General features: G+C 30.4%; 2 protein-coding genes across 3 annotated transcripts; one reads left to right on the forward strand and one right to left on the reverse strand.

Moving 5' to 3' along the window:
- Positions 1-1855: 1855 nt before the first annotated feature.
- Positions 1856-4691, reverse strand: LOC131612622 (DNA repair protein recA homolog 2, mitochondrial). The gene is made up of 8 exons (XM_058884384.1): positions 4449-4691; positions 4199-4259; positions 3854-4077; positions 3655-3742; positions 3337-3509; positions 2871-3017; positions 2627-2761; positions 1856-2495 (listed from the first exon to the last, which is right to left on the reverse strand). Exons 1-8 carry the CDS (start codon positions 4521-4523, stop codon positions 2217-2219), a joined length of 1182 nt encoding a protein of 393 aa, XP_058740367.1. The 5' UTR covers positions 4524-4691; the 3' UTR covers positions 1856-2216.
- Positions 4692-19804: 15113 nt separating this feature from the next.
- On the forward strand, positions 19805-21756 carry LOC131612623 (protein FATTY ACID EXPORT 1, chloroplastic). 2 transcript variants are annotated; one of them, XM_058884386.1, is made up of 6 exons: positions 19805-20100; positions 20488-20749; positions 21014-21181; positions 21310-21356; positions 21431-21471; positions 21605-21756. In XM_058884386.1, the coding sequence occupies exons 2-6, from the start codon at positions 20518-20520 to the stop codon at positions 21693-21695; spliced, it is 579 nt and encodes a 192-aa protein (XP_058740369.1). In that variant the 5' UTR covers positions 19805-20100; positions 20488-20517; the 3' UTR covers positions 21696-21756. The 2 variants fall into 2 exon arrangements, with proteins under 2 accessions (XP_058740369.1, XP_058740368.1); XM_058884385.1 differs by having other exon boundaries at positions 19807-20100; positions 20506-20749.
- Positions 21757-72089: the final 50333 nt, after the last annotated feature.

Below are 72089 nucleotides of genomic sequence, written 5' to 3' on the forward strand. Positions count from 1 at the left end.
ATACCTCAGATACTTCATGAATTTGGATACGGTGAGTGAGTGGAATTGGGGGCAGCTGTTTGGTATACCTATACCAAAAGCTAAATGAAGCCTCTAACTGGAGGACAAGGCAGCTTACAGGCTCTTGCGCACTGCTGACGGTACTTTTCATTCCCATTATTAAATTTATTTTACTATTAATAATTTTTTCTTGTCTCTTATTTGTTTTTCAAGGATGAATCATTTCTCACTTCCACCGGATTCATGGATATGCTCTTGATCTTGACTATACGGAGGTGATACCGAGAGCTGCCATGTATCTCCCTCACATAGGGAATCAGGCTGTGCTGTCGTTCCGGGTGTATCTTGATCGGATTGTTCATGATGACATCTTATGGACGTCGTTCGAGGATCACATAGAGATTATCTCATTTGACTCCATCTATGTGTACCCTAGGTGGCTGGCATGTGGGATCGGCACTATGATCAGGTATCTGTCGAAGCGATGAATGTGACATTGGTTATATTCAGATGACACCCAGATCTCCATCTCAGGATGCTCCCGACACCATTTCCCACCGGGACCTTGATGATATCTTTGAGGACTGGGAGCATCATATGGTGCCGCAAGACTATCGGTTGATGCAAGCATCCAGCAATTGACATTGTGTTGAGGGATACGTGACATGGTTCTACATAGTGTTACACTCTATCATGACATCGGATGCTCCTGGACGTCAACCTAGGTTAACTCATGAGAAGGTTTTGGAGAACAAGCAGGCTAAGGATGACCATGCCACTGATGTCTTGCTGATCCGTCAGAGGATACAGACGATTGGGCAGGAGGCTTTGGACTTGGGGATCATTGAGAAGGACGGATCTGAGGCGGTGGCCATTATGAAGGGGATGGTTAGCGAGGCAACGACTGCAGTGGGATACAGGAGGCAAATGAAAGGTTAGGGGTGAGGATTAGGCATACGCAGTAGGCTGTGTTTTTTGTTTTCAGAACAATTTATGTAATATTATACTATTTTCAGAATATTTTGTGCTTATTATCGTTTGATATTTCTTATCATTTTCCGTTCACGTTTTTATTATCGCAGTAGACTTTGATGAATTTTTATTTAAAAAAAAAAAAATCATCTCTTTTGCTGAAATTTAAAAAAAAAAATATCACTGTCAGGAGTGATTTCGGATATGCATCTCCAAAAATCAAAATACCTTTCAAACACATAAAAAATGTTTTCAAAGATGCATTTTCAAAAATACCTCTTTTGTAGTGCGTTCGGAGATACTTCTCTAAAGGACATTTTAGAATTTTCAGATGTTTTTTTTTCAATCCTACAAGGTGGAATCCTCTTTTCACGATGTTGAACCAAGTTTGTCTATGGTAAGTTCTAGCATTATCAAGTGAAGTTGTTGACCCGCCGGATTAAGGCCAACCACTCTATTATACAATTATGTTCAATAACCCTCGCCCTTTCCAATGCTGAATAACTAGAATCCACAATAAGATTAAAAAAAAAAAAGGTTATTATAACAAAGTGAACCATCATTCACCAACCCAGTAGGAAATAGGAAAAGAGAAATTATTGTTCCCTATGTAGCCAATGCTAAAATGAGAATCATACACAGATTTTTATTTAAATCTGTATAAACTTCATATAAATAGCTTAGACAGAAAATTCACATTCATTACAAATTAATCACAATAAACAAAAAACATTTAATCTATGCAACAAATGAGAAATTCAACAAGTATGATCTATTTTGCATTAACATTTTGATTTTTACTTGTAAATGTATACTTTGTCGCCTGAAAACAGTTCACAAGCAAAGGAACCAGAAAAAAGGATACACAGATTCATCCAATAGGTTCAGAAAAGTAAAATTTAAGGCAGTTCATCATTTACATTGCAGCCCTGCAATTGTAACCTTTCTCTGACAAATGATACAATAAATATTTCCAAATAAATAAAAATATTTCAAATAGTTTACAAAGAGTAATCAAACTTAACTTCTGGTACTTCGACTTTGCAGTACTCCACACCTAGATTAAAAGGGTCATATAGTCACATTATAGCGGTTGACGATTCCTGTAACTTAAAAGCAGTTACTTGTCTACAGTGTCATTGATGCCTATTGAAGTTAATACTGGATTGATGCCTTGAGAATGAATATAATGACTGCAGTTTGGCTTAGAATGTCCATGGAAGATTTGGAGGTTTAACCGATTTTTAAAGATAAAGTCTTTTCATGTCCATAACTAACTTGTCACAAATCTTCTTATTTTTAACCAAAAAATGTTCGGCAGCTTCTCTACTACTAAGAGCCACCCCTTCAATAAAATAGTTCCCCTCGTCTTTCATAATGAGTCCGTGTTCACAAGCCAAATCAAAGACCTCTGATTCGTGGCAAAAGCCTCTTCCAAACTTGATACCTAGTTCGGCTTTCTTCATTGCTGCGGGTGCTAGTTTATTTTTTACTACTTGGCAACATACCGTAATACCCTCAACCTGAAGTGCGAAATGTCAAGAGAGACGAAAAGAATCAAAATAAGATAGGCGTTTGAGAAAGAAAGAGATAATTTGGGTAACTTTCTAGTTTCTACATGTTGCTAAGAAGCAATAATATGCAAAGAACTAACCTTATCTTCAGTTTTGATCAATCCCATTCTTGAAAGTCGCAATCGAACCGCTGCATAGAATCTCAAAGCATTTCCACCACAAGTGACCTCTTCCATAGGTCCATGTCCCCCAAATAATCTTGGACTAAATCTAACCTATATACGAGAGACAGTATTGAATGATAAATCTAATGGTTAGTTGGTATATAGTACAAATTTACATTCAAATGATAACATGCACAATTTCAAGTAATGTGACTTTGACCTGATTAACAAAAACTAAGAGAGTTTGTGAGCGAGATAATGAATAATTAATTTTCCGTAGAGCTTGAGTCATCATTCGTGAATGTAAATCATGACTCGTAGCAACTCCCAATTGATCAAGTTCGCATTTGGGGACAAGAGCAGCAACCTGAAATGACAAAATCATCTTATATTCATGTGAGAGCAAAACTAAACATGAAATGTGTTAACAGTTAAAATACCATATATCATCATTGTATCTTAAAATATAAAAGCAATTTAAAAAATAGTAAGAGAGGATAAAGACAGATACTCAAAATAATGGGATGAAAGTTTGTTACTGCTACAGTTGAATTGGGCACACAACAATTATAGGTTCTCATTCGAAAGTCAGGAATGGCGATCTCATGAAAATGTAGAGAAATTTGACAAAAATGTTGGTTTTGCTAAACTGGTGAGAATATAAATGACTAGGAACGATAACTTACACTATCAACCACAATCACGTCTACAGCTCCACTTTTTGTTAATGTATCAACCATGCTCAACAAATTTTCTGCACAGTCTGGATTTGAGATGAGAAGGTTTTTGGTATTTACACCCATTGACTCCACAAGTGAAAGGTCTAATGCACTTTCTACATCAAGATATGCACAATATCCTGCCAACAAAGTGAACAGAGTTTATTAAATTGACAAGAGACCATGCACGGAAAGCACATCCTCCAACAGGAATGGAGAAAGTGAACAGAATTTATTATATGCAGTGAGTTTTAAATACTAAAATATCAAAAATCTGATACGTACCTCCAAGCTTTTGAGTTTCTTTAATAATCTGAAGGGCAAGAGTTGTCTTACCAGCAGCTTCTCGTCCATAAATTTCAACAATCCTACCCTAAAACATTCAAACATAATGCATATTAAGGAAATTCATAGATATGTATAACTGTTCTATTATGTGTGTCGGTATAGTATTAAAGGATAACAACCCTAATCTAGTTATCACCTTCGGTAATCCTCCAACTCCAAGAGCTAAGTCAAGCTTCAAAGAGCCAGTAGATACCACATTGGCATAGCGTACACCAAAAAACTTCCGCAAAGATAACATCGACTCCTTGCTAAACTCACTAGCAAGCTGCGAGACAGCCAAGCAAAGTGCGTTATTTTTCTCCGCTGCTTTGACATCATCATAGATCGCATCACATTCTAAACCCGAAGCTTCAGCTGAAACTAGAAAAATGTTTCTAACATTATTAGGATATCAGTAATCACAACATAAAGAGTTAATAAGAGTTAATGCCAAAATAGACACACTAACACACGGTACATAAGACGACATGGGAACTAATACCTGTAGAAGAAAACGAGTAGGTCATCATGCCAATCCTCATCAATGTTTTTCTAATTCCGTTCTGTGCAGCATAGGGAAACATAAGAACAAAGGGTGCAGAAGTTAAATAAATAAAAAATCACGTTTAGATTCAAAAGCTACAAATCCTAACATCAAGTAGAATTAAATCTATAATAACACAGGGAAAACCTAGTAAGCAGTAAAAGTGAATGATTAACGAGAGAAAAAGGTGTAGGGAAGAGAGAGGGACCTGGTGCGAAGGGTAAAGGAGAGAGGAAGAGAGTAACGGTCTTGCAAAGAGATGGAGGCGAGACGAAATTGGCATTTTGAGAAAGGGGAGGAGATAGATAGCCTTGTGCTCTACTCACCGATTTGGCCTCATACTCATTTTTTTTCTGAGACGGTTGAAAGGTGGAGAAGGAAAAACGAGGGAAGGGGTTTTGGGTTTGGTTTCAGACAGACAGAACTCGAGTGGACTGCTGCTGGAGGGAAATGTCGCTGACATATTTTATTTTGCTTAAATTTAGAGTATTTGATTTATTTTTTTCTTAAATATAAAATCTCATACGAATTATTTAATTTTTTAATTATTAATATTCAACACGTGAAAACAAAATAAAGTTTATTTTGATCACTGCAATAGAAAACATTAATAATACTCAAATTTTAAAAAAATTCTAAATATGTTATAAAACTAAATAAAACAATATAAAAATTAAAGAGAAGAAGAGAAGAAAGAAAGATATTGTATTATCTTCTTCAAAAGTACATTTTACATCGTAATGTGATATTATTTATAGGAATTATTGGAGATGGAAAATCACAACTATTAATAAGAAATATGAAGATCAAAAAGAAGAATAAGGATGAACATCCATTTATATATTTATTCATAACATTCTCCCTTTGATGTCCATTGAGGATATGTCTCGTTAAAACCTTAGAAAAATTCAGTGGAAAAAAATTTAGTGAAGAAAAAGATAGTACAATATCCTTTCATTTCTCCCCTCAATTGAACGGTCGTTTCTTTAATGAAGATCAATCTTTTATACTAGTAGATTAAAAATTCTACTTGGGAGTGACTTTGTGAAAAGATTTGCAAGATTATCACATGAACGGATGATTTGTTGGATGCTTATATCACCACTCTTTTGAAGATCATGAGTGAAAAAGAACTTGGAGAAATTTGTTTTGTCCGGTCTCCTTTAATGTAATCATCTTTCAATTGAGCGATGCATGCAGTATTATCTTCATATATGGTTTATCTTTCAGAAGATAAACCACAAGTATTTTGTATGTGCTGAATTAAGGATCTCAACCAAACGTATTCTCGACTTGCCTCATGTAATGCTAAAACTTCTACATGATTAGATGATGTTGCTGTTAAGGTTTGTTTCATAGATCTTCATGAAATAGGTGTACCCCCACATGTATACAAATAACCTGTTTATGATATATCATTATGAGGATCTAACAAGTAACCCGCATCTGCATAACCTGTTAATTCGAATATGGATACTTTGGTATAAAACAAACTCATGTCTATTGTAACTCTTGTTGGATTTGGTTGAAAATATATATGTTGAAGAAGTCCCACATCGCTTAGTTTTGGGTAGGGAGAGAGAGGCCAAGGCTATATAAAGGATTCAAGTTCTTCGTTACAAAATGCACCAGTCAAAAGCACTTTAAGCTTGTATTTGACTTTCTTTGTTCTCTTATACTCTTGTTTTAGAGTGTTATGAGATGTAGTTAAATATTTGTTTTGGAGGGTGTGGGTGTATTAGAGCCTGGGATAGTTGAGAGTATAGTATGTGTTGTAACAATTTTCACTTAGTGTTATTCTCTAGTTGTCTATTAACAACGGTCGTGGTTTTTTCTCCGGTTTTGGAGTTTCCACGTTAATCTCTTGTGTTGTTAATTTGTTCCTCTTTTTTATCTGCATTTGTTAATTTCCTAACAACTGGTATCAGAGCTTTTGGTTAGATCCGAGTATAGGAGTTATTAGTATGCTTTGTAGTTGCAGCTTTGTATGATCTTCCACATCAGAAAAGAAGGATAGTGTTGTGAAAGAGTTGTTAAGCTTCAGTCACAAGTTCTGCTGTGCAGTTTAGGCTAGAGAAAATTGATGGAAGAATTTTTTTTTTGACTTGTGGAAAATTCAAGTCAAAGATGTGTTGCTACAATCAAGATAACACAAGGTGCAAGATTATGTCGGTGGTTGAAGAGCTTCTTGCTAACAAGGAAGCTATACCATAAGTTTTCAACCTAGTTTTTGACATATGAAATTCTTGGATTGGTTTAGCTTCAAGTGAAATTTATTGTTCATGATAAAGTATATAATTGTCGGTGATGACAATGTGAAATTCTTGAAGTGGTTTATCTTCAAGTGAAATATATTCTTCAAGAAAGAGTATGATAGTTTTGAAAACTATGATTGACGGTGAAGACAATGTGAAAATTCTTGAAGTGTTGTAGTTTCAAGTGACTATTCTCTTAATGGTGGAGTATGATTGTCGGTGATGGCAATGAAAGTTGATGTATTATTTTCAATCAAGGTGGAGATTGATGAGATTGGTTGAAAATATACATGTTGATACTCTTTATGGTGGAGTATGATTGTTGGTGAAGACAAAGAAAGTTTACGTATTATTTTCAATCAAGGTGGAGATTGTTGGGTTTGGTTGAAAATATATATGTTGAAGAAGTTTCACATTGCTTAGTTTTATGAAGAAAGAGGAAGTCCAAGCCTATATAAAGGATTCAAGTTCTTCGTTACAAAATGCACCAGTCAAAAGCACTTTAAGCTTGTATTTGACTTTCTTTGCTCTCTTATACTTTTGGTTTAAAGTGTTATGAGATGTAGTTAAATATTTGTTTTGGAGGGTTTGGGTGTACTAGGGGCCTGGGATAGTTGAGAGTATATTATGTGTTGTAACAATTTTCACATAGTGTTATTCTCTAGTTGTCTATTGCCAACTATCGTGGTTTTTTCTCCGGTTTTAGAGTTTCCATGTTAATCTCTTGCGTTGTTATTTTGTTCCTCTTTTTTCTCTAAGTTTGTTATTTTCCCAACACCTCTAAGGTAACAAAGTATATATTTGACTATGTTCCAATGTATTAGTGTAGGTGAAGAATTGTATCTTGCTAATAGATTGACAGCAAATGATATATCATGACGTGTATAATTAGCAAGATACATTATTGCTCCAATTGCACTGAGATATGGTACTTCAAGACCAAGCAATTGTTCATCCTTTTGCCAAGGTTCGAAAGGATCTTTCTCCATATCTAATGATCTAACAATCATTGGAGTAGACAACGGGTGGCATTTGTCCATACAGAAGCGTTTTAACATTTTTTTCTATATACCCTTCTCGATGTACAAATATTCCTCTGTCCAAACGTTCAATTTTCAAACTTAGACATAATCTTGTCTTTCCTAGATCCTTCGAATCAAACTCTTTCTTTGAAAAATTCATAGCTTTTGGAAGCTCTTCAGGAATTCCAGTTATATTTATGTCATCCACATAGATAACAATTATTGCAAATTCTTTTCCTAACCTTTTTATAAAAATACCAGGACAAATGGAGTTATTTATATATCCCTCTCTAAGCAAATATTCACTGAGACGATTATACCATATTTGTCCATATTGTTTCATCTCATAAAGAGACTTGTTCAATCTTATGGATTATCTTTCTCGAGTTTCAGAGTTGTGTGCATTTGGTATATTGAACCCTTCAGGGAGTTTCATATAAATTTCATTATCAAGTGAACCATACAGATAAGCTGTTATAACATCCATCATGTGAAAATTAAGCCATTCATATGCTACAAGGCTTATTAGATATCGAAAAGTGCTTGCATCCATTACACAAGAATATGTCTCATTAAAATCAATTCCAGGTCTTTGCGAAAATCCTTGAGCGACAAGTCGAGCTTTGTATATAATTTCATTTTTTTCATTTCGTTTTCGTACTAAAACCCATTTGTATCCAACTGGCTTCACACCTTGAGGTGTTCAGACTACATGTCCAAAAACTTGACTTTTATAGAGTAAGTTTAATTCTGCTTCAATTGCATCTTTCCATTTTGGACAGTCCTCACTTTGTCTACAAATTTTGATAGACGTTGGTTCCTGATCCTCCTTGTTATTTATCTCATTTAGCGTTATATTGTATGCAAAAACATCATCAATGTCGACTTCATTTCGGTTTCATTGTATTCCATTTTGGACATAACTTATCGAGATCTCTTTATTTTCATTAGTTTCAGGTACCTCTTCTAGAGATGAAATATTTATTATGTCTGAAGGTTCTTTCAGATTTTCTATATCCTCACTTAGGCCATTTTTATTCTTAGCTCACTTTCTTGTTCAAGGATTTTTATCTTTGGAACTGATTGGTCTGCCACGCTTCAGGCGTGGTTGAGACTCATTAGATTGTCCAACAGGGATATCAATTTTTATTGGAACATTTGCAGCTGATATATATGATTTAGTCACACCTTTTGGATCAATGAGTGCATTTGGTAATTGAGTTGCTAAGTTTTGCAACTAAATTATCTTTTGAACTTCTAGTTCACATTGTTTTGTTCAAGGATCAATATGAGATAATGATACTTCATTCCAACGGATATCTTTTTCCAGCTTCTTAGGCTTTGTTTGGTAAAACTAGCTGGTAGCTGGTAGCTGATGACTTTTAGCTTGTAGCTGATAGCTGATGACTTTTAGCTGGTAGCTGGTAGCTGATAGTTGGTAGCTGATAAGTTAATTAGAGTGTTTGATAAATTAGCGGTTAGACTAGCTGATAAAAACAAAATGACATAAAAGGACATTCTTAATTAAGAAATTGATAGTCTAATTATATTATTGTATTATATAACTAAATTAATTTTTATAAAATAAAAATACATATATTAGCAAACACATGCAAAAAAAAATTAATATATATTAAAATTAAAAATAACATCAAAATATACCGAACAATTATATATAAAATTTTAAATGAACTTATATAATAAAATTTATATATAAATTTAATGAAATATATAAAACAACATCATTACGATTTTGAATTCAATTATACTAATTTAAAATAATAATCTCTTAATGTTTCACAAATTTAAAAATTAGCAACACTATCTCTACATTCATTACAAGGCATGTAATTTTAATGTCGTTAAAAAATATTAAATATTGCGTTTTTTTGTTAATCGACACGAATATAATTATACAACGCAAAAAATGTTATATATATATAGGGAGCATATCAAGTGAGAGTATTTTTAAATGAGAGATGAGAGGAAGAAATATCAACCATTGGATTCATCAAGAGAGAGAATGTTAACACATTAATGAGGCTATTAATTTCTCTCTCTTGATGAATCCAATGATTGATATTTCTTCCTCTCATCTCTCATTTAAAAATGCTCTCACTTGATATGCTCCCTATATATATATATATATATATATATATATATATATATATATATATATATATATATATATATATATATATATATATATATATATATATATATATATATATATATATATATATATATATATATATATATATATGGTAAAATTGTATTTTTGTTAAAATAATAGGGGTATAAATGAAATAAAAAGTCACAAGCTAAAAGCTAAAAGCTCAAAAGCTACTTTAAATAGCTTTTGAGAAAAAAGCTAAAAGCTAGTAAAAAAGCTACAAGCTAAAAGCTAAATGATAGTTACCAAACAGAGCTTTTTTGTTAATATGAGCTGAAAAGCTAAAAGCTAAAAGCTCCTTTTTTGGAGTTACCAAACAGACTCTTATTCTCTCCCCCTAATGCTAGAAAATTTGATTCATCAAAATGACAATCAGCCAAACGAGCAGTGAATAAATCTCATGTTGTTAGTTCAAGGTACTTTACAATAGATGGAGATTCTTATCCAACATATATTCACATCTTCCTTTGAGGACCCATCTTATTGCGTTGTGGTAAATAAATTGGAAAATATACCGCACATCCAAAAAAAAATTAGATGGGAAATATTAGGTTATTTACCAAAAACTAATTGTAAAGGGGAAGAAGTGTGGTAACTAATTTGGCCTGATGCAAATCAATGTTGCAATATGCAAAATTGCATGTTCCCTAGCATAAACAGGGAGTTTGCATCTCATTACAAATGGTTTTGCAATTAATTTTATTCGTTTGATTACTGAATCTGCAAGTCCATTTTGTGTATGAACATGTGTTATTGGATGTTCAATGTTAATTCCAATAGACATACAATACTCATTAAATATTTGATATGAAATTTTGCACCATTATCAAGATGTATTTCCTTGACAGGATAATCAAGGAAATGAGCTCTTATTCGAATCAGTTGAGCTAGCAATCTCGCAAACTTATGGGTGTGAGTTGACAACAAACAAACATGTGACCATTTAGTTGGTGCATTAAAACCATAAAATATCTAAATGGTCCACATGATGGGTGTATTGACCCACAAATATCACCATATATACGCTCTAAAAAACTGATAGATTCATTTCCAATTTTTGTTGGTGATGGCCGAATTATCAACTTCCCTTGCGAGCAAGAGCTGCAAGAGAACTTATTTGTTTGAATAATTTCCCTACTCATTAATTATTGACCACGTGAATTTTCAATTATTTTTCACATCATTATATAACCTGGATGGCCCAACCAGTCATGCCAAATTAGAAGTTTATCATTATTTGTAAACTTATGGTTTACATTTGTATGTGCTTCAATTGTATTAATATAAGTGTAGTACAATCTAGAGGATAAAGCCGATAGCTTTTCCATTACACATTTTGTGTCCGAATTATGTTTTATAATACAAAGATATTTAATCCCTCAATTATCTCCTGTTTCAATATGGTATCCATTTAGGCGGATATCTTCGAAACTAAATTAATTTCTACGAGACTTTGGGAAATATAATGCATTATCAATGTGCAATATTATTCCTCCACGTAACAACATATTGGCTCTTCTGGAGCCTTCGATTATTTTCGAGGTGCCAGATATAGTACTGACATCAGCCTTTCGATTCACTAAATTAGGGAAATATCTTTTATTGTTGAGAATTGTGTGGGTTGTTGCACTCACTACAAGAAAAATGAGTTTTTGCAGCGATAAAAATTGTTGAGAAAGACACAAAATTGCTGCAAAATGTATTTTTCGCAGCGGAAAAATTATCGTTGCATATCGTTGGTATAAGTGCTGTTGCGAAAAGTTTTGCAACGATATTTGATGTCGCTGTCGTAACTAATATTTTTGCAACAAAAAGTATTGTTGCCTTATTAGGCATTTTGCAACAAAAAATATTGTTGCCTTATTAGGCATAACACGATGAGTATAGTTGTAATAAATTATTTTTGTTAAGCATTTTGTTGCTATATCATTTATTTATTTCTATACAACTAAAATAATTGATTTGATTTACATTTTCGATTAACTAATTCCATTTCATTAAAAATAATCTATATGTTTTAACTTCATTTTAAAAACTAGAATGAATAACATTTTTTTATTTTATTTGTTATAATTATTAAAAGTAAATCATTTTTAAATATAAGTCGGTGCAATTTTTTAACAATAAACATAAATAAAAATTAATATAACATTATATAAAGGTATCATAACTTATCCCTTTCAACATTTAAAATTTAAAATAATAAATAATATTATTCTTACAAAAATGAAAACTAAAAATTACATAATTAACAAATTAAATTAACTTTGTCCAACAAGAATATTAATTTTTCTTCATAACTTTGCTTTGGACCTTTCTTTGTGGAGTACTTGAAGAATCTACAATTTGAGCACAATCAAAGGTTATATATATAAATATAATAATCTTTTTACGACATAAATTTTATTGGTAACACTCTGAAGAGAACCAACATTAAAAGTAAAAAAAAAATCCATGAAACAAGAGGACTTCAATCTTCCAAACCTGTCATACAAAATAAGCTTTAATATATGAGATATCTTATATAAATACAAAATATCAATTGCCTGAGTAGAAAAATTTTAAAGTCATAATGCAATCCAACCTCAAAGTGTTACTCTTTTGCAGTAAGATTTTTTGAACTGTAAAATAAATTATTGCATATTGTTTATAGAAAAATAATCTACAATAAAAACTCAAATATGATAACATAAATGTGTCAATTGGAGATAGAGAACAATGACAACATGGATTAAGAGAGAAAAAGAATGAGAAGAGAAACATACCACAATATGCATATAGATTTATTCATGGAGAAGTAGAAACAAATCACCTATAGATTTGTTCATCATGGAGAAGTAGAAACAAATCACCTATTTGATGTAGCGTCACTCATAAACACAATCAAATCAAAATATAGGTCAAATAGAAAATAGAGATGGTGAGATCAAATCAACAGAAAATTGTGAGCGGTTTTAAAATAAGAGAGCAGTTTTAGAACTATAGGGTTTAAGAAAAAAAGAGAGGGGCGAGTTTCTCTCAAGTAGTGGGTTTATTTATTTATTTTTTATTTTATTTTTATTAAACAAAAAGGAAGTGTGTCTAATTAATAAAATAATATTCTAATTCTATTCTTGATTTTAGAGTCGCAAAAATTTAGAACAGTAAATGCTAATTTAGTGCATGAAAAATTGCTCACCATCGTTGAATGTAAAAATCTGATTTTTTGATCTCTAATAAAAACAAACATTAAAAATCTTCAATCACATTTAAAACAATTCCACAAATCTGCAATCAATTACACCCTCTGGTCTCTTTTATTAGCAAAAAAAATTGTTTTCACTCTGATTAAGAAAATCAATTAATTTTTTAAATTTTGTTCAAAACAATGATCAAATTTACCATAATGTCCTTTTTATTAAATTTATTTGTATATTGTATTAAATTTATTTGATCAAATTTATTTGTATTTGTATTTTGTTCAAAACATGGGTGTATATTTTTAGTGGCAATTTTCACGGGATATCGTTTCTTCTGGCACAACAAAGTCATTGAATCAATTAATTCCATTACTTTAATTAAATTTATTTATTATAAAATGTAATTTATATATTTTTATTATAAAGTTAAATAAAATTCTATATCTGTAATCAAGTACCTTGTTTAATGTAATATACATAATATTTGATATTTTTATTTATAATTTATTTTTAGTGAGTAAGAATATTCCATTTTAAAATTTTGAAGAAAATATTGAGTTGGGCTTTTTATTTTTATTCTAAGATTTTTATTTATATTTAAAGGAAAAATAAGTTTACTGATAAAATAAAATTGTAGTTAATAGGAAAAATATCACATAATAGAGTAATAAGAGAAAAAAATAAATGTAATCACAATAACAAATTAGTAAATAAATATGAATCATTGAATTAATAAGTTTTGTATGTCACATTCTTATTTTTTAATAATTTTTTTGATATATTGTTATTAATTATACTCAAGACAAATGTGTAAAAATGTATAATGTATTCTTAAAAAATAAATAATTTTTTTATATATTTTAAACAAAGTTAATTTTATAAATAATTTTTTCAGAAATAATGGGATCATTGCAATTTTTTTATTACAACGACTTAAATTAATCGTTGCTATATGTATAAAAAAAATTATATTATTTTAAGCGACAATAGTTGTCGTTGGAGATTAGTCTTTTTTCCGTAATAATGTGATATTTGAAATTGAGAAAAAGTTATTACAACAATTTATATTAGTCATTGTAAATATGCATTTTAAAAATTTGTATTATTTTCAACAAAAATATTTATTGTTGCGATAAGTTATTTTTCTCAACGATAATGAGATTGTTGAGAAAATAATAACTTATTACAACAATTTAAATTAGTTGCTGGTATATGTATGTTATTGGCAACAAATTAAAAGTCGCTGAAAAAAAGTCGTTGCCAATTATCTTATTTCTTGTAGTGACTGTCAGCTTGGCACATATCTTCATTATTGGTGCTAGTGTCCATATTCATTCTAAAAACAATAATAATTTTTAACGATAAGTTATAAACGCACTTTAAAAACACAAGTAATTTAAACAATAAATTATGTAAACAATCAAGTAGAAAACACACTTTATTATTATTAGAAAATAAAATTCAAAAAATCCATAAAAACTTATTAATAACTAAAAAGAAAATTTCCATACATTTTATTTTTTGATCTTCCATCTCCACCAATAAGGTAATCAATTTTTTCATCTGGATCGACAAATAAGTTACCAATATCTAAATGAGTAACATCCATATTACTGTAATTTGGATTATCATCTTCATTAGAAAAGTGAGTCTCAGTCCTTTCCTTTTTATTTTTCAGTGATTTTTGATAAAGATCAATAAGGTGTTTTGGAATATGACAAGTGCGATTCTAATGACCTTTTCCTTCACAACGATAGCAAGCATTTTCATTTGGTTTGCTACTTTGACCTTCTTTTTCATTTTGTCAACATTTTCCACTTCTGGTGGAAATATGGGTTCTTATGTTTACCATTGTGATCACGATGAAAACCAAGACCATGAGCATAATTACAACCACGACACGACCATGACCACTTGCGCATGCACGACCGCAACCACGATTTTTCCCATAGTGATCGTGCCTTGCCACATTCACTTATGGGAATGAAGTTGTACCAGTGGGACGAGCCTCCTGATTTTTCATCAATAGTTTATTATTTTGCTCAGTCACAAGAAGATAAAATCCTTTTTCTCGATCTTGCTGCCGCAGAAGCATATTGGATGCATGAAAAGTGGAAAAAAATTTAACATATCTTCATCAGTTACTTTTTCTCCATATAGTGCCGGGTTAGAAGTTATTCTAAACATTGCAGAATTATAATCACTTACACTTTTAAAATTCTGCAAAAGTAAATGCATCCAATTATATCGAGCTTTTGGTAGGATAACCGTTTTTTGATGATCATATCTATCTTTCAAAATTTTCCACAGGACATGTGGGTTAGTTACTGTAAGGTATTCATTTTTAAGATCCTCATGAAGGTGACGATGATGGAATATCATGGCTTTTGCCTTTGGTTGATTAGATGCTTTATTTCCTTATATAATAGTGTCGCCATGACCTTTTGCGCTTAAATGAATTTTAGCGTCTAGAGTCCATGTCAAATAGTTCTTTCCTGGAATATCAAGAGCCCTAAAATCCAATTTTGTAAGATTTGATAGACTTAGTTCTGAGAGTTTCGTGCTGATAACGTGTTATAAAACTAAATAAAACAATATAAAAATCAAAGAGAGGAACAAAAGAGAGAAAGTAATATTGTATTATCTTCTTCAAAAGTACACTTTACATTGCTATGTGGATCTTATTTATAGGAATCAAGAGAGATGGAAAATCACAACTATTAACAAGAAATAGGAAGATGAAAAAGAAGAATAAGGATGGACATATATTTTTATCCTTATTTATAATAAAATAAATATCATGGACCCTATTAGATGAGATAATAATACAAATATTTTTGTTTTAATAAATTCTCATTAGTTTATTTTCTAATTTATGTATCATTTTGATTGATAAGTTTTTGACCAACGATCAAATTGTAGTTTTCGAGATCTATATATTTGAATTTAACTTTGAAAATGCAATAATGTTAAATCACTTTAGAAAGAGGTTTATTGTCTATTGCGGTCATTCTCAATTTGAGGGATTATTATCTACCATTGCACTTAGAAATACCTGGTTCATGTTTAAAAAATTTCAAAATAAAACATCTTTTTTTCTTTTGTCAAATCTTATTTGTCTCGTCATTGAACTTTAGGCTATGTTTCGATATTGTAAAGAAGAATTGAATATAATAAAGTAGAGTAAAAAAATACATTACATTACAAAAATACATCTTTTATTTTGTCATTCTTTTCAAATCAGATGGTACAAAAATATGAAAAGTGATGGAATTGGATGAAATACATTACATTAGGAAATCTGAAGTACTATTACAAGCAAATCAGGGAGAAATAAAGTCTAACTCATTGAAAATAAAAAACAAACAAAACAATAAAGGAAACATGAATTTAGAGACATATACTCATGCATCATGTGAACAATCCAGCAAACCCACGCAAGGGCTTGAAAACAAATTGTAAAAACAATGTGAAACGTGAAATGACAAGGATCAAACTCGAATTTTTAAAAATCCAAATTAACTTCAACGCCAACACAATAACAGATTCATTAACCAATAATTCATTGACAAAATGCAGCAAGCAAATATGATCATTTATGGTCAAGCAAGTCGGAACACCGAAACAGAAGATGAAAAAGAAATTCAACCCATCTTAGTTTGTCGTTTGAACAACTAATAAAAACCAACGAGAATTAATGAACGATTCAGCGAACACAATAACAAGAGATTCATATTAGAGACAGATATAAATCAGTTTAAACTAAAACCAAAATGGAAACTCATATCCAACCCAGAAACAAAATAACATACAGAGGCAGCGTTGTTGGATTGAACCTTGCACCGTGAAAGAACAAAACTGCCATGGAGAGGAACTCGTCATCCCTCGCGTGGGTGAAAACAGTAACCCCAATGGGGGTTATGAATGTAAATTTAAGTAAAGGAGATATCTTTTAAACTCTATTTGATACTCTTGATTTACTAAAAAAAGAACAAGAGATTCAACAAGATAATTTTTTTGTACTCGATTTAATTTTTAAACTACTCATGTGAGGTTGAACAAAACTTCATGTTTTTACCCGTCCCTTACCACATATTTTATCTAATCTCATGATTAGTTTCAAAATCAAATGTGTCCTTAAGATATTGTCGTAGAAAGGTTGCATAATGGTAAAAATAAATCTCAATTGTATTGACTAAATATGAATTGGAAAAAGTGTTTTTAATCACAATTCATCACCATTCTTGTATTTGAAATTATTTAGTCAAGATACCCATCTCTCCAAACTTTTCCTTTGTTCCAAAAGTTGGTGGACACTACTTTATATGACTATTTACATACAAAGTCAATACATGGAACTTTAACCCTTACTAAGATAATGTTATAATTCAAATCCTATATCAATTCAAATGCATGAAAACTTGATTGATCCACATCATCTAAATACTCTTAATCCGAAAAGATATTCATGAAAGCGTCATCACGAGTTCTTAGTTTTTTTAAATGGTTTCTTTTGATTTATAATTCACCTTTTTCTTTTCTCTCTTTCTTTTATATTTGTTGACTCTTTTATGGATATTCCTCATAATAAAATGTCTTATAATTTTCTATGATTGAATAGTCAGTGTAGAGTTGTAATATAAATTTAAAGAACATTGTTGAAGGTAACATTATTATGTTTATCTTAGGCCGACAACGGCTATGGCAGTTACGACTAAGAAGACAACCACAATATATGGGAGGAAATCATTATACAATTATTCATTTAAAGATTGATTATTGAAGGTGTTAAATATTAATGGATTGAACCAAGCGCTTGGACTCGAGTGACAAACGAGTCTCTATAAAGGACGTTATACGGGGAATATCGAGTTTGATTTTTGGCAGAAACAACGCTTGGCCAGTGCACGTGCCTCCGCAGCACGAGTCAGATTAGTCAATCTACTATGTAGGTCGGAAACCGGTGCGAAAGCCAAAAAAAATCAATGGATTGGTTTGAACATCTTTGAGTTCAATATGATCGCGACATGTTTGTTGATGAGTCAAACATGAACCACCAAAGCTATGCTCAAATGTGTGATTAGATATTTTGTTACTAGAGGTACATTTGATCATTGATCACACACTTTTACAAGAGAGACAACTAGATTAATGAACATATTTGCTTTTATACCTTATACTTAATGTTTGATTCCCTTTGTCGAAACTCTAATATTACATATTCTTCTTTTTTTAGGAGGAAAGTTGTCATGGACTTTAAAGGATCATGTTGTCACGAATGCCATGTTTCGTGCATGTGTCCCTTTTCATCCTCTTCAACCTTTTCTCTCTTTTCATTCTTCCATTGTAGAGAATGGTTTTTTATCATTTTTGACTTGAAATTACCTCTTATCACCGTTTTTTTCTTTTTATTTAAATAAGTGGTTATCCATATAAATTTCCTTATTCTTTTTTGTGTTAATAAGCTTTGGTCGTCTTGTGCAACGATTGTTGGTTTTTCCGTCTTAGTATGGTGTTCGCTGGTTCAAATTGACATATTCACTTCCACTCATTACAGAGATCTAATGAAGACTTGGACGTCAATGTTACACATTCAAAAGTATGAATATTCCGATTACTTTTATTTTGTCATATTTGTAGGCATTTCCATGTTGTTGATTGACTCCTTAAGGGTAATGCTAACGAGTGCCTCAGGGGCACTCGTTAAGAGTTTAAAATGGTATATTTTGTTTATTAAATACTTTTATTAAATGTAGTGAAAATTAAAATAATTGACTATTGTAAGAAATAAAAGGTATATTTTTCTTAAAATCACTTGTATTCAATGCATTGCAAGTTTAAAAAATAATTTATTTAGGCTATGTTTGGGAGTTTGGAGGGGAAGGGAGGGGAGGATTTTGGACATTAAGAAGAATTGGGTGAAAAGGATAAAAAGATTTTGGGTAGGAGGGTTTTGGAGGGGTTGAGATTATTCATAACACCAAAAACCCCATAAAATGGGGAACTCAAAAATTGTATTGAAGGAGGGTTTTGAAGGGTTTTGAAGGGGTTACATAAATTTTCCAAATATCTTTTAGGTTGTTATAGTATTCTAAAAATTAAAAATTTAGTAATGATAATGACTATTTTATCATTATAAACAAAATCATTTTTTCAAAAAATGTCAAATAATTTTCTATATTTTTTTAAAATTTTATTTTTGGAAGCCTTCCCCTCCCCTCTCCTCCAAACTCCCAAACATAGCCTTCTATATATAGAATCCTTAACCAGTACTCTTGAGGCACTCGTTAGCATGACACTACATATATATATATATATATATATATATATATATATATATATATATATATATATATATATATATATATATATATATATATATATATATATATATATATATATATATATATATATATATATCATATATATATATCAGTGCCAAGAGCAAGAACAATATAAATAAGTTTTTTAAAATTAATTTAAAAATAATATTTTTTTTTGTGTAAATTAACCTATATAGAATTGGTGTGGAAAGGTTGCTTAGGTACATGTAGGGTTGTTATTGATCCGATTCGGTTTGGATATTTGCTATTCCGAGAACCAGATCGAAATTGTAATCGGATAAATTTGGACCGGGCCGAAACAGTGATAGACCATTTTTTTTGGACCGAAACTGGACCGTTACTTCGGATATCCGACAAAAGTATCCAATATAGTATCCATTTTTGATATTGAATAAAAAAATTATCCATTTTCGAACCGAGTAACATTTCGGCCGGTCCAATGAACCGATTTCATCGGTCCGGTACCTGGTCCGGTTCTCGGATCCAAAGGTCCAAATAAAGCCCTAGGTACATGAAGTGTATATTATGATATTTTCATTTTTTTTAAAAAGTAAATAGAAAGGTAACTTGCATTCATATAGAGAAAATAAATTAAAACCAAACCAGCTGTTTTTCTTAATTTTTTATATTAAAATATTACGCCCGGACCGGTTCGTGAATCGTCGGCGTTGACGATTCCACACCTGCAACGTTTTCCTCATTCCCATTTCACTCTCCCCCAAACGAAAATTTCAAACCTCTACTGCTAAGCGAAATTAAGCATCATTCTCCGTTCAACCATGGCGGCGACATCTCAGGCTCAGTTGTTCTGCTTCCCCGCCGTCCATCGCAGCCTAAACATCCAGCAACGCCGCTCGCCTCCTTGCCTCTCATTTCGCACCTCCAAGGTTCTCATTTCATCCTTCGCTTCTTAAACTTCTGAATCACCATTATTAAATCTCTAGATTATTTCTGTTTTTTGTTGAATGATATTCTCTTTGATCACGGTTGAGTTCACTTGTGATTCACTAGGGTTTTAGTTTATCCAATTAAAGTAATTAACTACATGAACGCCTTCAAATATTATAGATCTATTACAACGGTTCCTAGGTTAGAGAAATTTCGAAATTCAAAATCTGAATTCTTGTCTGTTATTTATGAAATTATGAATGAGTAGCTGGTTTTAGAATGAAAAATTGCTAGACATTGTGAATAGGGTTAAAGAACAGTGCATATTATAAATTTTTTGAATGGAAGATTGCTGTTGCAGTTATTTTGATCTTGATACTAAACAGGAAACATATCTCATATAGTTATCAGTTGCTATGAGTCTGGAGAGGAATGAAGCAGAGACGGTTGATACTGAAACAAAAAATACACTAAGTTATGCAGCTGATGAACCAAAATTGAATGTCGAAGAAAAGCAGGAGTCGTACTCAAAAATAGAAGAAAGTGGCTCAGAAAAATTAGGGTTAGGAGAGGCAACGCAGGAAAGTGTTGTTGATCAGCAGAAAAAGACTGCAATAATTCATGATTTTTGTTTAGGAATTCCATTTGGTAAGTGTTTGCAGTTAGACGACTTAACTGTTAAGTCATAATATATTTCACTCTGGTGTTTGGTGGGTACAAGTTTGTCTCAATTGCATTCTTAGTCTTTCTATTTGCCAACAATGATAGCCAAAGGATTTCCCACTGGGTTGGGTTTAGTTACATGGATTAAATGATACATCATCATATCTTATCAAATATAAAATAAAACAATGTCCTATGCAATTTACCCTCTTTTTAAATATGCTATATGTTTCTTGTCTTCTGTTGTAGGTGGATTTGTTTTAACAGGAGGCATTATTGGATTCCTTTTTTCACGGAGTCCTGCAGCACTGGCCAGTGGTGTGCTTGTTGGTGGTGCTTTACTATTCCTCAGCACCCTTAGCTTGAAGGTCTGGAGGCAAGGAAAATCGAGTTTACCATTTATTCTAGGACAAGCAGGTATAAGATTTCATCGGCATTAAAACACCATTGGTCTTGAAGTGAATAACAGAGAGACATAAAAGGCTGCAGGATGATTTGTTTTATTCGGATAATTGTTCTTTAATATCTGTTTCTTTGTTTTGCAGCATTGTCAGGGATCCTTATCTGGAAGAACTTTCAGAGCTACTCATTGGTACTAAATCTTTTTTACAAAACACATATTGTACCATATTTCATTGTTATGCTAATTTACTTTTCTGCATGCAGGCAAAGAAAATATTTCCAACCGGCATCAGTGCTATTATAAGGTATCTCAGTCTGTTAGTGTTAACTATTTGTGTTTGAAATTCGTTATTATTCTTTCATTCAGCCTGTTGGCTTCAAGATGGTTCTGACTTTGGTCTGACTCCTTTATATATGCGTGAAAATTTTTCTTTCCAGTTCTGCAATGCTCTGCTTTTATCTATATGTGCTTGTCTCTGGAGGAAACCCCCCACCTAAGAAATTGAAGCCATCTGCCAGTGTAGCCTGATGAAATAAACAAATGGTTATGTTACTTAGAAAGTGGGAGGTATAGATTTCTTATTTTTCTGTGAAACAATAAAATTGTAAGCTAGTAATTTAGCCAAGTCACTTTTGGAGGCAGATCATCATAAAGCTCCTGATGTGATTATTGCATTAGATTTCTAAGCATATAGTAGATTATATACTCTCAGATTCAGTGCAAAAGCTTATTTGCTTGTTACAGCCGCATGCATAGTTTTGATACTGGCGTCTTCACGGAACATGTATTTTGGTTTGACTATGACTTTTGGTACGACAATGTTGTTCTTTTTTTTAGAAAGGGTATTTTTTATATTAAGAAAAATTGGGGGTGCCAGATATAATTTTGAGGGTGATATGTTAAATCCTCCGATTTAAGCAGGAAAGAGTGCCAAATACGTTTCCACACACCTTATCTAAGAGGTTAGATAATAAAGAGGGAAAAATACTTAGATAGACACAAACATAACACTTGCTATAGTTATGCGCATAACGGAATAAATTTCATACTTTGCTAACCAATAGTACAATGAATAGGATAAGTTTGGGATGTGGTCGGCCTTATAGTAATTCGCAAGGGAAATTATTTAAGGAATTACTACCACTCTTGTGAAAAATTAAAAATATTGAGATGTATCTATGGACGCAAATACATAAAACATATTCGTTTTTGACTTACAAGCTGATTTTATTCTAGAGATGTATCTTTGAAAATGCATTTAGTTTACCAGTTCATCGTTTTCATTTCATGAGAAAGAGTGTATCTCAGTTTACCAATTCATCGTTTTCATTTCATGAGAAAGAGTGTATCTCATTGGAAGCATACTTGCGCCAAGTCTTCTTTGTTTTCTCCTTTTTCGAATTAATACCAATTCTGAAATTTTTCATCACAATCCAAAATTTTCCCAATTCAGAAACTTTTTATCACAGTTCAAAATTTTCCCAACAAAAAATTTCCACTAATTTCTCAAATTTTGATCCTAATAAATATCTCTTCCCCCACCTCATAACCCCACACCTTCGAATTTTGCTTTTTTTTTTTCAATCTCCATTCCTTTTTCTCACCAATGGATTTCTCTTTATTTCACTTTCTGTATCATTTCTCCTTAATTTGCCTATGCCACGTGAAGTTTTCTAAAGTGTTAAATTTCGAAGATGCTTCTTCAAAACAATCTTCTTCAAAACAATTTATGTCAAGAAAAGGTTTTTTTTTTTTGATAAGCTATGTCAAGAAAAGGTAATTTGCCAAGGAATGCATGCGGTGTATTGTAGAGGTTTTAGAAATGTATCTTTAGAATTTTTATTTTGGAAAAATAGGGTGAGATTCAGAATTCGTTTGATTCAATCGAGGGGAGAGATTTTTATCAAGGGAAGGTGAAGAGAAGGTAGGGGACGGATTTTAATTACATATATGTTTGGTTCAAAATATAAAGGGGGAGAAATTTTATTTACAAATATGTTTTGTTCACAATGGGAGAGGAGGTATTTTGAAACTAATTTACATTTTTAGCCTTGTAACTTTACCATAAGATTCAAGATATTTACCATTTATAATTTAAATACAAATTCATTGACAAAATATAAATATTCAATTCGATAACATCAAAAAGATTTATAAAAAAATACCAGTTATAATATATAGTTTAAAAAGAATTATTGCATACAATAAAATTTAACAAAATTATTTGAAACAAAAATATTACAATAATTAAAAAGTAACATAAAAATTAATTTTTTTTAATTATAATTATAATAAGGATAAATATATAAATATAATTATAATTAATATGGAGCACCTCCCATTCCTTTCGAATCCCCTCAAATCGGGGGAAGCAAAAGTGACTCAGGAGGAAATTTGGCCCCCTCCATCTACCTCCCCTCCCTATTTTAAAATTTGAACCAAACACATAAACTATTAAAAATCTCCTCCCTTCCCGTCCCTTCCATTTACCCCCAACCAAACAAACCCCTAGGGTGCGTTCACAAATGCATTTTCGAAATCTAAAAAATATTTTCAAATTTTCATATGATAGTTTTCCATCCCTAGGATGAGATTAAAAATTCCCTACTTAAGAATCTAATTTAATTTTTTAGGTCAACAATTGAATTGCCTTAATACTTCATGAAATATGTTTGGGACAACAAAGAGTGATACTATGATAAATGGCCTAATAGTAGGGGTGGCAAAATATGTCGTCGCCCGACGGATCAGCCTGCGCACTCGCCAGAAAATAATGGGTTGGGTTGGGATTTTAGACTTACCTCCCACCAAAGTCCGTCTCGCCAAAGTCCGTCGTCCGCCAAAGCTCGCCCCACCAAGATCTGCCGCCCTCCAAAGTCCGCCCTGCCTATTCGTTCAACTCGTCCTTCCATAAGTCCGTCATTTTTTAGTAAACTCTAGTACTTCTAATTCTTGATGGTTTTACTTTATAAATTTATATGCGAATATATGCAATATTTTTTTAGTAAACTCTAGTAATTTCAATTCTTGATGGTTTTATTTTATACATTTATATGTGAATACAAAAATAGACAGACAAGCCCGCAGTCCACCAATACGCCATCTTGACGGAACGAGTTAGATTTTGATGTCCATTTCTACTTGGCGGACTTTTTAGATTAAATATTTGTAAACTTACTGTAAGTTTACAAATATCTAATCTATTTGCATTTTACCTAATTTAAAAAAAAATAATAAAAGCTCATATCATGATAAAAAAAAATAAAAATAAAAGCTCATATCAGATTTTTAAAATCCGATAAAAACTCATACCAAATTTTTAAAATTCAATAAAAACACTAAATTTTCTCATGTCTTAATAAAAACTACCAAATTTTTTAGAAAATTTCTTCACCCACCTCCTAACCTTCTTGGCCACCTCTGGTGAATTTACCACAATACCCCTATTTTCGGAAGTTCATTTCCGAAAATGTACTTTTTTTGAAAAAAAAGGTGTTTTCGGAAATGTATCTCCGAAAAAGTGTTTTTTTTAATATAAAATATTGATTTCGCAGATGCATCTCCGAAATAAAGTTATTTTTCAGAAAATGTGGTGTTCTCGGAAGTTCATCTCCGAATTCACCCCCCTTGGAGGAATTCGGAAATGCACTTCCGAAAAAAGGTCTGGACAGAAGAAAAATACAAACAAGAACGATTCGCTTTATTTAATCGGATGAAGACGATGGAGGAGACGCTGCAACAGATTAGAAAGTCCTGATCCTCTAGAAATCCATACCACATTGTAACTTACCAACATAATAAACAACAAAAAACTTATGAGCAAACTATACTTACATCATAGTGGTGTAGATCCTTATCAGCCACTCGCAACTGAAAATGATTAGCACGAACTTGAATTTTCCTTCCCAATTGACCGTAACCAGGTCGGTTAGGGAACCTAACCGCCTTCTGAGACGACGGAGCCGACTCTAGAGTAGCCTTCTGTTTAACTTCGGCAGTCAGGCTCTCGATGGAGATCAGAGCCGAACTCAAGGAAGCAACCGGCGCTGCGACAGATGGAACAAACGGCGCTGAAACAGATGGACGAACAACCGGAGCTGCAACAACAGACGGAGGAGAGGTAACCGGGGCCGGAGCATATGACGGAGGAGGTGGATGTCCGGAGGAAGAAGAACCGGAGGTACGTCCACCGCGACAGCCACGGCCACCACCACCACGGCCTGATCCTGCAGCATTGACGGATGATTGTTGAGAATGTGCAGGAGATGGTTGACTCCGGCGATTTTTGGGATGATTTCCTCCACCGCGGCGAGACATTGTGATGAAAGCAGTAACAAGAGATAGAAAACGTTAAAGCAAAGAAGAAGACTTAGGATCGAAAATGATTTAGGATATTTTGAAAGAAAAATGGGTGAGAAGCTTTTAAATAGGAAAGTGTTTAGAAGTTAACCGTCTGAGAGTGGTGGGGAGAAGGAAAAGGGAACTTCGAAATTTCAAAAGGTTTTTTTATTCTTTTAATAAAAATACGTACTACGTACTGTAAGTAACAAAATGGAATTAGCGCGTGGTTGTGGAGCTTCCCAATTTTTGTTACCTAGGCTTTTAAGTAGGAAAGTGTTACCACATTTCTTAGAAGGTAACCGTCTGAGTCCTGTAATGGTTTTCTTACCTGATTGTAAAAAATAAATGAATTTTGATGCATTTCGGAAATGCATCTCCGAAATCTATAAAAATCTAAAAAAAAAAACTTCGGAGATGAATCTCCGAAGCAAGGGTAAGTTGAAAATTTTGCTGGGGGTGACCCCATAGTGAGGTGGGTAAAGAAATTTTCATTTTTTAAATGCACTATGAGATTTTTTATTGGTTCTTTGAAAGTAATTTTTTTTAATCAAATATAAATTTGAGATTTAATAAATAATGGAAAGGACATATTTATCAATATGAAAATTAGGAGTGGCAGTTATAACAATAAGGTGTCAGAAAATATTTTACGAATTCAATATGCTTGTTCAACCCAAATGTGCTATACTTTTAGACTTTTATTTTGTGTTTGGTTCGTAACAAATGAAGGGGGAGGGGATATGATATTCTTAATGAAACATGTTTGATTTAAATTTTAGGAGGGAGAGGAGAGTAAAACTCTTCTGAAACACATTTTTTTTTGTTCTTCTGAATTGAGAGAACTTGGAAGGGAGGGAAGAGATAATGAATTTTGATTTTTAAAAGATTATTATGTTTACTAAAATATCTTCAGCTTTATTTTATTTTAGTATTATTAAATTATTTATTTTCTTTAATGTTATTTTTCTTTTGTGTGATTTCTCTCTATTGCTTTCATCAACTTATTATAATTTTCTCCACGTTAAAATTATTTTTCGTATTTTTGTATTTAATATAAATAATAATCCTTGCACTTTTTTGTTTTTTCATAATTTGTTAATTTTATATTTATTTGTTTTATGTTTTTTCTTCTAATTTTATTATGTATTCTATTATACACTCTTACTCTCTCTCTCTCTCTCTCTCTCTATATATATATATATATATATATATATATATATATATATATATATATATATATAGGTTTAATGGATATGCACTGACTGTATAAAATAGTTTTACACTGTCATCTAATAGAAAATAAGCAGTATGTCATGTCATTAAAAAAATTAAAATAAAAAGATGGTGTAATTGAATGCACGGTTGTGATTGGTTGATAGTGTAAAATTATTTTACACTGTCAGTGCATCACCCATTTTCTCATATAATAATAATAATAATTTATTTTTATTATTTAAAATTTGTGACAAACACATAGTTTATTTTGTGTCGGGGAGTTATAATATGAATCAAGTTTATTTAATTTTTTTAACGTTATACACTAAGTTATAATATTTTAATCACTTAATATTAATAATTTTATTATTAAAAAATATTATAATTTTTTTTACCTTTGAATACCATATCAATTATATAAAATTATAAGAATAAAAATGTAAATTATTCATAAAATTTCTCCCTTTCTCTTATGAACCAAATATATTTTTAATTAAAATATCTCTCTTCTTCTATCCTCCATTCTTTTGAACCATATATATATATATATATATATATATATATATATATATATATATATATATATATATATATATATATATATATATATATATATATATATATATATATATATCAAATTAAAATAAAGCCCTCACCTCCCATACGCTCCATTATCCCTCACCTCTCCATTAACCCTCACCTCTGCTCTCCTCGTTTGAACCAAATAAATTCTTAATACATTTTCATATTGTTTCTTGTTATTTAAAGACGAGAAATTCATGAGAGAGAGAGTCATTCCCTCCATTAAAAGTCCTCGCCTCTCCTCCTTCTCGTTTGAACCAAATAAATCCTTAATGCATTTTCATATTGTTTCGTGTTATTTAAAGACGAAAAATGCATGAGAGAGAGACTATATTTTGTGTTACGAAATGTGGTTGCGCCTAACTCATCCCTATAAAATCAGTTTGTAGAGTGAGCAAGGTCGACCCAAACAATCTGAGTGTCATCTTCTAATTTTTTTTAAACAAAAAGGAAAGATATTATAAAACAAAAGAGGGAATACAAGAACACAAAGGGGAACAAACCAAAGCCCTATAATGAAGAAGTCTAAGTCTAGGGGTACCATCCTTGTCAAACAAGAAATCTCTAAGAATATCCGAAATAACATGCGGAAACCAAGTAAAATTTCTAAATCTAAGGCCTAAACTAGCATGTAAATCGATACAAAAATTGGCTTCTCGATAAATATGAGTAATCATGAAATCAATAGTAAGCGTGAAAGACCGACAGTTAAGTCAATGATACTTGATATTCCACGACACCAAGTTAGAGTTATAAAACGCGTTAACAAGAATGCAATCCGATTCCTGCCAAATCTTCTGCCAACCAAAATCTCTAGCTTTCTCTATAGCCACAATAACTGCACAATTTTCTTCTTTAACTATTTTACTTCTTCACTGGATTTTTGTTTGTCCCTTTTTCATATGTTTAAAGAATATGAATTTATACTAAATTTTTGAAAAAAATCAGTATAAAATCAGAGATTTTGAAAACAAATTATGATTTTACACATATTTTTAAATAACTTGTGTAAAATAGATTTTGACCAAAATAAATAATTTTAACATGTTTTTAAAAAATAAGTGTAAAATATATTGCATTGGTAATTAAAAAAATAAGTGGATCCTGCAGAATTTAGAGTCAGTGTTGTAGGTGAGAATTGCTCCTACTTAGGGTTAAGATTGCTCCCACTTATAAAGATATGTTCAAGCCATATATTATCTTAAGTGGAAATCTTAACACGTCTAGGACTAGACAACTGGAGCGTGAAAATAAATGGTATGTAATTCAATAGCGAAAACCTGATAGTAGGTAGCCCAATAAATCTTAAACCAAAACTCTTGATAGTTGCTACCATGATAAAATTGGAATTTGATATAACTCATCTCTATAAAACCGATTTGTAGAATGAGAATTTCCCATATATATTTAAATCATATTTTAAAAAAAGTAACACTTTTTATTTTTATTTTTTTATTTCTCCTCTTTTTCTATTATACTACACAAAACAACAAATTTATTCTATTTTTCATAATTTTCTCTTTTCCACATATTTTATTTCACATCTTTCTTTCTTTTATGAACCAAACATGCCTTTAATATGATTGAGTTTTATTGGAGGGTTTGTATCAATGGCAAAATAATGATGGTAAAGTGTTACATATATGATCCAAATTAGGACACATCAATGTGAGTGTTTTGATGGATGTTGTCAATTCTGGCTGTGGATGAAAATCATCTGGAATGCACATCCGAAAATTAAAAAAAGCCAGGCCAACTTTACGAAAAAAACATGTCACTATTTCATAAATACCGTTTATAGCTGTTCCATAAAAACAAATATATGTCGTAGATTTTTTATTTGATTTATTTCGACCAACTAAAATATATGGAAAGAAAATGCATAATAAAATTTGAAATTGACACTTAAATCAAAGAGAAAAAGGGATATGCACTGACAGTGTAAAATATTTTTACACTGTCAACCAATCACAACCATGTATCCAATTAAAGTATAATTTTAATTTAAAAAAATTAATATGACATGGCAAGTGTAAGCATTTTGATTGGATGTATGTGTAAAGTTTGTTTACACTGTCAGTGCACTACCTTTAAACTCTAAATCAAATGAGTTCTGATGTAGAATGAGCAGGAGAAAAACATTTCATATGTGAATTTGAGGGAAATTTTTCATTGATAGAACTGAAAATTTCAATCGTTTTAAGAAAAGTGATCAAATATGAGAAAATATATTTTAAAATTAATATATTTATATATCAATTACTTTTGAAACTGCTGATTTTTTAGTAACAAAGATAATAAATCTTCTATCAAGAGTCTAGAAACCTATGCATCAATGTTGTATCTCCTAAAATTATAAACGTGAATTTTAAGATTAGTTTTGCCCGTCCAAAAAGAGTTTTATATATATATATATATATATATATATATATATATATATATATATATATATATATATATATATATATATATATATATATATATATAGGGGTGGACAAGAACCGCTCACCCGCCCGAAACCGGAAAAACCGAAATCAAAATTACATAAATGGGCGGGTTATAACGGTAGTCGGGTTCACAAAATAAAAATATCAGTTCCTAACGGATTGAATTGGGCGGTTGCGGTTTTGTTGAATTCATCCGGTAGTAACCGAACAGCCCGAAACATAATACATTAGATTCTTCAAATTTAATAATATATGTATTAGTATGACTCTTGAAATGACTGAAGATATAAAATATATCTACTTTAACTCATTTGAGTCTTTTCATTCTGCCAACTCTTTTTTCAAAACCAAAGTAATGGAGTATTTATGAAGATAATGAAAATGAATAAATAATTTATAATAAAATAAAATAATGGCTCTTTTATTTGCTACCACTCTCTCAAAATTTTCTCTCATCTTTTCTCAGTTCTCACGTTTCTATGACATCTACCTCGGTAGCCTCACCATGGAGTACTCTTTCCATATTGTTATTATCCGCCACCGTCATTATCATTGACACAACCACAACTCAACATCATCTTCAACTCTCACTTTCAATTCATTATCATTTGTTATTATCATCTGTTTTTGTTTTGTGGTTGATGCTTTGAATATTAATGATACACATCAAGTCCCTTTTGCACCAGATGTGTTAGATCTTTTTAAAAAAATAGAACCGAAATTTTTTCTGCAGTTTTTCTTGATATTGTGAAACTATTACCTTTCATTCAATCCGAATGAACCCATCCGAAACGGCCCGCGGCCCGTTTTACTATCACCCGACCAATCCGAACTATATTTTGGGCGGAATTGGGTCTATATTTTACACCCGCAGATTGAGTCGGTTAAGGGTTTTGAACCCGTACCCGGCCGAACCCGCCCGTTGTCCAGCCATATATATATATATATATATATATATATATATATATATATATATATATATATATATATATATATATATATATATATATATATTCCAAGCACACTTATTCAGAGTTTAGAAATATAAGTAATATTTATATTTATTATTTTAGAAATGAAAATAACTGATTTTTTAAAAAATAACAAAATTTATTTTATTGTATTCAATGGATTAAAAGTTAAAATAAATAATTTATTTAAGAAAAAATTTTCGTTTAAAGAATATCTTCGTTAGCATGATATATATATATATATATATATATATATATATATATATATATATATATATATATATATATATATATATATATATATATATATATATATATATATATATATATATATATATATAGCTAAATGGTCATGGTCATGCATGCGCGAGATGACACAACTAAATAGAAATATGGAATATATCTTATCAGTGGTCGGATGTTTGAATAAATATGTGTTACCTATGTGACTAAAGCTATGCCTATAACTCATCTTCAATTGGAAAGGGAGAAAGTTGATGATAGGGATTCCATAATAAGCGTGAACTGTCATCCTCACACAGTGAATGTGTTTTTTTTTTCTTTCAAATGAAGACCACATCTAGTTACTTAGGTTTTACTACTTCTTTTTAATTGTCTCCTTTACCGATCGACCATTTTTGTTTTTATTTATTTGTCATAAAAAAATAAAATTAAAACATGCTACTATACTAGTATAAAAAAGAACGGAGAGAAAAAATATATACCATTTCTATAGTAAATGTAGATGGAGGTTTTGAATGATGAACAAGTAGTTCATGTGTCTAATCACAAGACAATGCCAATTTTCATGTTCTTGTCATCTTTTTGCGTTGCTGTTGGGATTTCTACATGATATTTTGTATCTCTGTTGCTTCGTTGAAATTGATATAAAGATTGTCATAGGGTTTTTGAGGTAGGGGTTCTTGCTTTCTTGACATGAACTTTAAAGGGTCTTTTCATGCTCGACACTGCTTACTGCACTTAGGATTGATAGGATGTTAGTTTTTCTTTACTCAGTAAAGATGGTCTATAGGGAATGAATTCCATAAATGGAGAGACTTATTTAGAGACAGTGATATATTGACTATAATGATTTAATATATCTTCAAATAGACTTAATTATCACTAGGAGAGTTTGTGTAACCAAACGTTTGGTCTCAAAAGAAAATAATTCTAAATCAATACTATATAATATTTAGCTTTTTATTTCTTAAACAAAATTCAATATTTACTACATGTTAAGTTATTAATAACTCAGAAATTAATGCATAGTGTTATTGCGAGAGAAGACAACTTAATCAAAGGAAAATGCATATTATTTTGAGGTGTTCTCTCTAGAATCATGATGTGGAAATTAAAAACACTTCTTTCTTAGATGCAAGTACTTTGTACTTAGCATTGGATAGAAAGATTGTTTGGCATGAACATTGATAGAATTTGTTTCGAAAGTTTATTCAAACTCGTTGGTTGAAGTTTGAGCTTTCAAATTCAGAATCTGATCATGACTCTCATCATAGTAATTATTTGAAAAATTTGGCACGTAAGAAATGATACAAGATCTCAAAATGGTAATATAAACTTTTATAAAAATATTCTTTATGTTAAACAATTGGTCAATATGACATCTATTTTTTTAAGGGGCACATGTACTTTTCAATTCACGAGTTTACAATTATCAAATGCTTTGACATCAAATGTCAACCTCCTCCAACACCTAGAATCATACATGTTAATTAGTATTTTCCTAATCATAATTGGATTAAGTGCAACAGAGATGGAGATTCAAGAGGAAATCCTAAAATATCCACTTGTGGTGGCTTATTATAGATAATTTAGGAACATTCTCGAGAGCTTTCTTATCAAATGATTGGAGTTATCAATACGAGGTCTATCAAAATCAAGTTCTCTAAAGATCTTTATATAATGATTCATAACCTCTTGTCTAAATTTGGAAACCCATTCTATCCAAATCTCACCAACTTTATGCACTAAAATGGCATTCCTCTTGTTCCTAGTCTTCATAAAAGCATGAAAGAATCCAAAGTTAAGATCTTCACCCTTAATTCTAAATAGGGGCTACAAGTTTGTTGTCTGCTCTGGATCTGGTCTCAATCTCCTCCCTAGATAAGACGCCAAGCAACCAAATAATCAACCCTGCTAACTTCCTCCCTCAACCTACCAATTCAAGAGTCAAGGTTACCAAAACCTCTATTTCTAAGATTTAAGAACCACTTTGAGAGCTTTAACTTTCCCTAATAAAACGAATGCTTTCCAACCCTAAATCTCAACAATGTTCCACAAATTAGTATCTAACTCAGAAAGATTACTGGGAACTAACCAGTAATCATTAAATCTAAAAGATTTTGAACCTTTATGTTCTTTACCGCATACAAAAAGATGAATAATTTAATATCTAAATAAAAATATATTATAATACATATATCAATGGAGAGTACAAATATCACATAAAGATACTCACAACCTGTTTGGATTGGCGTTTGCAACTGCAAACGCACGTTTTCTTCTTCTCTATCGTGATTTGGAGAAGCTACAAAAGATAGCTTTTGGTCCACCGTAAATTTTCGCCGCTATTTTTTAAATCCCACCGCCAAACCAAACAGACTATCAGCAATTGAATTGAAAAATATACTATCAAATATATTTTTAATCATAAATTTATTTTTAATGTCATATATATATATATATATATATATATATATATATATATATATATATATATATATATATATATATATATATATATATATATATATATATATATATATATATATATATATAAGTTATATGTATGATTCTTCCTATGATCATACATATTTGTGTGTTTGATATATATTTTCATATTTAATATTAAACTTGGATATATATATTGAAAAGAAAATATTTGTAGTGCACTAAAGCACGCTATGTGCGACACTTAAGAGTGAAGAGTGAGCCTGTGAAACAACATGGTATGCTAACATGGTAGGGTACATGTAGTGAGTGTCATGTGGCAAAATTTTCTAATTAGGGACCAATGTTGTGTATGTACTTGGAAGTAACACATTTTCCTTCCACTGAGATTTCAATAATCTTTCACAATGTATATATTTATATAAATTGGTTAATATTAAAATTTTATTTCTTAATCTGATACAAAGCTGCATGTAAAATAAATAATCGGATAGTTAATGATTAAATAATTTTAAAATAAATAAACTTAACACAAATTATGAAAAATCAACAATGCAATCACATATCATTGCTCTCATTCTCATATTTTAGCACAATATCACTTTTACATATATCATTGCTCTCATTCTCATATTTTAGCACAATATCACTTTTACATATATATATATATATATATATATATATATATATATATATATATATATATATATATATATATATATATATATATATATATATATATATATATATATATATATATATATATATATATATATATATATGGGTCATGCTAACGTGTGCCCTAAGGGCACATGTTAAGTATACTATAATTAGAAAAAGTTAAATCTAATTAAATGCAATAGAGTCCTATTTAAAGTTTCAATACATTGAATGCACGCGTTTCAAGAAAATATTTCTATAAATATCTCATTAATTTATGTCCTTGGGGCACATGTTAGCTTTTCCCTATATATATATATATATATATATATATATATATATATATATATATATATATATATATACACGGTTATCATATATTAAAAACGTGAGATAAAATATTTCTAGAGAAATTAAGATCATTAACTGACACCCATGTCTCTCTTGGAAATAGGGATTTAATGGTTCACCATTGACTGTCTTGACGGTGATCATTTCCAAGAAAACCTTATGTCCTAGAGGCCTCTATAAATACTCTTTCATAAGGGAAGATGACAGATCATTGCACCCCTAAGCTTAGCGCTTAACAAGGTCATAATGCATACTGACCACACCCTACATTAACTTATATCTAAGAACGCCGATAATCTGCATAACCCTTCACCTCACGTGAGCATGACACCCAAAATCATTGTATAAGTTTCTCGCAGTTGTGGACAGGTCATAACCACCATACAACGTAATATACCTACAAAGGCCTCAGAGTCTCTCTGCCCATGCAGAGGAAACACACAAACATGTATTTTTTACCAGTATAGTGGCGCCCACCGTGGCCCCAGGTAAAACTAACCTAGGCCACACATTCACTCCAACCCTTTTCATCTTCCCTTTAAAAATGGCCGACATGATAATAAGTTACAACACAAACACCATTGCCAGAGGTATCGTCGGGAGAGGCAGCTCCAGAGCCGCCCGAAGGAAATACGCAAGGCATATGTTTGCAATGAATGTAATATCCCATGTCTTTCCCAAAAGAACCCTAGGGAAAACATGGGTTAACATCATTTTTCAAGGAAGACACCCTCAACATTAACCCTCACGGCGATGATCCCTTGGTCATCACTGTATAGCACGACAACTAGGATATCAGATGCGTCTTAATAAATCCAGGCAGGTCTGCTGAAGTCCTATTTTGGGATGTCTTCCAGAAACTAAAACTTGACCCAAACAACATACAAATGTATAGCTATTCTTTGACGGAGTTATCAAGCGAACATGTACAAATAATGGCCCGTCTGACCCTAAAAAGCACATGTGGTGAGGGTGAAAAATCCAAGTATATTGACTTCAGTTACCTCATTGTAGACGCCTTATCACCGTATAATATCAATCTGGGGCGACCAACTATCAACACCCTTGGGGCAGTCGTATCCACCCTATACTTAACCTTAAACTACCTGCTCCCAAAAGGGAGAGTCGGTACAATTTGAGGGCACCAACAAGCGGCTCGCAAATACTATATGAGTAGCCTAGAGACAACCAGAGAAGATATCGCCCTTGTTGATGTCACTCCTTATGAACTTACAAATACTGACTTCGAGGATTGGGATCCTAGACTGCGCACGGAAGCGGAAAGGCTCCTGCCTACAAAATATTTGAATGGGGTCCAAATAGGTGCTCACTCCCATCAGGTTATGAAGATAGGTATTTGTTGTCCACAAAGGAGGAACGAACTAATCGATCAACCCAGGAAGAACATCGATTTATTCGCCTGGGCCCCCTTCGACATGCTAGGCATAAACACAAGGGTGGTGAATCGCATAGAAGAATTGGAGGAAATCCTATTGTCAATAAAGAGGTGTGATATGCGCCTAACCCTCGCTATGTGCTCTTTCAGGGTTTAGGCGAGGAAATTCCTATGGTTCATGCTGACACAGAGGGGCATTGGGGGTGAACCAAATAAGTGTCAAGAAGACATCACCATGAGGAGCCATACTAATGTGAAGGAGGTATAACAACTTACCGATCGCCTTGCCGCCATGTCTCGCTTCCTCTCAAACACATACGACAAAGCCTTCCCCTTCTCCACCGTGTTAAATAAGAATGAAAGATTAGAATGAACCGCCGAGTGTGAGGAGAGTTTCACTAAGATCATTAATTTCCACACATCGCCCCCTGTCCTCAATTTCCCAAAGGAAGATTCGCTATTACTTCTCTATATCTCAGTTACAGATCAGGCGATGAGCTCAGTCTTTATCCTATAAATAGACAGCATGGAGAAAACCTGTGTATTTTGTAAGCAAGGTGTTCGAGAGTGTTGAGACGCTATCAGAAGACTGAGAAACTAGCGCTAGCCTTCGTCATTGCAATGGGAAAACTTAGAACGTACTTTCAAAGTCATAAGATTATGGTGAAAACCAACTATACTGTCTGTCAAGTTTTAAGGAAACCTAATTTAGCGACGAGGATGGTATCCTGTTCGGTGGAAATCTCAAAGTACGTCATCTAATTTTTCCCAAGGGGAAGCATCAAATCACAAGCTCTAGCAGATTTTATGGCAGAACTCAACTCGCTTATAGACGAGGACACGTCTCCAGACATAAAAGGAAGTCGCAGAGTAATAGTCCTTAAAGGACCCGACGATATAATCATCAAGCAGAAACTAAAGTTCAAGTTCATCACTAGAAACAATCAAGCAGAGTATGATGCTTTCATTGTCGGTATGGTCATCGCCTTATAAATGAGAGCCTATAGGTTGAGGCTAAAAGTGTCTCCCAATTTTTCGCCATCTAAGTCTCAGGAAAATACCAGAGGAAGGAGCCACAAATGATAAAATATCTACAGACGGTACAAAACTTATCCTCTAGTTTCATCTCGTTTGAAGTAGAGCATCTCCCCCGCGAGCAAAAATTCAGGCTAGATCTCATGTCCAAAGTAGCCACCTCGAAGACAACGGGGTTTAACATAATGGTATTCCAATAGACTCTCGTCTCCCCAAGCACCAAGGTGGATAAGGTGTACTCCTTGGAATGTGTCCCTGAATCCAGCTGGATATCACCTATATTACGTTATTTATAGTCTGAAAAACTTCCACGAGATGAGGAATAGGCAAGAAGAATATGAAAATAGGTTGCCAAGTACACCTTGCTCTCTAAGAAACTTTACAAAATTGGGAGGGCTTCTCCCATGCTGCGATGCATGGGCGAGCATGAAACTGCCTAGTACTTGTAGAGGTACACAAAGGGGTCTACAGCAGTCACATTGGAGGATAATCCCTTGCCCACAAATTAGTAAGGGCGGGGTACTATTAGCCTACTCTAATGAAGGATAGCATCGCCTTTATCAAAAAGTGTGATCAATGCCAGAGACATGCTGACCTTTACCATGCATTGGCAGAACTTCACCAGTCAATAACTTTTCGCTGGCCTTTCTACCAATGGGGCATGGACATTCTGAGCTTGTTCCCCCTTGGTGTCTAGTCAATTGAAGTTATAGATAATAGGAATCAAATACTTTAAAAAATGGATCAAAGCATAAGTTGTAGCCAAAATTAAGGCAGAAAGAGTGCGCTGTTTCTACTGGAAAAAGATAATGTGAAGATACAGACTCCTTGGAGCCACTGTCTCTGACAATGGAACCTAGTTCGAAAGTACTATGGCTACTGACTTCTGCAAAGACTTGGGAGTACAAATGAAATTTGTGTGTATTGTTCACCCTCAAGCTAATGGTTAAGTTAAGTCAGCAAACAATGTAATTCTTAAGGGACTCAAGAAAAAGGTTGAAAATGCCAAAGGGTTATAGGAGGAACTACTCAATGAGATAGTATGGTCATACCAAACCACTCCATATTCCACCACCAAGGAAACCCCGTCTTCCCTGATATACGGGGCATATGCCATGCTTCATATAGAGATCAGAATGCCTTTAAGACGACGATCCCAGTTCAATGCAAAAGAAAATGAGATAGGCTTAAAGTGTGCTGCAAACTTGATCGACAAATTGAGGAAAATCGTTCATGTCCGAAAGTTTGCTGCAAAATACATGGCCGCTAGAAGATATAACTCCAGAGTCAAGGCAAGAGAAATGCAAGAAGGCGACCTGGTCTTGAAGAAAGTGGTTCTACCAGCACAGTAGGGAAAACTAAAACCCATATGGGAAGGACCGTATCACATATATCAGAAGCTCCCTCATGGGTCGTACAAGTTGCAGGAACTAGAAGGGTCGCTCTTGCATAAAATCTGGATTGGTCTCCATCTTAGATACTATTACATTAAAATTACTTGTAACTCTCCATAAACGCTTTATTATATTCTAATACAGTTCTTGAGTGATTTATTCCTGAATGTCTTTATGTTGGACTCCTTAATGAAAGTCATGGCCGCCTCTTGAGGCAACGAATTATTGATTGACTCTGAAATGAAAGTCCTTGTCGACCCTTGAGGCAACAGATGATTTCTAGACTTCCATGGGAAGCTCCTTGTCATCTCCTAAGACAACACACATACAAAATGATTTGCTTAGGTTTTCGGCGAAGAAGGTAAGAGTCCTCGATTCAAATCCAAGTTATCTTTTTTGGCAATTTAATTGTTTTAATTCAAAAACAAAGGTGACCCTATAAAACCTTCAACACTTGAACCCATTTTAAAATCATAAATTAACCTACATACCAATTTATAGTTTTCATAAATTATTAAAAAAAGAAAATTTTAAAAAATTTGTGATCCTACAATAAATAAAGTATAATTTATTTTAATTTTTTAAATATTATTTGAAGTATTTTATTATTTTATTAAAATATTTTTGGATTTTAAAATATCAATTAAATTTAAAGTTATTTAAAATAAATCTTTACAAAAAAAATTATATTTGAGATAAATCGTTTGAAAAATTATGTGAATGCAATCTTGGATTCAAACATGTGTAATCATATGTCTTTCTCCGCGCAAATATTTATAGTTGAGTATGTGATGGCCAATAGCTAAAAAAAACAACTAAAAATTTATTAATATTTCAAATGGGAGACTACAAGTCTACAATAATATCCTAAAGAAACTCATTGGTAGAATTGAAAAACATTATTATTTAAATTAGGTAGACATCCGTAATTTTGCAGATTACTTTTAATTATTCATAAAATAAAGGATAATATATATTTTTAAGAAAATAAATATAACATAAAATTATATAAATTAGAGTTTTGGTCGCTTATTTTTTAAGTTACACTCTATTTTAAATTCAAACTATTTTAATATTTTTTCACGTTTTTCATATAAAATCAATGGAATATTTATTATTTAAATTAGGTAGACATCCGTAATTTTGCAGATTACTTTTAATTATTCATAAAATAAAGGATAATATATATTTTTAAGAAAATAAATATAACATAAAATTATATAAATTAGAGTTTTGGTCGCTTATTTTTTAAGTTACACTCTATTTTAAATTCAAACAATTTTAATATTTTTTCACGTTTTTCATATAAAATCAATGGAATATTAGTTTTTTATTTTATATTTTTATGTATACATTTTTTAACTTAATCAATAATCAAAAAACAATGGATTACAAGGCGATCGCTCGGATCCAACCATCAAAAAAGACAACAAAAGAATAAAATAAAACTTAAAATGCCATCAGCTTAGTTATATGTGTCATAAGTTTCTAACTATATCAGTCCCTATAAACAATCATATCTATAATATTGTCCACACTTTTAGTCTTATCTACAATATTACCAAAACAGATCTTCTTACGAAATTTCCACACACCATAGACAATCTCTGGAACAACTAGCTTCAAGACGGATGATCTCGATCCTTTATCATAAGTATTCTTGCTCAACCATAATAATTCCACATCCAAAGATTGCGGGATGTGACTAACTTGAATCCAAAAAAGGATCTTGACCTAAATACAGATTGTTTCAGGACACACAAAACAGAGATGATTAATAGATTTCTCTTCCCGATTACAAAGACAACACTTGTTATCAACAACCATACCAAACCAGAAGATGCGTTATCTCGTAGCCAATCTACCATGATATGCAAGCCACATAGTCATCACTCATTAGGGCCCTCGATCCAACAACATTATGACGGAACATATTCCTTCAAATAACTTGTAAAGTATCATTACACTTTGCCTTGTATACAACTTTCATCTTAAATTTACTACTTAGTAGCTTAGTATCCCACACTTGTTGAATATCATTTAGTATGACTCTCTGTTTGATTATTGCTTTCATAATCCAAAAATTATTGCTTTTGATGCTAATATTCATCAGATCCTCATGTTTCAGGTAATATGTATGTATCCTCCATTTGATCCACACACTATCAGACTTATCACTGAGGTTTTAGAGCAACTTCATCATAGTAATATTGTTCCAAATTTTAAGTCAATAATTCCTAGCCCTCCCTGGTCTCGAAGTCTATAGACATTATCCAAACAACGTAACTTTTTCTACTGATATCAGAACCACCTGTCCATAAAAAAGACCTACAAATACTTTCAATCTTATGAATAATAATAATGAATACTTTTAACAAGGTTATACCATGATAAAAAATGTTAACCATGATAAAAAAAAATCACATGAAAGTATAACTTTCTAATTGGGAAATGATGGTTAGTACGAATTAAAATTTGTTAACCCAGTATGATAAGGTGTATTCCACCTAATTCTTAGTTTATAATATTTTATTTTTAAATGATTAATGATTGGTAATAAAATGAGCACCAGCCACATCCTTAATGGTAGCTTTCCACGAATAAATTCTCGCAAAACCCTTTTTAATTAGTGTAGAAATTTATCACTACATTAACATAATTTTTAGAAATGGCTTGGCTATATGGTACAAGAATTTATTCGTGGAAAGCTACAAATGAATATAAATGGGGCAGTATATAAATGGGGCATTACATTAGACAAATAAATTATCTACTATGAAATTAACATAACTTTTTTTATTGCACTACATAAAATAAATGGGGCAGTAGATAAATTGAGATGTGATAGAGAAAATGAATTCAATTTTTTATCATTTAGTAAAATAAGGTAAGTTAATTATCAATAAAATCAACTTCTCTATAATGTATTGTTTTCTTAATTTTATTGGAGATATTTTAAATATTAATTTTGATGTCATAAATAATTTGAATTGTATGTTTCTTTATATGATCATATGTAATTATGTGGTTGATGTCTATTCTCATAATTATAAAGTAATTTAAACATAAAACAAAAAGTTGTAATTGAAAGCCGACACTCAAACACGCGAGATGAGACATTTAAACCTGAAAAATGAGTCTTAGTTATGTGTTATGGTGGACTAAACTAACATGGTAGGGTACATGTGACAAGATTTTTCTCATTATATATATATATATATATATATATATATATATATATATATATATATATATATATATATATATATATATATATGCGAGAGTAGTGTATTTTCTTCCATTAAGATATAAATAAAATTTATAATTATATAAAAAATTAAATTAAATTTTTTGCTATTATAATTAAAAATATTATGCAAAATTATATATAAAATAAATAACTATATTGAAAAGAGTAGTGATATTCTTAACACTTACACCAATATTTGCACCAAACACTGTTCACCGTATTTATTTTTATTTTAAAATTATAGACGACACTGTTCATGTACGGACGTGCATTAACCAATTTCATTATTGCATTAACCAAGTTTTTATACTGCATTAACCAAGTTTGATGACTGCTAAAAATTATTTTTAATAACTGGATATTGCATTAACCAACTTCATTACTGCATTAACCAAGTTTTTACATTGCATTAACCAAATTTGATAACTACTGTAAAGTACTGTTCATGAGTGTAAGAATAGCATTACTCAAATTTAGTTAATGCTCTGTAAAAACTTGGTTAATGCAGTAATGAAGTTGGTTGATGCAACATCCAGGTATTAAAAATAATTTTTAACAGTCACCAAACTTGGTTAATACAGTGTAAAAAAACTTGTTTAATGCAGTAATGACGTTGGTTAATGCAACATTCATGTATTAAAAATAATTTTTAGTAGTCATCAAACTTGGTTAATGCAGTAATGAAGTTGGTTAATGCACGTCCGTACATGAACAATGTCGTCTTAATTTTAAAAATAAAAATAAAAATAAAAATTAGTATTTTATTTTAAAAAAACATTGTTTATTGTATAAATACGATAAACATTGTTTAGTGTAAGTATTGGTGTAAGTGTTGGGTGTAAGAATAACATTACTCTATTAAAAGAGAAAGTGAATCAATATTTTTCAAGATACAAAAATTATTAATATACTTTTGATGTGTATAATTATACATATATATTAGCATTCGAAGATAACTTTTTGCAGTCAATTTTTGCGGCCAAATGTACTAACAACTTTTTTTTGAATAAAAATGTACTAACAACTTAAATACATATAAGAACATAATTTTGTACTTGAAAATTTAGTTCCCCACCACAACCTCTTCTCCATATAGAGTGGCTATACTTTAAGCTTGTTTTAAAGGACAACATAGCATGTGAACCAGATAGGGTATATACCATACATGTGCTCACACCTACTTCCTTTTTCTCTAAATTTGAAAAACTACAATATATAGTCAATGACACTATGGTTGGAAAGGTTCACTATCAAAACCTATATAGTGGTGCATTTTCTTCATGATATTAAGTAATAATAAAATATTGGAGTTAGCATCTCATGATCAATTTGCTTGGTAGGGGACACTTTTTGTCATTCATAAATAAAGTCACTTTATAATTAAAGTAGAATAATGCAGCATTTGATTATTTATTCATTATATTGGATTATCCTAGCCATTAATTTGATGAACCAAACATATTTTTCCATATTTAGTGATGCAGAGAATATGGAATATATGTTTGATATTGATAACTCAAATGTGTATATCCACTAACCTCGTCGATAAATCATATCATGCTACTAGGTATGTATGCAAATCAAATAAATCAATTAGTGCTTTTGATAAGTAAAGTTTTTACAAAGACTTGAAAATTACAAGCACACAAGATACTTTTTCAGTCAATCCTCATCACAAATTATAAAGTTTTTACTTACTTTTTTTATCTAATAAATTTGTATAAAATTTTGAAAATATAGCATGTTATTAAGAAGTATAAGGTGAATTATTGTAGAAAATCTAAAATTTAAAATTTTATTACAGTTAAACATAAACATAAATATAAATATATATATATATATATATATATATATATATATATATATATATATATATATATATATATATATATATATATAAATATAAATATATATATATATATATATATATATATATTATAATTAAACTGTAATTAAATAAAAAAATTATAAATTTTTTGAAATACATATACAAATCCCTTCAAAAGGGTTCCATATAATTTTAACGTATTATTTACAACTATAGTTGACTTTAATTATGTTTTGATGATCGTAAAAAAGAGTTTCTTTTGCATGTTAATTTAATTATTATTTTTAGGTTATGGTAATTAATTTATTAAAGGGTTAAATATACCTGTCATTAGGGCAAGATTTAGTTTTTCTCTTGAAATTTTTTTATAATACACCTCATAAAATAAACAGCTGTGCTATGTTTACACTACTTTTTGTACACCTGTATTCTACACCGTACAATACAACAAAGCAAAATATTTTGCACGGAAATCAAAGCTGAATTAATGATTAAAAAAATAAAAATAGTACATTGTACACATACTATTACGGTGTAGTGTTGAAAATAAGTGTAAAAATATCTTTTCTCTAAAATAAATATTCCACTTTCACCACACCTTTTTACCTTCACTTCACTGCTGACTTGTATTTCACTTATGCCCATATGGCATTCACTAACTTGAAAATTTTATGAGGGTGCAGTGGAGGTAAAAGGGTTTGGTGAAAGTGAAATATTTATTTTATGAGGGTGCATTCACAAAAAAAAAAAAAAAAACTTCAGGGAAAAATCAAATTTCGTCCTAATTGCAGGGAATCATATATTTAACCCTATTATTAAATTTTGTAAATGCTATTTAAAATTAAAGTTATGTTTATATTATTATATTTGAATAGAGTAAAATAGAATAGAAATTTTATCATACTATTATATTTGAATATTTTTATGATAGAATAAATCGTATTTTTTCCAACAAATCAAGTGAAATGAAACATAAAATAAAATAATTACTACCTTTGTTCCTTTTTATAAGAGATAACTCACTTTTTAGATTTTTTAGATTTATTGAATAATCAACATATCTAATCTATAAATAAACCAAACACATTGGTTATTCAATTAACCTAAAAAATGATTTATCTCAAGGTAGCATCATTTTACTCTATTTTATTTTGTTAAATTTTAAATAATTCAAACAATAAAATTTTATTTCAATTGATCTCTTATCATTTTATTCTATATCACTTACGGTTAGTTTTATCTTAAACAATATTACTAATATTAATTAATTTTTTTTTAAAAAAATTGGTATTGGGCCTTACGGCCGATTAATCTAAGCGGACCAATCCTACCGCAGTCTATTTACGGAGCCCCTTTTAAAGTCAGAGCAAAATCCATATGAACTAATCCAACATATAAACTATTTGTACCTAAAGAAATTCTCGAATCTAAGATCTTGAAAGTTCTTAAGACCCAAATTTAATATAAGAAAAAAAATACATTTTTTAAATTTATTAAAGATTCATATATTTAGAATATGTGTAGTCCAAATACATTGAATTAGTGAACCTAAAACATAATTTTTTTCTTATATTAAAAAACAGTAATATTAATAATATTAAGTTGACTTTATTTGTAAGTAAGTAGTGCAATAAATGTTTGGAAATAGTAAAATTTCAAACTGAATAGTAGTAGTAAAAGCATATTGATGTTATTGAAAAGTAAAGATCTTATCATGGACTTGGACAGTTTCTTTTCTTGTATTGGATAATAATTCAGAGAATATATTGTGCAGAATTAAGCTCATAAATAGAAACCCTGTCATGACACGTTTCGACTTTATAATGGTTGTAATTAATTTTAAATGATTTTTCCTCACTTTGTGTCTAATAAATTAACGACAAGTTACACCCAAGTCAATGTCTATACTTACCTCCATTGTTTTAATACAGTCTAGCACGTGAATTGATAACGAAATATCATAAATGGAATCTGTGAACATTCAATGAAGAAAATGATGGAAGAGGGAGCACGTTATTGCTGTGCACGGTTGAACTCAAATGCTCATGGTGGTAGGTAGTGTTCGGGTTAACTCTCAGATTCACAAGAATTTGTGACAGTTTATAATTTGACAGTCCTAAAATTTAAAGTGGTGAAGAAAAAAAAAAAATATATATATATATATATATATATATATATATATATATATATATATATATATATATATATATATATATATATTTTGAGACGTAAAGAAATCGACAATAGGAATTTGGTGACGTCGAAGTCGAAGCTGCGAGGAGGTGGTTCGATGATTAGTGATGGCAGTGTTTTGGCAGTCTAGAAGGTAGGTGGTAGAACCGATGGTCGACGAAGCCCTATGATGCTGGGCGGAGGAGCTTTTATGGTTTACGGTGGCGACGATCAATTGATGGACAGACAACTCGTCAATGCGGCGGTACTGGTCGGGTGACATCGGAGCAACGATGGCAATTCAGGCGTGTCGAGTCTCTTCGGTTCGCCGATCTATTATTGATAGATCGTATTTTAAGACTGTTATGGATCTTTTAGGTATCGACAGTTATAAATTTATATCTATATATATTGAAAAATCGGTGCCAAAAACAAAGTATAATAAATTCGACATGCTAACTTAGGAAACAAACTAACTAAAACAGTTAGGAAACAAACTAATTTAAACAGATAGGCTTAACAAACAGGCTCAATTCGACATGCTAACATTCCTAGCATTTCAACTACAACATAATGTTAGAGTTAAGATCATTTTTTTCAATTATAATATTTTTTTAATCAAAATTTTGAATGTAATTTCAAGTATCGATCAGTATCAAATGTGTCATCTGTCATCTGCTTCACGGTTCATAGTTGTATCATCCTCACATCTATTTCTCATTTGTCATTGATAAAGTTATTTCCAATGTATCATTTAATTTTGGGTTTTGCTAACTAATGCCCTTAGGGCACTCTTTAAACATATTAAATAAAGAAAATATATTTTATAAAAGTTAATATTTCAATTTCTAATTCATTTTCAATGCATTGAATACACGCATTTTAATAAAAACTTACCACTTCAGTCACTTAAAGAGTGCTTCAAGGGCACTGGTTAGCATTTCCCTTTAATTTTTTATGTGATATTATTGATATTGAATTTTCAATTTTCAATTTTATTTTACTTTCTATTTTATTTTGGTGATTAAACATATATTGGATTTTAAATGAATATAAATTTAAATGAATACAAATATATTAGATTTTTAATGAATAGTATAAATTTATACAACATCCACATTCAATTTGATAAATTTCGTTAATTTAAATTTAAACTATATAAATGGACTCATTCAATATAATACACTATTTAGATTTGGTGTAATCATATAAAATCAATTCCTTTACTATTGATATTCAATTTGATTAATGGCGTTAATTTAAATTTAAACTATATAAATGGACTCACTCAATATAATACACTATTTAGATTTAGTGTAAAATCAATTCCTTTACTATTGATTGTTTTGTTTATCACCACCGGTTTAGTCCGGTTTGGTGGTCAGTTCTGACATCAAGTAGTTTCAGCCCCTCCCAATCGCAAATACAATTATCACACCAAATCAAATTAGCATTGATAGGTCAAATCACAACAAATATATATATATATATATATATATATATATATATATATATATATATATATATATATATATATATATATATATATATATATATATATATATATATATATATATATATATATATATATATATTTCATTACACTGCTATATTGGTTGGAATTGCTGACGAAACAAGAGCAGTCGAGCAAAAATCTGCAGGTTAATTCAGTTAAAATTTTATATTTTAAATAAAAAATTTAACACAATATTATTTTTGTATGAATTGAAGGTCAGTAACTTATACAACAATAGAAGTTACACTATTTCCTCCAACTTCGATGAAGTGAAAGCTTAAAACCAACACGTTATTACTGAAACTATTCTAATAAAAGAAATTTATATTAATCAAACAAACACAAACTTACAACATAAACTTTATAAAATGATAGTAAAATATCACAATCATGATGGCCAAGTGAGTTGCCAAACACACAATCAATGACATTCTTACTATAACATATATATAGCTGATATATTTGATCCCAGACGCATGCACATGCTCGCTAGGCTATAAAACCGTCCCTACACACAACCAAAGACCATGGTATTTGAAAGGAATAATATTTTGGTTACAACAGAGAAACTTTCATGTTTAATCCATAAATATGGAGTACACATTAACTCTATCTAATAAGGAAATTTTTAGAAAAATTAACACAAAATTAATATATCGGATAAAAAGTGTATTTGGCCTTTAAAAAAAAATAGTTTTTTTTATTGAGTTGGAGTACACTCAAGTCTCTAGAGGGTTCATCAATGTGTGAGACATTTCGAGCCTTGACCCTTGAAAGATAAATATGAATATTTGCTCTATCTGGTGCAAATGAATACTAGTTTGATAGTGATATAAAATGATCATTAGGTAAAAGGCAACAAAAGAAAAATCATATTTTTCTAGTAGGCTACCACTTTGGTCAGTGTTATAACAGCATATGGATGCTAAATAAAGTTGGGACAAACGTACGATAAGGTGAAAAAAACTGAAAAGGCATAAAGTAAGCAGAAAACTTGATATCTTTCACATCTTTTTTAATAGTGCTCCAAATATTCAAACAGAATGAGATAAGCGCTTTTTAGATACACGATTGAAGTAAAAAGGTGCAACAGTGGAGTTGGGAGTTGGCATTTGGCAATTATTTCAGTAATAGTAGTAACTTCAATGTGCTATGAGTAATACTAATACTCATTCATGAAAATGTGTCTTCATGTTAATGTTAATGGACGAGTTTGGTACTATAAATATGAATCCGAGTAAATTGTTAAATTGTCAAGTTTCATTATATTTTGATTGAGTTGAATACTCCTGCGATTTGTATAGAAATCCATAGATTTGAATATGTAGAAATTTCATATAATCCTATATTTTATTGTTTGTTGGCTAATATTTTATTTATATTTAGTTGTTAACAAAGGTGTAATGTTGTTTTATAATTTTGAAAAGGGTTAATACTATTTTATCTCAATATATAGGCTACGCTACCATTAGGCCAATCTTGCATGTCTTTCATAAATAATTTTTTTTAAAAATTTTGATATCCGACCTTGCGACTGATTAATCTAAGAGGGACCAAGTCTACCGTCGACTAGTAGGAGCTCCGTTTAAAGCCAGAACAAAATTTTGTATGGATTGACCCAACACAATGATTGATAGCACCTAACAGGATTCGAACTCATGACCTTGAGAGGAGCACACTCATATTTTCATTCTATTTAAACTATTTTATATTGAATAATGTAATATCATATTTAATAATAAGTAATAAAATTTTATTATTCAATTAATATTATTTTATGGACTTAATTGTAACTTTGATTCTTATATTTTTTTATTTTTTTATTTTGGTCTCCTCAATTTTAAAACTACGATTTTGGCTCATTTTTTAGTTTTCGGTTGAAAATGAGACAAAAATAGGGATTATTTTTGCAAAAAAAATAAAATTGAGGGACGAAAATTGAATAGAAAACTTAAAAGGGGGATTAAAATAGTGAGAAATTCAAATTTCTCAAATCACTTGTAGTATCTGGTATATAGATAAATTGTAATAATTTCTCAAACGATGAGAAACTCAAATAATTCTCAAAGAGAATTAAATAATGGTCATTTGACAACTCAAATTGATTTCTTAAACATAGAGAAATTCAAATAATTCTCCAAAGAGAATAAAAAAAAATTTATAATATCTAAGGAGAAATTATATTAATTCTCTAAAGAGAATTAAAGAAAATACTTGCAAAATTCAACAAGTAGAAAGAAAGGGGGAGAAGTTGGCACTATGACAATTTGAATGACACAGAGTTATGAGAGTAGGGAATGAAAAACTCAATAGAAGTTTTGTGTATTTTTGGAATGAAACATGAAATTTCCTTATATAATGAAGTGAGCTAACTAATATATCTCACCTAAGCAATGCGAGACTAAGAAGTTTTTTCAACTAACACACAATATGAGACTTGAATTAAGGAACTTTTTCAGATTCATCTCCTTATATTGGAATATTGACATAATGTTCCAACATGTAATGTGTTAAATTTTTTGTTGGCTTGATCTATGAGGTGATGCAACGTAAGTAGTAATTAGTGTTTGTGAAAATTGTCATAATTGCGCTATAAAATAGAAATGTAGTCATCATAAACCATGTCACGATGTGGGAATGGGAAAAACTAAAAAGTTCTTTTCGAGTTATTTATCGTAATGATAATATTGATCTTCTTAATTGATTAAACGAATAACCAGCCTAATCATTTGGTGAACTCCTTTTACAAATAACCTTAACCATATCGCTCTTTCTCCATTTTGTTATACATTATTTACTCTTTAACGTTCTATATCACCTTGATAAGCATTCTTCTCTAAACGTTTTATCCTTTATGATTCTCTTGTTCATCTCTTTTGGCGCCATTTTATTCTTCAAAACTCGAACTTTCAAACATGTCTTCGTTTGTTTATTCAAGATCATATTACCTTTCACCCTTCTATAGTAGAAATGACTTTGAAATCATTTTTTCCTTAAATTCACGACTATAAAAATCTCTTTGTTATTACCGGTTCAATAATTAGGGGTCACCTTACAAATTTAGAACTCAACTTCGTCTCGCTTCAAATTATTTACTTTGGCTTACTATGATAGATCATGCTAAAGACAAAGACTTGAAGTAACGAGGAATAAATGACAAGATCTATAGGGTCTCCCTCGCTATTGGTCAATAAAATTTAACATCTTTATCTTTCTTTAGGGTACTCTAGCCTCATTAATAAGGATGTCACATGGGTTGAAGCTTTCTAATAATTTTCACTAAAAATGTAATAAATATAATAGAGAAAAATCAATCCCCCTTCAAATCTCTTGTCCATTTTTGTGTTGTTAATCCTTGTCTGAACCTATAATAACTACAACTATTTTAACAAAATAGTTGCATGCAATCTCTTGTGATGCAATCCACTTCGTCAAATTATGAACCTTCAATGTCTTAGGAGAAGTGACATATTATGAAGGTTTGAATAAGCGTTAAAATACATATGTCACAAGTGAGTATGCCATCGGTATAAAAACATAAACAACCTCCCAATAACATTATATCCAATTGTGTTATTAATGATTAGTTCTCAAACACATGATCTATATCAATTCACTAAAAATTCGTAAACAAGAAAAAAGAATTAAACACAAATAATTATTAAATAAAAAAGAGATTTATCCTTATAATGAACATATCTAAATGGATCACATGGTTCACCAGAATACCATGATCATACTCAAGTTCAACTTCCATTGTCAATCCTTAAGAAGGATAAGTCAAAAGACGTTAATTCTGCTCATATCTACTCTCTTCTCTTTCTCGCAAAGCCACTCAAATTATAAAGGTATTACTCAATCAACATGTAAAAATAGTGTTACCTTAAGCTTAAACAGTGTCAGGATAGTTTATCATATCAATATTATTACACACACCTTTGAGACTATAAAGTTTGTAATATTATCTAGGTTAAGGTAGTATAAATTTAGGAAAGTAGGCTAAAGGGTTAACACTAAATCTTTTTGTTCAACTGATGTTTTAGCTACAAATCATTTTTTTTACCACAATTAACACTTCAAGGGATGATTCTAACTTATTATAGATTTTTCTCCATTTTTACTATACTTATTCATTTCATCTTGATTTTCTTCTTTTTTTTTGCTTTTTTATTTTTATTTTATTTTCAATGGCTACTATTTTTCATAATATTTCTTGAAGTCACTTTATTTAGATATTACTTTTAAAAATATCACCTCAAACTATAAAAAAACTATAAAGGTAAACTATAAGTATTGTTAGAACAAGATTTAGTTCTGCAATATAAGTCTCTATGTTTTGACGATAACAATACATATATTTTGTATGTAACAATTTAAGTGTCTAATAGTTTCTTGAGTGTGCAGATACTGTGTTCTAAGAGATTCTGGATTGTTGTCCGTGACAAATTATCAGAAACAAGCAAGACGCCTCAGAAACATCATTTGCATCTGATTTTAAAGAAAAGTCAGAAGCTCTGAAGAATACTGAATGTTTATCAGAAAGTGAAGTTACAGTTTGCTTCTCAAATAAGATGTTGCTTCAAAAGTCAAGATTTATTAATCAGAAAAGTTGTTGCTTCTAACTATGAAGACAAAGTCAAGATTCTGAATAGACCAAGGGTCGAGCCTTAGAAGATTAGAAGTGTTTTCAAGCTGTTGCTCTCAGATGCTCACATATCTGATAATAGTTTTCTAACTCTTAAAGGATTCTGATTTAAAGTCTAAAGAAACCATTCAAAAGACCAAGTGTTGAAGACGTGGTTCTGAAGACTCAAGTTTCTGAAGACAAATAGTTCTGAAGACCAAGTGCTGAAGACTTTGAAGACGTGGTTCTGAAGACTCTGAAGAATAGAAGTTCTGAAGATCCAAAGCTTATTTTCTTTTCTTCCAACTCATGTTGTGAGCCTCTGAAGTTCAAGAAGAATAGAAGATAATGATATGAAGTACGAAGTACAAGGTACAGACGAATGTTTCACTCCACTATTGAGAAAGGACGAACGTTGCGTACTATCTTGTCTCCCACTATGATCAAGCCGTTAGAAATTAAAAGGACCTTCTTGCCCTCCAACGTATCTTTTGAGAAATTATAAAAAAAAGATCACTTCATCCAACAATGTTAACGACAACTAAAAAGGTTGTTGTTGCAATCATCACAAGTTGATATTCATACTGGTACAATGGTTGTTGTCATTGCAGTTGTTATTTATTGCTTGTTTTAAATATAAATCAACCAACACTGATGAGAAGACTAAAAAGAATGCACAAAAAGAACAAACATTCAGAAGCTAATGATTAAGAAATATCTGTCAAAAGAAAAGCTGAAGCTAATGCCAATTCAAAATGTTAGTGGACCAATTAGTTGATGTTAATGCCTAAGTTGATATGCAGAAGCCAATCCGAACAAAGAGAATGAAGAATCAAGATTGTACAAGATTCTATTAAACTCTAATCATATACATCTTGATAGAGATCGGAAGAAGCAAGGAGTTGTGGCTTGTAACTTGCTCAATGAAGAAGATGAAGAATGAAGAACACTATAATATGTTATCCAATATATAATCATATATATATATATATATATATTTGTAGAACAATGTAATGAACACAAGAGTTGTTTCTCAGGTGGTGTTTTAAGTTCTAGGATTCTTCATGTAAATTGTTTTAACATAAGAGTTGTTGCTCATAATTATGTTAAACAATATGTGCTTAAAATCAATTGTGTAATCTGCTTAAGAGAAGCAATCATGTAAACACAAATCTTATCAACTGTATGTTGATGGTACCTTAAGAGGTCGAGTGAAGATCAGAAGCTCAAGAAGACAATGGCAGTGAGTCATTGTGGAAATCCTCTTAGAAGACCGAGTGAAGGTCAGGACTCTAATGGGTAAATGAACGTTATATCCTTCGAGATCACTGAACGGTTCATTTCATTATAGTTAGTCACTTGCGGGTAGCTTGGACAGGGTTAGTCACTTGCGGGTAGCTTGTGTATTGTATTGTTAGTCACCGGCGGTTGCCTGTGCAGAGTTAGTCATCGGCAGTTGCCCATGCAATTGTAATCAGTTTGGTTATAGTGGATTAAGACCTTGAGTTCAAGGCGAAATCACCTCGGAAGGGTGGACTGGACTAGCTTGAGAATTTCTCAAGTGAACCAGAATATATTGTATGTTATTTACTTCCGGTTAATTCTCTCCTTTTGTCAGAAGCTTTAAGAAGACTTAAGTTTCAAAGAAGGCTAAATGCTTCTGAGAAATGTTCAGCATCTGATAAGTAATAGTGAAAGCATCTGATAAGGAAGGGAAAATTATTGAAAACTCAATTCAAATCCCCCCCCCCCTTTCTTGTGTTGTTCTCTTCCTTCAAGTATTTTAGGCCAAAAGAATATAATTGATTATAAAAAACTAAAAAAGGATACAATTCAAAGGTTAGAAATGAATATATTATGGAAGTGAGTCACAAAATCTTAAGTAGTGATGATAGGAAACATGTTTTCAAGACTTTCCAAAAGTATAGGCATCGAGCAATTAAAAGTAATAGTGGAATTTGACAGTGCTCTACACATGCGGGAGAGGAAGTTAGGCGAGTTGACAGGTTCTGGGGCTGTAGTTACAGGGTGGAAGTCCAGTGAGGTGGGCATTTGGGGTTTGAAAGCAAGCCCATGTGGTGCTAAATGGAAGATGGTGGAGGAGTCTGCGCCAAAGTGAAGAAGGTAGATGCCAGAGTTTGGACAATGAAGATAGTGAATTAATTCTGCAAAATTAATTTTGGTTAAAATTTAGTTGCAAATTTTAAATTTAAAAATTACAAATTTTTATGTTAATATCCGCGTCTACAAAAACTCGTAAAAAAATAAAACGGCACAAATATATTAGAGAATGTAGGTCTAAAACATTGACTCGTCCTAAAAAAATTGGACAAACAAACATGTCTGACGAGCTTGTTTAGATTACTTGTTTAGTGATGTACTATAAAGTGTGTCTGATATGGAATTGGATTCTCTCCTGTTTTTTTTCTCATGCCCTCTCTCATGTGCAACTATGAATGGTTGGATTAATTCAACCGTTGACAACAAAAAGAAAAGAAAGCATCATTCAATGAAAAAAGAGAAATATATATTAGTTTTAATATTCTTTTTAACCAAATATTTAAGAGACAAAAATGAGTACATTTAAAAATGAGAACTTTTCACATGTTTGTTTTTATATTCTTTAATTTTTGTGGTATTTTATTTCTACAACAATCAACTTACATAATGTGGCCAAATGAAAAACGTGATTGTGGCTAAAGCATAAACGTTTCAAAATTTATTAAACAAGATTAAAATAATCATTCCTACTGTAAAAAGATTAAAAGTTTCATTAAAAATAAAATCTATTTTTTAATATTTTATTAAATAAAATTATTTTAATTATTTCTTTAGTCATTCCGTATATGTTTTTATAATACGTTATAATAAATATATTATAACTTTCTCAATTTTAATTAGAGAATATATAAATTAGCTAATTAATTATAATTTATGACAAAAAAAATTAATGTTTAATTTGTAAGTTTCACTCATTTTCAAATAAAAAAGCTTTAAAAATTTAAAGTTTGAAAAAATAGTAGTTGATATATTATAAAACAATTTAAGTTGACAATATGAAAAACAAGACATTAAATTTCTCTCTTAAATATTGGATTATGAAGAAAAATAATGTATTAATTTTCATATATTAATTTTTTTAATATTCTTTATCAAATAAATATTTTATACATTTTTAATTAAAAATAATTAAATTATTTTTATACATATTTAATTAATAAATTAAATTAATTTTTAAATCTAATAAAAATGAGAATAATCAAAACAATATTTATTTATATAAACATAGTAGGAAAAATTATGTAAGTAAAAATATTTAAATTTAATATTTTATAATATTTTTAGTTTTAAAATATAATTATAATAATTGAATTCTAATGTACTATATTTCTTTGTTTAAACGTTATTTTTTTAAAATAATTTGCTAAAAATAGATGTTAAGTGTACAATTTATATATGACAATTATCAATTAGTTATTTTAAACTTTTTTTTTATCTTTTAAATAAAAATAAGAATAATTTAAAATATTATAAAAATTATATATGAAATACGTATTTGTGGCTAAGAAGAAAATTAATTATTGTTTTTCATATTGTCAACTAAATTTTTCTTAGAATATATCAACTACTATTTTTTCAAACATTAAATTTTTAAAATATTTTTATTTGAAAATGATTGAAATCGTTGAAACATACAACTTATACATTAATTTTGTCTCTTAAATATTTGGTTAAAAATAAAATTAAAACTGATATATATTTCTCTTTTTTCATTAAATGATGATTTCTTTTCTTTTTGTTGTCAAGAGTTGGATTAATCCAATCATTCATAATTACACAGGAGAGAGGGCATAGAGAAAAAATTGGAGAGGATTTAATTCCGTCTGATATGGAACTTATAATAAGACATTTTTCTTGATTGACAATTAATTAGTTAATGTATACACACCTACGGACTCAAACGAATAACATAATTAAGACACGTGTGATGATGATAAATTAATGTGATTGGCTCAAATTGTTAAACGATAATGATCATTTTCACCTTGGTGCCGATGTAGACATTAACTAGGGAACCACTTTGGCCAAGCCTGACACCTTAATATAAGATGTGAAAATTAAATCATGTAGGGACTAATGCACGTGAAGGACACAAGGTTATCACAAGGGTATACAAGTAGTGGAATTAAAGCAAACATCCTCTTTACTCCTACAATTTTGATCCTATATAGTAGTTGTGAGTCATGTTGAAAATACAAAAAGAACACCAAACTTTATTTAATGAAGTTGATGTCCAAGTCTTTATGTAATAGAAGAATTGTAGTTCCAAAAGCATTTATCCACAAGATTTTCATAGCTTTGAATTGAGGTGGACTTGTTTGAATGGGAGGATGAGCTGGCATGGATTACATAGAGAAAGGTATAACCTAAAAAGATAGTAGAAAATACTTGTGTGATCCCTCATAACTTTGAAAGGCCACTTAAATCGGGATATTCAATTTTTGGAGTAGCTAACAACTATGCCGGTCTCGTTTAAGTTTTGCTCTGCAAAAGTGTGCGAAAAAACAGAGCGGAGCAGATATATTTGAGAGTGCGGATCTAAAATTTGATCTCATCCTACAAAAAAATGAGGGCAGATGGGAAAGGCCTGCGGACATTAAAGTTTTTAGGCCTAAAAATAATAAATTTGGATGAAAAACTCATGCCTACAAAAGCTCGCAAAAAACAGGGCGGATGAGATTGACACTTTAAAGAGAACGAGGCTAAAACCTTACTCCGCTCTAAAAAAAACAGACAAAATGGACATTCCCCATTGACCGAGCTCGTTTTGCAAACCATATTCAATTCTATAATTTCTTCTAAAATGTCCAAAAAATAAATCATTAAGAGACTATTATAAAAAGTGGAGAAGATAGTAAAAGAAAAGGTGCAAAAGATAGACTCACAAAGAAGAAAGAATAAAAAAACTACAAAACAAAGATAACTATAGGAAGGGGGTGAAATTAAATAAATTTTGGTCTAGGATTGCTTTTTGAGCGTATGTGACTAGGGGTGGCAAAACGGGCCGGAACCCGCTGGGCCGCCCGCGCACCCGCCAAAAATTGGCGGGTTGGGTTGGGATTTTAGACTCGCCGCTCGCTAAAGCCCGCCGCCCGCCATACCCGCCCGCCAAAGCCCGTCGCTCGCCAAAATCCGCTCCTTTTCCAAAACTCACTCTTTTTTTAGTTAATTCTAATAATTGCAATTCTTGATGGTTTATTTTATACATTTATTTATAAATATATATAATATTTTTTAGAGTAAATTTGTTAAAAAATTACTTTTATAAAAAATTGTTTTAAAAAATAAGTGAAAAGTTTAATTAAAAGGTAAAAAAAGCATTTTAATCGATTAAAAAAATATTATAAAAAATAGGCGGGTAAGCCCGCCGCTCGCCAACCTGCCATCTTGGTGGGGCGGGCATGATTTTGATGCCCATTTTACTTGGCGGGCATGTCCGCCCCGCTCGTTTTTTGGCGGGCATAAGGTGGGGCGGGCGACGGGCGGGGCGGGCGGGCCGTTTTGCCTCCCCTAGATGTGACATTTCGAATAAATTTTAATTTATTTCAACTTTTATATCCAAATACATATAAATATATATTTTTTTAAGAGAAAACAAATCGAAATAAATTACATATTCATATAATGCTTCAAAACTTTGTGGTTTGTCTCTATTTATCATCGTAGAAATCTCTATAAAAAGTTAGATCAAAATGTGTATGTTGTTTTCTTTTTTTTTACACTTGATAGTCGAAAAATCATAATGAGTTAAGGTATTTTTCGAATGCTACTGAGCTTTGCAGTTTCTCTATATTTGTTGTTATCGAAATTCTTACAAAATATTAGATAAATATGTGATATGTATATCTATGTTTATGTTGTTTATGCGTCTTAAAAGATATTTTCATTGGCCATTATTATAATCAAATATTTTCTTTTTGGATTTATTGAATAATGAATGTATCTGGTCTTTTATATAAAGATCAGATATATTCATTATTCAATAAAAAAAATACTTCCACTGGTGTTTTACTCTATAAAAATAAAATGACTCGAGACTTATTTGAAATATTATAAAACTTTACATATCTTTTCATATATTTTTGCAAAATTAAGATATTCATATTTAATTTATCTCAAATAAAAATAAAACTCCAATTTTTTTCGTAAATATGTTCATAAAGTAATAAAAATGTATCCAAAAAATTATCAACGGATAAAAAAATTGAAGAATTGTATGGTTAAATATTTGAAGATTGAATTTGCTATCAACTAGTATATAACCCGCGCGTTGCGCGGTAGTCCTGTAATATATTGTTGTCATTGTTTATGAAATTTTAAATTTTATCAAAAAAATTTATTAAATTGTTTCGTTTGTGGAATGTTTTTCGAATGATTTTAATTATTATACGTAGTTTTATAAATACATATTTGAGAAAAAGTTTAATTTTAAGAATAATATAGATGATCAGTTGATTATATTTGTAGGATTTTATTATAATGAGTTTATTTGAATCAATATTATATATGAGTTTATTATAATATTTAAGAATTTGTTGAATTTTAAGGAGTAATAAAAAAGATCAATATAATTTTAAATAACATAAGAACTATCAAAATGTTATCAATTAGCTCATATCTTAAAAATTTAATGATTTTAATGAATGAATATTATATAAAACAATAATTAGATTAGTTGGTAATTTTTTTAGTGATTATCATTATTATGATTATTATCTATTACTATTATTCATTATTATTATTATTATATAAATATATTATTATCTTAATATTTAAAATATATTAATGTTAAATTAATTATCAAAATTAATTTATAATTATATAAGAATTAACTTTTAGAAAATAAACAAAATATTTAAAATAAAGTTTAATATATAAGATAATTTTTTTTGGTGTCAAGTCTCGAACTAAGTATCCCAAGGTTGAAGGGTAAGTTTACAACCAAGGGACTTCTCAGAAAACTGACAAGCATTTGATTAGAATTTGTTTAAGTAAACATTTGATTACAATTTGTTTAAGTAAGCATTTGATTACAATTTATTAATGTAGATTTGCTTTCTAGTCCTTCATTACACAAAAGAAGTTAGGATTTGTTGTTTATAGTTTGTGGCTTATTAAATAACCACAAATTGAATTAAAATTAAAGAATAAAAACAAATTTAAAGATTTAATTTTTTTAATTAATATTTTGCAATTATTATGGAGTCAATGGGATGAGATTGTATGGATTATAGAAATTAACTAATAATACTATTGTACTATTATTTGTCAAAAGCGTGTGTGTATATATATGAGAAACAAAATCTTAAATTTTAAGATTAATAAATTAATTTGGAGTTCTTTACAAAGCATTTAATATCATAACAAAAAATTTAGGCCAAATAAAGACTAGGGATGGCAAACAGACCCAAACCCGCGGGGCCCACCCGCACCCGAACCCGAGTTAACGGGTGAAAACCCGAGTTGACTGGGTTTGGGTTTGGGTTCGGGTTCGGGTGCCACCCGATATTTCGGGTGCGGGTTTGGGTAGTGTGAAACCCGCGCCCGAAACCCGAAATCACACCCGAATATATTATAATATATATATATATATTATAATATATATATATATATATATATATAATATATATATATATTATAATATATATATATATATTATAATATATATATATATATATATTATAATATATATATATTATATAATATATATATATATATATATATATTATATAATATATTATAATATATATATTTATATATATATATATATATATATATATATATATATATATATATATATATATATATATATATATATATATATATATTCTATGGAAAGTTGTAAGAAAATTGTAGGAATAATATATTTTATGTATTTTGTTGCGGGTTTGGGTTTGGGTGAAAAAACCCGAACCCAACGGGTGTGGGCGTGGGTGTTATTTTGTCACCCGAATAGCTTTTGGGTTCGGGTTCGGGTGGTAATTTCGGGTGCGGGTTTGGGTAGTATAAAACCCGCACCCACGGGCACCCGTTGCCATCCCTAATAAAGACAAATTAGAATATCATTCTTTTAGTAGAGATTATTGTGTCATAGTTCACTATCTATTAATATTTGAAACAAAAATATTGAATATTAGATAATAAATAAAAGAGTAAAAATAGTAAAAATAACAAAACATAAGAATATTACAATCCATTTTCTTAAATTTCTTTACCAAAAATAATGTGATGCTTTAAAATGTATACCTGCAAAATAAACATAACTAAAAATTAATCAATAATAGTAAAATTAGGAATAAAAGAAAATAAGAATAAATATAAATAAAAATAAAAACAATATAATAAATTGAAAATTCATTTTTTTTATAAATATTTTATGTTGTATTCATTTAATTTACCATAATATTTATAAAAATGCAAAATATTAATATGCTTTTTGACCAAAAAATATTAATAACTAAAATTAATAAACAATAATAAAATTAATAATGGAAGGAAATAAAAAAATATGACACAAAAAAATAAAAAATATTGTTTACCATGATATTTACTAAAATGCTAAGTCTTCAAAATACACCTTAAAAAACATAATCAACAAATAACAAACAACAATAACTATTAAAAAAATAGCAAAGAACTTAATTTATGAAAAGAAATATGAGAGATTGAAGAAGTTTTATGAGCAAATTTTATTTTGTGTCTTCAAAATACACCTGAAAAAACATAATCATTCAATAGCAAACTTCAATAAATATTAGATGAAAATAACAAAGAACTAATTTATGAAGTGAAAATTGAGAGAGTGAAAAAGTTTTGTGAACAAACCTTATTTCGTGTCTTCAAAATACACCTAAAAAACATAATAACAAATAACAAAATTAATAAATATTAGAAGAAAATAAGAATGAATCAGATTGCAAAATTACATACTAAGAAATTATATGCTCCGAAGAATATTGATAGTGTGATTTGGATGCGTGCATGGAACTTCTATTACAAAATGACATGTTAAGAAGAGTAAGGCAAGGTAAAATCTATTGTGGCTAAACTATATGAAAATGAGGTTCATGACTAAAGTTAAAGGTGAGATCCCTTGCAAAGTTACATGCATCATACATAAGTAAACGTGACCACTAAAAATATGTCAAGAATGGAAGTTTGGTTTTATTTTAGTTTAGTAAACAACATAAAATTTATGTAGTGGGGTTTTAGTTATTAATTATTAATTATGAAAAAAAACCGTTTTTATTATTTGACAATTTAATTAATAAATTATTATTTGACGTTTTGTTTTAAATTTAATTATTAATTATGAAAAAACCGGTTTCAATTATTTAGCAATTAAATAGTTAATTGTTATTGTGTTTAATGTGTTTTATTAGTGTCATTAATAATACTACTAATCATAATACAATAAATAATTAATAAATTGAAAATAGTAATTAAAATAATTATATTTTATATGCAAAATTATTAGTTAGTAGGATGATTATCAAAAAATAATAATTTAATAATTAAAAGAGATAGTGGAATAAAGAAATTAGTTAGTGAAAAAATTATCAAAGAAATAATAATAATTTAATAATTAAGAGATAATTTAATAATTGATATAGTGGGGTTTTAGTGGGTTTTAGGAATCATATTTTGTTTATAATTTAATTATTAATTATGAGAATAAAAATAGTTTCTATTATTTTAAAATTTAATTAATTAATTATTATTGTGACGTTTTGTTTTTAATTTAATTATTATTTATGAGAATAGAAACGATTTATGTTATTTAACAATTTAACTAATTAATTATTATATAATAATAAATAAAAACTGAAAATTCATTACAAAAATAGATAACTTCTCCCTATTGTACATTTCAAATTTAAAAAATTATAAATAATAAATATTTTAATATAAATGAAGAAGATTGTTTTATAAATAAAGTTAAAAAAATATTTTTATTTTATGTTATTAAAATATTAAAATAAAATGCTTATAAACTTTAAACTATCATATCAATTAATTTTTATTTTTATAATATTTTATCTACTTCTTTTCTTCATCACATAATTTTTAGTTTCGTAAAAATATTTTTATTTTATATTATTAAATTATTAAATGAAATGCTTATGAACATTAGACTATTCCATTACTTTATCTTTAGTTCTATTTTTAAATTATTATTTTTATAAAATTTTATCTACTTCAATTCTTTAGCATATATTTTTTAACTTGGAATTTGTTTTTAATAATTATCAACATGATTTGGGAAACTTTAAATGTTAGATATAAAAATCATTTTAACAAATATAAAATAAAATATAATATAATAATTATATTGTTTATAAAAAAAATTAATGTCACTTTTTATTAAAAATTAATAGTAAAGAATTAATGTTTAAAAAATGAAGAGATATATTTTTTAGTTTAGAAGATTTTTTAAATAATAATTAAATTTTTATAGTTTGGAATGCTTTGAGAGAATGACACATCATCTTGAGTGTTTTGAGAGGATGACACATCATCTTGAAATTAGGATTTTGTTCAAGGTTGTCATCATGACAACCTTACATTTATATTAAGTAGATTAAAGACGGTTTTAGTTACAAATTTACTATCATTTATTAGTTCATGTATGATGATGATTTTAATATGTTATGTCGACATCTTTCTCACACTTGTATTATCATGTGTATGTCTAATCATAAAAAAAAAAATCCGATGCTTTTTATTAATAGACATTAACAAAAAAGATTTAAAATGTTGATGAAAATATTAAGACGGCGAATTTCGATATATATATATATATATATATATATATATATATATATATATATATATATATATATATATATATATATATATATATATATATATATATATATATAAAAGAGATCATAAATATATTTAGGGTAATGTTAAATGTGCCCTTAAGTTAATAGTTAAATATAGAAAAAATTTCTTTAAAATTGTGCATCATTTTAATTAGGGTGAAGTCTCATTTTAGTCCCTTACAAAAATTGTAGAGGTCAGATTAGTCTCTCAGAAAAAAAAAAGTTTCTATTAAATCCATTACAAAATTTAACTGAGTCATGTTAATCCCTCTACTAATATTTTTTTCAAATTGTTTTTTTTTTAACTTTTGAACTGTGACTGGACCACCAGTGAAGACTCATTTTAGTCCCTCACAAAAAGGGAGAGTCAAAATTAGTCCATGAGAAAAAAAAGGTCTCTATTTAATCCCTTACAAAATTTAACTGAGCCATGTTAGTCCCTCTTTTAATAATTTTTCAAACGATTTTTTCGTATTTTTAAACTATGACTAGACTTGACAAGATAGATCTGCTTTCAGAAATTGAGTACGGGTCAGAGGTTGTGATCCTTTGCACATGATCTTCAGAGTAAGTTTCCACCAGAAGCTGGTGGGTTCCCTAGATGTGAGAAATTAAAATCTTATCATTCAGAATTTGAGTAATCTTCCAGAATCTGAGTCTCAAGCTTCTCTTCATATGTTCCTATTAGAGTCAGAGTCCGATAAATTCTTTGACTAATGATCATGCACACTTGAATATATGTTAGTGTACCTAATTGTTCATTAAATACTTTGTTATCATCAAAACCTAAGTGATATGGTATAAACCAATTTTCTTCCAACATATGTGTATTATTTTTGCCACAAGTATTATTTACAAAAGAAAGAAATTATCCTAAATCAACTTAGTAACAAAACTAGACCTTCCTAAAAGATCATTAACAACTAAAACAATAACGAAACCTAATACACAAGAATACATTACAACAAAAATCATAGTCACTCACCCATAAGCCTGATAATAAACCAAACAAAGAAAAGAACATCATGGTATCGCGATGATTTATCTACAATCCCTTCATAAATAATTTCAATTCAACAGTCGTAAAATAGGAGTCTAGTCACAATTTTAAAAAAATTGATTTGAAAAAAAAAACTAAAAGAGGGACTAACATAGCTTGATTAAATTTTGTAAAGGATTAAATATAGACCTTTTATTTCTTAGGGACTAATTTGGACTCTTCCTTTTTTGTGAGGGACTAAAATGAGTCTTTATTATCAGTCTAGTCACGGTTCAAAAGTAAGAAAAAAACCGATTTTAAAAAAATGTTAGTTGAGGGACTAACATGGCTCAGTTAAATTTTGTAAGAGATTTAATAGGGACTTTTATTTTCTCAGGAACTAATCTGGCCTCTTCAGTTTGTATGAGGATTAAAATGGGACTTCACTCTTTTAATTAAAGTTGATAATTAATGTGTTTATTACATCTTTCAATACAAATTTTTTATCTTTAAATTTTTTAACATGTGTTATTTGGGCACAAGTTAGCTTTATTCGTATATTTAATTTTAGGGAAAAACAAAATCTATTGTATTTATCTTTAGGGAAAATAGCTTCACAGCCCCAACACCATTTCCACTGGGTTGCGTGTTTCCTTTTGTAAAATTAGTGTTTGGATATATTTAGTATTCAATTGATTACAGCAATAATTTTAGTATTACTTAATACTAGTTGTTTCCTTTAATACTCAATTGTTTTTAGTTAATATTAATAATTGTAGTATATATTTGATTAATGTAATTACAGTATTTTAGTATTTTAATATTTATCAAATTAAATTAGTTAATAATTATTAATAAAATTAATTAATATATTCATTTCAAAACGAAAAACAAAAAAAGTAATATAGAATTTAATATATTTTAAAAGACATTTATTTCAAAAACGAAAAAAGTGTAAATTTAAACTTTTAATTATTGATTTAACTTTTACACAAAAGTGCATACTATTGATTTAAGTAAATATGCAGTAAGTGTATATTTATTTGTTGTTATTAAAAACAAAAAATATTACAGTAAAAAATATTATTTATTTGTTGTTTTTAAAAATTCAATTACGCAAAGTTTATAAAAGAAAAACGTTACAGTAAAATTTGAAGTGAGCATCATAAACCTTTTGTTTTCAAAGCGCGAAACTTCATAGAATGTACAAATGGAGCAATAAAGAAAACATATTCGAATCCAATGCATATCATAAAATGAAGCAAACACTATAGTGGATAGGGTGCTGGTGTTGGGAAGGAAAAGTTATGGGTTCAATTCCCACCTCCCACAAATTAATAAGCCGCATGGTCTTCCATATCATTAGGAAAAAAACAATTGAATCAAGTGTTATGTGTGAATCGAATCATAGACATTGTGAAAATTGGAATTTGCCTTTGGACGATTTGAATCAAATCACAAGATTAACCTAACTCGAATCACAATATCATGTGACTCAAATCATATTGTAATCCTGACTAGAATCAAAACTCTCCATGAAGCTGAAATTTAGCTCTGCTTAATTTGATTCGAATCATATATTCACAAATCCAATTTTCCACCTTAGATTTAAACGGTTGTTTCTTTGATCCAAAACACATGTGTGTGAAACATGTGGGTGAAAACCCATAGAGAAAGAATGTCCATTCGTCTTCTCATCTTTAGTGTGTCTATTCCCTTGAACCTTAAACCTTTCTCTTGTTTTGAAGAACATCTTCCAGAGTGTCAATCCATGCCAGATTCACTTCTTTTTGTTGCACCTTGTTCTTGTGAAATTTGTTGTTGTTTTGAGGGAATTAGAGAGAGTGAGTTGATAAATCTTGAAGTGACTCATGATTGATCATGCTCATGATATCCATCCAGATCCAAGACCCATTTATCTAGAAAATAGAGAGAACCTTTGTGTGTGTTCTTCTTTCACCTACATCTAATTTCTTGACTAACACCTTGTGAACTAGAGTGTTTGTGAGATTCCCTTAGCACTGATTTCATCATGTTCATCCTTACTCATTCTCCATTATTGTAGACCTTCATCTATAAATATCGAGTGTTGAGGGAGACTAGTGGTACATTAGGGTATCTAGTATTTTTGTGTGAAGTTTTTGTTGTTCGTAACAGGTGCAGGTATCATTTCTTGAATGCAGTTTTGCTCTTATTGGTATCTATCAAAAATAGAGTTTTTGTATACTGCATGAAAGACATTGGAAAATTCTAGTACATATTGTTTGTAAGGTAGAGTTGGAAATTGTCCAACTTTGGTGAGATTCATGAAAGACTAGTCGCAGACAGAGTTGGGAGGTTCCAAATCAACACATAACTAATGGCAATCGCTCATAAAAGAAATTGATAAGATAAGGCGAATTTGCGTACACAAATACTTGGAGCGGGTTATTCTGGATAGCAAATTTATTGGATCAAGATCTTTAGGAATCTTATTTTTGTTAGCAGTTTGAGTGTCTACATCAACAGAGAAAATTATTATGTGATAGTTCATTTTAATCAAAATGCTTGTATCAAACTTATTAAAATTGGGAAAGATCATGATTATTTCCTGATGGTTCTTTAACACCATTGAATAGTGGAGTAGGCAAAGCGAGGACGAACGATGGACCATTATCTATATATATATATATATATATATATATATATATATATATATATATATATATATATATATATGTGTGTGTGTGTGTGTGTGTGTGTGTGTGTGTGTGTGTGTGTGTGTGTGTGTGTGTGTGTGTGTGTGTGTGTGTGTGTGTGTGTGTGTGTGTGTGTGTGTGTGTGTGTGTGTCTTTTATTTCTTCCCTTGTCTCCTTTAATTTTCTCTCATTCATTAATATTGCTATTGCATTACTACATTACTGCATTATTGCATCATTTATATGTCACTTAGGTTAGACCTTCTTATAGAGATTTTATGTGTAAGCTTAGGTTTGTAATGCATCAATCTTATTGGATCTTCATAAATCCATTTATGTTTTGAATGAATATCTATATAAAGTGTTTTAAAATCGCTTTGTTTAAAGCAGTTTTAGTGATCTTGTATTCAACTTGCATTAGAAGTAGTCAAGTCCTTAATGATATCTTATAATTTTTCAATTGGTTTAGTTCATTGAGATGCTTTCGAGCTCTCTTTGTTTTTTATTTTTCTTTTGCATTTCTTAAAATCTTTGATCGTTTATGGGACCTAAAAATATTTTGAAATTATATTTTAAGTAGGGGTGGCAAAGCTGGTGGCCCGTCTCGTTTAAGCCCGTCCAAAAGTGGGGCGGGCAGGGCGAGCCAACTTAGGTTTCGAGCTCAAAAGTCAAGCCTGCCCCATTTACTTACGAGTTGGCAGGTTGGGGAGCCGGCCTGCCAATATTTTTTTTTTTATTTTACACTTTCATTTACTACATAATTTATAAATTATATTACAATGATTTCCTAATGTATGATCCTTAATTGAATGCATTACATAGATTAACTTACAGTAAAAAGTTAGTAGTGTATTCTTCAAACATTAATTTTAGTTAATATATTCTTTAAGTTTTTTTACTGATCCAGGGTTTAACTGAAAATGTTTTGAGGTATGTGCAATGTAAACAGAAACCTGACACTGTGTTTTAAAGTTTACTCTTGATTGATCCTAATAAAAGATGGGTGTGCTTTCACATAACGACATGCTTGAAGTTTTTGAAAGTTAAAAGAAAGAAACAAAAAGCATCTTCTAGTGACCTATTCTTCCAAGGTTATCCAACTAGTATATGATTGATCATATTTTCACGTATGACATATTCTTGTTGTTGATTACTAACAATTTCCATGTGCATCAAGTTAAGCCTAGGTCGTCTAAATTGGTATTGATTGTTACAACCCTCCTTTATTTCCTTTTGTGTATATATATGACAATTATTTGTATTCTAAATGTATTGTATGTTTGAAATGTGAATGACTTTGTGTATGTAATATGTTTGTGCATCTCATGTCTTAATCATTCAATCATTCAATGCATCGGTTTAAATTTTATTTCGTATGGTTATTGAATCTATGTGCATCATTCATTCATACATCACTATTTATTTCTATCATTAAAAAGCATTTTTGCATTTACTTTAAAATTATTTATCATTAAATCATCACTAAAATTTTAAAGTCATTAAAACCTTTTTCTCATACATTAACTTTTTCTTTAATAATTTTCAAAATTATGCTTCTTAATTTGAATCACTGTTTAAATATGATTCAAATCATTAAGTCTGGGAGTTGTGGCGTTTTGGGGTTGTTTCATTTGATTCGAGTCAGGATTTGCACTTGATTGGAATCAAAAAAGTGTATGATGATCGAATTGTAGATCCAAAGAAGGATTCTACTATTGAGATAGGTTCATCTGATGTTGGTATATTGTTTGCCGATGTGAGAGCCTATTTTGATGATTTGTTTTGAAAAATCATGGAAGATAATTAGGTTTGCAAAGACCGGATCATGAGCCACATTGAAGTTATGGCTAAGGAAGATAAAGAGGGTCGGGAGAAGTTGAAGAAAGAGATCAAAGCTGAAATAAAAGCTAGTGAAGCTCGAGTCGTAGATGAAGTGGCATATGTGAAAGGTATTATTGATCATCTTCGTAGTTCCGCTTATATTTTTGCTATTGATCCTTAGATTATTGATTTAGAGACTGTTGGTGCTCCTTCAAATCCTATTGTTGTTGCCCTTCCTACTGATTGTATAATTGATTTACCCTAATTTTATTTTTTATGCATGACATATCATAAAATGTGCATTTTAGTTAATTATTGTCGTTTTGGATCGACGGGTTGTTTTGTGATTTTGACTTTATGTTTTGACTATGTACCATGTGACAAGTTTTAGTCATGTATTTTGGTATCTCTGTAATTCTAATATACTATATTTATCTTGATCATTTTTCTTAAATTGCATTGTATGCGGTAGTTGGTATCGTATGTGATATTTGTGGTGTATGTTTAGTTCGCTAGTATGACATTTCTATATTTGGCTTTTATGTTATTATGGACTTAGTTATTTTCATTTTTTTCTCTTTTCTCTTTTTGGTATTTGTAAAAAAGGGGAAGAAATTATCGATATATTATCAAAATTCACGTGCATTAAGTGTTTAATGCAATAGGAGCTTTAGAGCTCAAGCGATATGTTGTACACTCATCTGTAGTGCGCTAAGGAAATTCACCGAATTCATTTTATCTTCAAGTTTCAAATATTCGCTCAAATAAATTGATCAACAATAATATCTCCAAATTTCCCAAACATTAAAAAGGGGGAGACTAAAAGTGTAGTCATGTTATCATATGGTATCATATTTTTTTGATATTTTTATCAATTTGAGTGTATATGTTATAGTTTGTTTGATTATTTGTAATTTGCTTATTATTCAAATATTTGTGTTTATGTTTTCTAAAACATCTCAGGATATCCATCAAGATCCAACACCCATTTATATAGAAATTAAAGAGAGCCTTTATGTGTGTTCTTATTTCACCTACATCTAATTCTTTGACTAATACCTTATGAACTAGAGTGTTTGTGATATTCCTTTAGCATTGTTCATCATCTTCATCCTTAGTCATTCTCCATTTTTATGGACCTTCATCTCTAAAGATTGAGTGTTGAGGGAAACTAGTGATATATTATGGTATCTAATATTCTTGTATGAAGTTTGTTGTTTATAACAGGTGTGGGTATCATTTCTTGAATGCAGTTTCGCTCTTATTGCTATCTAGCAAGAAGAGAGTTTTAGTATACTCCATGGAAGACTTTGGCAAAGTCTAGTATATATTGTTCGTAAGGCAAATTTGGAAGTTTCATAACTTTGGTGAGATTACAGAAAGACTGATCGCAAATAAAGTTGGAAGTTGTCCAATCAACTCTTAGCTAATGGCAATCGCTCAAACAAGAAACTGGTGGGATCAGGTGGATTGCCATACACGAATACTTGGAGCAACTTGTTGTGGATAGTAAGGTTATTAGATCAAGATCTTTAGGGATCTTGTTTTTGTTAGCAGTTTAAGTGTTTGCATCAATAGAGGGAATTATCGTGCGATGGTTCATTGTAATCAAAATGCTTGTATTAAACTTATCAAAATAGTGAAAGATCATGAGTATTTCCCTATGGTTCTTTAACACCGTTGAAGAGTGGAGAAGGCAAAGCAAGAACGAATGTCAAACAACTATATATATATATATATCTTTTCTCTCTTCCATGGACTATCATGCAATGAGGAAGGACCTATTTGGTCCCTTCGCCCCATCTCCCGGCCAACTCAGATACTCAATCGTAGTTGTTGACTACTTCAAAAAATTAATAAGCGTTGAAGCACTAGCAAAAATCTCAGCGGTGGATGTTCTGAAATTCTTCATGAAGAACGTGTTAGCACGTTTAGAGTTCCTCAATCCATCGTGACCAATAACGGAACACAATTCATAGAAGAGAAATTTTAGAGACTGGTGGAAAACTTGAAGATTAAATAACATTTTTTGTCAGTTGAGGATCCATAAACCAACGATCAAGCGGAAGTCGCCAACCGGGTGTTGGTTATGGGATTGAAAAAAAAGGCTAGATGAAGCCAAGGAAAACTGGGCAGATGAACTACCACATGTGTTATGAGCATATCGTACGACCCCACAATCCATGACAGGGGAGACCCCGTATTGACTTACGTATGAGATAGAAGCAGTTATCTCGGTATAAATCAAAGAGTTGGCTTATAGAATAACTAACCCCCTTTCCAAGGTGGCGAATAATGTCCCCTGATAGAAGAGGTGGATCTTTTGGATGGAAAAAATTGAAGGCCGCTCTAACGAGGGCAATCATCCAACAAAACACGACTGCCAAATACAACTGCCACGTGTGACACAAGGAATTTTAGCCGGAAGATCTAGTTCTTAAAAGAGTCGACATCAGGGGTAAGAATGCTCGAGATGGAAAGCTAGCGGAAAATAGGGAAGGGCTTAATAGAGTAAAAGAAAGTATCGGAAGAGGAGCATATCACTTGGAATCTCTAGAAGGAGAACAAATACCAAAAATGTGGATCATCGTCAAACTTAAATGGTATTATAGCTAAATAATAAGTATGAAAGCTTTGAGTGCATAAACCACGCTTATATGGAACTAACCAATGTTTTGATAAAAACCATTCTCTATTATAATGTGTTTGCCTGTTTATTTGTCTATTTTCCCTTTCAGAGTAGTAGAACTCAAACGTCCAGCGGTATTATCGGAGACGCTTTGCCATTCGACTCTAACAATCAATACCCATTGTGTCTAACGTGCCGGAAAGAGTCTAAAGGAGCTGTTAGATATACTTTGCACATCTGACTACAACAACCAATTCCACCAAGAGTACTATCTAAGACGCTTTGCAAGTTAGAATACTAACATTCAAATACTTTATTTGTCAAAGAAATGCACGCTTTTACGCGTAGCTGATGCACCCCCTCCTTCGGATCTAGCCAATCCAAGAACGAGTGTAGTGAAGCCTGAAGATTTCCACCTCAATCTGAGTTATACCTCGGGGAAGGGACAAAGATCCTCTTCCTTTGGTCAAAAATGATCCTCTGTGACACAGAGCGTTATACAAATGTAGAGGCATGACCGTGTCTCACTAGACAAAGGCAAAACTTGAATAGTCGTAAATGCTATATATAGCCAGGTATTTCAAAAAATACAAAACAGATACATATATTATTATGCATATAGGTATTTATTGGAACAATAAATGTTAAAGTAATAAAAAAGACTGAAGGAAGCATGAAAAGCAAGAAGCTACAGAGCTAAAGATTCCAATTGACACGAGACACTCAGTCAAGTACTTTTTTTCAAGGAATCAATAGTAGGATATTGGTCTTCAAGCGTAGTCAACTAACACTGAAAGGCTTCCTCGCTTGTCAACATATTCTTCTCACATTCATCCAGCTCCTGATCAACACCGTGAAAAACGAGAAACACGATTTTTGCTTCAACTTCACCCCAGAAAACATCATCTCCCATCTTCCTAAGATAATCCTCAAGGCTCTCTACCTGATCAACTAATTTTGTTGAGGACCCATAGAGACACCTTTCTTCAGATAACAAAGGCAAGTGATCTACACGACCTTGCAATATCAAAAAAACCTTCTCATGACTCATCTTTTTTATCTCGGCAAAGTCACGTCAAGCTTTCAAAAAATACACCTCTTGAGGCAAGACACAAGAAGCCAAAAAACTCTTCTGGTTCAACAACTAACTAGTTAAGGAGAGACACCGTCCTCATAACCCCCGGTAGCTATCTTCTTTGCTATTTTAAAATGATTAGAGGAAGAAGTCGACCAACGAAAGCATAATCCCTGGCAAGGATAAGGTTTTTAATCTCTTAGAGTATTGAAGAAACAGACTAGTGAACAAAGAAGGAAAAATTGGAGAAACGCCTTTTAACCCTTCGACAACATCACTCCCAAGGTTAACCTTGGCTTTTTTCTTCCCCTTTAGTTGATCTTTGTGGGGGCAATAGCACTAATCCTGACACGCTTCTTCGTAGGCCGACCCCTAGGA

This window comes from Vicia villosa, linkage group LG6 (genome assembly GCF_029867415.1).
Source record: "Vicia villosa cultivar HV-30 ecotype Madison, WI linkage group LG6, Vvil1.0, whole genome shotgun sequence".
NCBI lineage: Eukaryota > Viridiplantae > Streptophyta > Magnoliopsida > Fabales > Fabaceae > Vicia > Vicia villosa.

Coding starts and splice junctions, on each gene's coding strand:
- LOC131612622 (XM_058884384.1), bottom strand. CDS start 4,523: ATGCCAATTTCGTCTCGCCTCCATCTCTTTGCAAGACCGTTACTCTCT. Junction 4,260..4,448: donor TCCTTTACCCTTCGCACCAG/GTCCCTCTCTCT, acceptor TATGCTGCACAG/AACGGAATTAGAAAAACATT. Junction 2,762..2,870: donor TCTTAGTTTTTGTTAATCAG/GTCAAAGTCACA, acceptor TCTCGTATATAG/GTTAGATTTAGTCCAAGATT.
- LOC131612623 (XM_058884385.1), top strand. CDS start 19,993: ATGGCGGCGACATCTCAGGCTCAGTTGTTCTGCTTCCCCGCCGTCCAT. Junction 20,750..21,013: donor TTGTTTAGGAATTCCATTTG/GTAAGTGTTTGC, acceptor CTTCTGTTGTAG/GTGGATTTGTTTTAACAGGA. Junction 21,182..21,309: donor ATTTATTCTAGGACAAGCAG/GTATAAGATTTC, acceptor TTTGTTTTGCAG/CATTGTCAGGGATCCTTATC.